Below are 69,621 nucleotides of genomic sequence, written 5' to 3'. Positions count from 1 at the left end.
TGCCCTAAACGGACACGAGATGCGTTGACTTTGGCAGCACTGACTGCTGCATGCTGTCCCGTCAATAAACATCCCCACACGGATATCTGAAGGAGGCAAACGGTAGTGGGGCATGGCGAGGAACAGTCTTCGCTATAAAGAGACAAGGGAGAGAGAAAAATCAGTCTTAGAAATAACACTTCACTATAGGATATGCCCATGAATCAGGAGAAGTAGGAGTCCTGATGGGGGAGGCTGTCCCAGATACTGCCCCAAAGACATGGTATTGCTTACACTGCTGTGCCGCTGGGCACAGTTGAGGAGGTCGTGTGCTCCCACCACCCTTGCTGCTGCTTTCCTATGTGCTTCCAGAAACACCTTTACCTCGCCACACAGTGTGAACCGCTCTGCGTGTGAATAACCTTGCGTCTCAGTGTGAACCCAGAACATGGTCCCCATGCAGCAATTGGCATGGAGATGGATGCAGCTCTGTGCCAGGCTGCGGCTGGACAGCTAACCTGGGGCAGGGTTTCTCTGAGCCCACGCCTTCACTCAGATGCAGCCCCTTTCCCACCTCACGGCCCGTATGCAAGTCAGCAGCAAAACTACATCAGACTGATGCAGCAGCTTGCATGTGGCTCCTGGAGAATCTGTTAGTGTGGGAAACCCACAAGCACGCAGCTACGGCTCACAGTGCAAATTTCACTGGCTGAGGTGTGACTAGCCTAACACAATCCCTTCGGCTGCTCACTTTGAGAAGGGAAGCTTGTTTCCAACATCTTCAGAGAAAGAGGGCTGCCTGAAACTGAAGAAGTAACCGAGCAGCCCAGGCAGCAGAGAAAAGCCAGGCCATCAGCCCTGAAAGGCACACCACAGTATAAAACAAACAACAGCTTGTGAAGGTCCCTCTGAAGAGCAGTAGTGCCCTCCAGTGTATCAGCTGTTTGCCCCCAATCTGATATCATCCACAAGGTTGCTGAGAGTGCACTCTAAGCCATTAATAAAGGCACTAAACAACCTAGTGTCCTAAAAACCATTCAGGATCTCTGCCTTTTCTATGTCCTTTGTTTCTGGGTTCAGCAGCGAGCCCACACTTTCCTTAGCCTTCATTTTACTCCTGGCATACTTGAAAGAGGCCCTTCTTGGTGTCTTTCATATCTGCTGGCTCTGGCACTGCTCAGCTTTGGCTTTCCTCACTCGATTCCTGAAAGCTCAGGCAATGCCTCAATGGCCACTGCAGGTAGCCTGTCCCAGCTTCCACCCTCTTGGGCTCCTCCCCAAAGCATGGGTCTTACATCAAGGAAGCTGGTCCCTGTCCAAGATGCTGCTATTTCAGTGATCCAGGATGAAAAGGAAGGCAAAGTTGCTGCCCAGTATATCCAGTGGGAATCAAGGGTGAAATTCCACCCTTTCCAAAACATCTAAGCTGCACACACAGTACAGAACCATTTTAAGAGCAACAATGCCCCCTGCCTGTCTCTATCCCAGCATCCTCTTCCCATTCCTTTGAATTTTCCAGCCACAAATCAGTTGATTTAGATCTGTCCCCTCTCCCATATCACAGCTAGGACATGCAACTCCAGGTTTAGAAGATATGGGACTTTCAGGACTGGATTCTTCTTCAACATGGTGTAGAGTAAGGGTGGCTTCACTGAAGTCTCTGCTGTTCAGCCTGAATCAGTGCTTGGTCATGGACAAGCCAGGTCACTTTCAAAGGCCCACAACCTCAGGACCATCCAGAAACTCAGCTCCTTCTGTTTTCAGTTTCATAACCCATACTGGTAACTTCATCTTGCTTCTCCTTTCAACTCCTTTGCCTTTTCCAAACTCCCACTGTGCCAGAGAGACATTATTGCCCAGATCTTCCCACTGACCTCGCTAGGGTGCTCCACATCTTCTTGCTCTCTAAGAGTAGCACCTTGCCTTCACTCACCGCTTTCTCCAAGTGGAGGGAACAAGCAAACATGGACAACAGGCAGGTCATGGTGCCAAAGGAGGCCTGCTGGGCTGGAAAGGGTCGGGTGTTTGTGGAGTGAGGTGATATGCTCTGAGACATGACCTGAGTCCCCACAGGGAGCTGATTGCCTAAGTACTTTTGCTTGTGAAGAGGACTAGGAGATCCTGTCCCTGGAGGAGATCGTTGTGACTCCATGGAGCAGTGCAGGAGACCTGCCAAAACTACCCTCTGGACAGACAAGGGGCTGGGGTAGGATCACAGACATGCCTGACGCAGAGGAAACCAGGTACTAGGAACCTGGAATAAGGGCTGAGAAGAACCGCAAGGCAAGAGTTTGGGGCGATGAGTCACAGACTGAAGGCAAACACAGGAACAGGCTATCACGCAGTAACCAGTTACTGCGTGTCAGCATTACAGTCCATGTGCATTCGCTTAGTCCCTGCAAATAAGGTCACTTCAGCCAGCTTAGTGCGGTTCTGTCACGTTGGCTAACACGAATTGACTTGCATGTGCCATGGATTAAGGGTGTGCACACAGATGCCCCCCACCGTCAGCTGATGTACAGCAGCATGTTCCTCTGTGATAACTTGTCCAGTCTGTCCGCGCCTCCAGTTTCATAAAAGCTTCATCAGGGGGACAGGGAAGCTTCAAGAAACAGCACTTGGGCTATGGTAAGGTAGCTAAGGAAGTCGCACAAACCAGGTTGCCAGTGGGTTTATGTTCAAGCACAACGCGGACCCATCCCATGCCATTTCTGCCTTCCATCTTGGGCGTGCCTTCTCCAGGACCACAGCCTCCCATGTTCCTCTCCTAGGCTGGAGCCTACTGGGCTTGGAGATGGCTGCTTGACAGAACTGCCTCGTTAGGTTTCGCAACAAGCTCCCTGTGACTGAATTAAGAGGCCTGCATCATCTGTTTTGACTTTGTTGGATTTGTCTGTGTTCAATATATTTCTCGCAAGGGTCCCAGTTCAGCCCTCATTGACGTCAATGGGAGTCGGTCCATTCCCTACAGTGAGAGCAAGAGCTGTCCCTTGGTGCTTGTATCTTGGCTGTTTCATTTCAGTGCCCAGCTCTATACACCCTCCTACCTTTCCCATCCCTTTGACATGGCTGGCAGCTCTAGCCTGTCCCTTCCAGCTGACTAGCGGATCCTGTACTGAACTCGCTCCTTGTTCCCTGACACTGTACCGCTCTTATTTGTTGTTCACCACGTACCTTGATTTTCTGAGCACCTTCAGCACCGTATTTCCTCAGCCGGAACCTCAGCAACGTTTCCATTTCTTAAACACAGACAAAGCAAGTTTCGTTGGTTGGCTTCTCCACCTGGGTGATATCCTCCTTCTACAGCACAGTCATCCACTTTGACGGTAAGGAAGGCTTTCACTTCAGTTAGTTTTATTTCTGCATTAGCTCCTCAACGATCAGTTCCCATCCTAACCTAGATCTCTGTGTGGGTGATTATCAAAGAGGAAGGCTGGACAGTCACAGAAGTCCAAGAATCTGGTTTCAACACCACACGCTGTTAAGGATTCCCACTGAGATTTCAGATAAGCCATTTAAATTCTTTGCTCCCTCCTGTAAAACCGGGAACCATGCTCCCCTCTTTCCAACGTTTTTTGATGGTGAGATGTCCTCACAGTACTTTTGGGACCACTACTAAATCTCATGCAGAGAACTTTACATCCCCAAGCCTTTCTGAGTTAGCACCATCGCTGCTTCTAAAACACTTCAAAAATGGACAAACAAAGATGAAAATATGAGCTGATCACCCACTAGATAAACCTTTCATCACATTCACGGACTGCCAGAGAAGAGGCAGGACAATACACACCATGTATGCATTGTTTTAAGCTGTTTCCTAGAGCATTCACTCCAGCAATGCTGGGGAGAGGATCCTGCACCAGGCACCTCCATGGTGTGACCCAATACAGTCTTGCTTACGTTCACATGTTCATCCCAAAGCCAAACTGTCTGTCTGATTTATGTTATCCTAAGGAAGATCTTGAATTAATGGCATTAAAGTTCTTCAGAGAAGATCCATCTCATGGAAGAGGGGAAAAAGACAAGGAAAGAGAGAACAACAGGAACCCTTTTCCTTCCATATCCTATCTGGGCTTGGCTGGAGCTGGGTTCAATTATGCTGGTGGAGCCCAGCACGGCGTGAACTTCTGAGGCTGCCACAATATCTGCCAGTGCCAGAGACTCTCTCTCAGGCAAAGCGGGAAGCAGATGGGCTAAATGCAGCACCCCCACCTCCTTGCAGCAGGCGCAATTTGAGAGAAGGTGATAGCTTTTATCAGTAACAGATATTCTGCTGGAAGGGGGTCAGCTTCCTGTGAGCTTCACCAGTGAGGAGGGAATGGCAAAGCACTCAAACAGCAGTCAGCCACGGTTCCAGGGGAATGCCTTCAAGATGTGGTCTGTCCCACTGATATGCAATCACAGAGAATTCAGCTTCAGGAGCAACGCTATATCCCACCAGATTTAGAGAGGAGAAGGAGGAGATGCAATGCTTCAAAGATGATGGTGTCCAGGGTGCCCCTGCACATCATATTCCCAAGAATCTGCTGAGGCCCATTAACTCTGCCACAGGGAAAGCCACTCTGACCAAAGCACTCACACCCAGCTCCCACCTCACAGGTAGACCATGGGGAATAAACTGTCAAAGCCAAGGTCAGCCAGCATTGCACCCCCTCAGTGCTTCACCTGCACAGCACTGATACCAGAGACAGGCAGGGGATGGGCACATGCTGTCAGACTAAGGAGGAACCAGGGAAGTGAGGAAGGGGAAGGAGGAGGGATGGAAAAGGTGAACATGGGCTGCCAAAGCCTTGCTCAGGTGGGAGCCGGGGAGACATGGCAGCGAATCCACTATTTACGAGGAGTAAAGTGTTACAGAGCACAGCTGGGCCTGGACTACCTTCACTGACACCACAGCCTGCCAAGCTCCTAATAAAACCCAACACAGATTGACTTGGGTTCTCATGGTGCTCCAGAGCAGCAGCCTCCCCCTCCCCACCTGGGGCCCACATGTGCTGTGAAGTAGGCTCTTCCCTCGCATCTCACCGCACCCAGGACCTCCAGAGCTTCCCCACCCACCTCCACAGCCAAGCAGAGCAGCCCAGGAGTGGTTCCATGCCCTCACTGCTTAACCTGCCCTCCGCTGCCCCACCCCGCCACACATGCATCCCTGCTCCGAGTGGGGATGGAGTACGCCTACGGTCTGTTGTTGTTGGTTTTGGCTCAGCAGTAGCAGGCTGCTTCCAGCAAGAGTGGTATGAATAATTGCCCAATTAACTGGAGGAACTTCCAGATGTGTGTTTGCTTTCATACCCATCCAGCCCCCCTCAATCCCACGTGCCTAACGCCATGGAGAGCGGTGGGGGTGGGAGAGCTAAGGCTCTGCTAGCTTGTGCAGCAGCATGGGCAGGGCTAGCCTGCTGCCTGGCTCAGCTCCCCTTTCCATCCCCACCTCCCTCCCGCTCTTTAAATGGGGAAATGGTCTTTTTTTAACGACCCCAGGGAGTAGGAAATTTGCCCTGCCTGCCAGAGCTTGGTTATGCATGCCAAAAGCCGAGCAAGCAGAGAAGAAAGTTGATCCCATGTTATGATTTTTATCAGGTGCATATACAGTGAACCCTCTTAAGACAGGTATTTTTTGCCATTTGCCCTCCTTTTCCCACTGAATAATCTCACACTCAGTAGAGGTTTCATTACCAGCCAAACTGCTTTCACCCTGTGGGATCCACTGAAGCATCACAAGATCGCAGTTCTTCTCTGCTATCAGTGGGATCCAGCCCCAGCATTGCCACCCATCCACTTCACACCGTCTGAGAAAGGGGGGCTATCTCTAGAATCTGGATGGAGATTCAAGTTGGGCACAGGGTGTCTGGAACTCGGTCAACAGAACAAGGCCAAAAGGTGGCTCAGACCTCACAGACGGCATGAGCTTCCCACCATCTCCTGCTCACACTAAAAGTGCAAGGGGTGGCTTTCACCTCCTCTGATTTTAGCACCCAGTTCGGCACCTGAGTATCTAAGCTCCAGTGAGAAGAAACAGAAGCAGCTTCAGAGTGACCTGCTCCATCCAACAGTGCTTAAGACAAATGTGCTGATTCACCCATGGGAAGCTTCAGTCTCTCCCCACTGCATAGCACAGATGGAGCTTGAAGGACAAAATCACACCAGATGGCAAACTTCTAGACAGCTACTGTTTGGGGAAACGAATGCCATCCAAAACACACGCGTTGCCCAACCACAGCATGAGTGAAGAAACTCCAGCTCAAGGCATTCTCCCAGACCAAAACCTCAGCCTTGGGACCCTTTGGACAGGATGCCCAGAAATAACAGCAGCTAGGGATGATGACTCTGTTTCGAAGTGGCATCAGCTTGGCAGTGGGGGCATCACGCGACTCTCGTGTTATCCGACCCCCCAAGTTTTATCTTACAAACCATTAGAGAGCAACTAGCACAGAGCACCTGGGATTTACACACTGACAGCCAGAACATCTCCTTCAGCACTAGCACACAGATGCGTGTACAGCACTGTTGAAGCAGAAGGCTCATAAGATCTGCTTTCCACCCAGCAGCTGGCAGACTGAACCTGAAGAAAGTGCCATGTGATCCTTCCCCGTCGTGCACAGAGTCTGGCTCACTGCAGGCCAAGCAAATGCCCTCTCTAACTAAGCAGCTTCAGGGAAAGAGTGCTCCTGAAGCTGGTGAAATAGTTTGGACAATGCTCTACTTCCTCATCCTTTGAATCAGAATAACTGGACAGGGCAGACAGCCAAGCTCCAAATACCTCTAAAAGATGAATGATGATGTTTTCCTGAGTGAAGCTCAATAGCGAACATTAACTTTTCAGTAATCAGCAAATAGCCTAGTGTCAAAACCACTTTTCCATGCTGAATTTCCACACCAAGACTGGGGTATATAGGCCCATTTCTCACAAGTTTCTCTTCAATCGCTGGAAAAGTCACTGCTGCCAGGAGAGACTTTCCCTTGACCCCTAGATTGCTATTCAAATCCACCCCAACTACAGCATCAGGAATAGTGTTGTCAGCAGGAGCAGGGAGGTGATAATTCCCCTGTACTCGGCTTTGATGAGGCCACATCTTGAGTACTGTGTCCCAGTTTTGGGCCCCTCTCTACAAGAAGGACACTGAGGTGCTGGAGAGGGTACAGAGGCGGGCTACTAAGCTAGTGGGGGATTTGGAGCATGTCTTAAATCAGGAACGGCTGAGGGATCTGGGGCTGTTCAGCCTGGAGAAAAGAAGGCTGAGGGCAGACCTTATCGCTCTCTACAATTACCTGAAAGGAGGTTGTGGCGAGGCGGGGGTCGGTCTCTTCTCCATAGTAACAAGCGACAGAACAAGGGGAAATGGCCTCAAGCTGCACCAGAGGAGGTTCAGGCTGGACATTAGGAAGAATTTAATTTCTGAAAGGGTTGTCAGGCATTGGAACAGCCTGCCCAGGGAGGTGGTGGAGTCACCATCCCTGGAGGTCTTTAAGAGACGGGTAGATGTTGTACTTAGGGTCATGGTTTAGTGGTGTTGGTAGAGCTACGACAAAGGTTGGAATCGATGATCTTGAAGGTCTCTTCCAACTGAAACTGTTCTATGATTCTATGAATGATAATTCATTTGTCCCCTTCTCTCCACAGCACATTTCCAGGCCAAACCCAGACATGGTGAACCAAATGATTGGTTTGTTTGCTTCAAAGCATGAACCTAGTTGCTAGAGAGCAGCTGACCTGCTATAATGCCATCCTTCAGGAGGAGTTATTCACAACTCCTGTGCTTGATCTGCTACATGTGGGGCAGCTTCTGCAGGCTAGCATTTGTTCTTCCACAAGAGGACAGGATGTTGCAGCCTGTGGAGGAAGGAGGAGGTGCCACATGTACAAGGAACATGAGGAAGGCAGGGTCTGAGATCCTGACCTAAGGGGTGAGACTGTACAAGACCAGAAGCAGTAAAGATGAGGAATTCAATGAATGCCCAAAAGGAGACAAAACTGTATGTTTCCTGAGGACAACAAGGTCTTACATCTGTCCTGGGTGTCTCAACCTGGTCTGACATCCATGGGGCAGGGTCGCTGAGCCTGCCCACCCAGAGTTGCTGCCAGAAGGCAGAGGAAGCTTTTGGGCTGTGCAGTATTTTGCAAGGGTGGAACAACTGGCTTCCCCTCCACAGCCATCAGCCTCCCCATCACCCCGCAGGACTCTAAGTGGGCCATAAATGTTTTCAGCATGGCACTTTACCAAGCATACGCCATAAATTACAGTCCCGTGCCAATAATAAGTCAGGTAATAGCGCCACTTTTTTGTCCTGCCAACTGCACAAAAGGTGGCAGAGGCGAGGGAGGAAGGGGGGGGGAGACGCCTATTAGCACCAGGCTGGATTTTACACGCGATGGAAAGTGTTTGTTCAGCTGGAAGTGAGAACAGTTCTTAACCGAAGAGCATGCACTAATGAAAACAGAGTGTGCAGAGTGGGTGAGGGGCACCAGCACAGAGCGGCAATTCACGCTCCGGCACAGGTGCAAGGGCTGCGAGGACCAGGCCTGGGTCAGAGCACCCACCGAGCGTGCTTTTGCTCTGGCTCCGTTTCACACCTTTCGGAAACACTAATTGCAGGTTCTGCCTTGCCCTAGGGGAGAACATAGGCAGGTCTGAGAGCACCCAGTGCCATGGACTTGGGTGCAAAGGCCACTTGACAGGCTAAGCTAGGGACCTGCTGTTTGGCTGGGACAGCGAGGAACTGCTCCAGCCAGAGGCCCTCTGGGCACCACACCCTCTTCTCATCCTTCATCCAGGTGGGTTCAGCCTTTTCTCAGGTCTCCAGAAAGCAAAGCCACGGGATCACAGCCTGCTTTTGCACTCGCTTGTCCAGCCACCTCTGCTGTGAACTCTGCAGGCCCCTCGCTGCTCCCACTCCATCACGCTACGTGGTAAATACACCCAAGACCCAGAGCCAGCTACCCAGGCAGAGACACAATGCTATGAAGGGCATCAGTGCCTGAAAAAACAGACCCTGCTTTGTCTGGTGAGAGCCAGTAAGTCCCCTGAGAAGAGGCAGTGCTACATTTGGGCTGGTGCAGAGGCGTACAGAGGAAAGGAATGGACCAAGACAACGTCAAAGACAGCACAGGACACAAATCAAGCAACATGTAGTTATCCATTCATGTCTGTAGCATGTGACTCACTGACAGCCCCTGGAGCTCATACAATACACCCGCACTTGAGAATAAACCAAAGTCCTTCAAAATCACCCTCTCAGGAAAAGCCATAGGAAAATAACCCATTCCCTAAGACCCCTCAGGTACCAGGCAGACACTCCATGGGTGGAGGCAAATTGCCATATGCAAGATCCCTCTGCAATGAACTCTCTCCCTCAGAGAGTCAGGAGGTAGGAAGAGTGGCTCCAGGGTGGTCCAACAGCCAGAGGGATCTCTGTGGACCTGACTCCACTAGGTATCTAATGCAACAGCAGAACCTGCAGCCAAAGCCAGATGCTAACAGGCAGCCATCACACACTGGAATACCCGACGTAATATGCTGAGAGCGTGCTACAAATGTCACCACACAGCTACGTCCCGGTCCCCTCATGGAGGAGAGGGATTAAAGTCATCCAGAAGGGAGGCTGCTAATTCCCTCCTAACAAACTCCCTGTCCAGCCAAGAGGATCACCCAGTACCAATGGCTGACCCTTGCCATGGCGTTCACGGTACAACAAGATGATCATCCCCCCTAGAAGGCAGGAGGTTCCATAGCTGGGGAGAGGGAAGGGACAAAGAAACAGGAAAAGCTGGCTGCAACCCATCCAACCAAATGGAAACCATCGTGTTCTGCGGATGGACTCGTCTTGGAGTCACAAAGAAATGTGCGGCTGCCTTCACAACGGTGTCCCTTTTAGTATCATTCAAGCACCCAGCTTCACTCACCCAATTTTGGCACCTTCGGCTTTAGCATCACCCTCATTGCCGGGAGGAACATCAGCGGCTCATCCAGAGGGATGGAACCAGGTCCAGCTGCTGCAGGTGGAAGAGAAGGTGATCCACAGCACTGTGCAAACCTCCCATTAAGATGCTGGCATGTGATATGAATAGGATTTGTTTTAATTATTCCACAGTAATTCCCAGTTATACCCACAGGAGGTCACACTTTGTCAGGCTTATCAGCTTTTGAAAAGCAAGCAGCCATGCACAAACCGCATTGCTGTGGGACCAGCAAAGCCACAGTTTCACTAGCCCAGCTCGGGCTTTGGCCTAAGCCCCTTCTGTGCACCCTGGCACTCTCTGCCGATCCTCCACCCGCACTCCTGCCCGCCCTACGAGTGCTAGCCTCCTCTCCAAGGCTGTTGGAAACCCATATGGACAGCTTTCCTGTGTGATGGCCCATTCCACCCACTCAACCATTCCCCACTCTCTTTCCTTTCTTTTCTTTTCTTGCTTCCATGTCTTTTCCCAGCCCAGCCTTCCAGTCCCTCCACTGCCCCTGCCAAAAAGACTCCATTACATCCAGTGCCTAGACCATAACTCTAGCCTGGTTTCACAAGAAAATGAGAGATATACCACTGCATGGACTGAAGAAATTTTGTTCCGATACACTCCAGAAAGGTGAATGCTCAGGTGGAATAGCACCCCTACACAAAGGAATGGTTCAGTATGAGCTCACCCTTTATCAGCTTTCAAAGAAGAGAGAGAGAAGCTGTGCTCAAGACACAAACTCATAGGAAAAACAGGCTGCACTTGTCGAACTGCTTGTTTCATGCCACGTGAAAGTTCTCCAAAACTCAGGGAAGCTGTTGATTGGCAGCCCTATAAATGAATACCCTTCATTTATCCCTAGAAAACCCTTGCAGGCTCATTGCCCCCCGTGCCCAGGGGGTCACCAGGTCTTGCTCTTTATTTGAGCCGCTGCAGGGTTTAGTACTTAGAGCCTAGCATTCCCTGACTTCTGTAAAGCTGCCAGCGATGAACACCTTTCTCCAGGAAGAAAAGTAGATACAAACATATCTGTTTGGCAAAAGCCAGCATTACCAAGCTGTGTACATTTACAATGCCACATAAAAGATTAGTTTATTGGTCACTTAAGCATTCCTAGTTAATAATCTTTAATGTAGCAGTTATTTATCCAGCCATAAACAGAAGACTGCTGCCAAGTCGAGTCAAAGAAACACTATGGACATCCTTCATCTTTAAAATGAACCCATTTCTGTCTGAGCCATTTCAGGCTTTGCAAAAAAACACTCATATTGTTACTGAGCTGAAAACTATTCAGACATTAAAGTGTCCTTAAAGCAACAGTTGCATCTTATATCTGCACTTAGCTTTTCACCTGAAGCCTCGGCAAGTCCAGCCTGCAGTGCCCAACCAAGCCCGAGGCCTCCTCACCCAACGCTGCCAGGCCCAGCAGCCCGCGCCCCCTCGCAATCCCCCGTCACCCCTCACAGCCCCTCATCGTCGCCCCGACCCCTCCCCGACCCCGTCACCCCTCACAACCGCCCCTCGCAGCTCCCCCCCTCCCCGCCGCCCTGTCCCCTCTCCCCGCCGCAGCGCCGCCCGCTCGGCCTCAATGCCGGAGACGCGGCGCACGTGCCCGCACCGCCCGGCGGAGCGCATGCGTATACCCGTCCCGCCGCCGCCGTGGCGCCCCGTGCGCATGCGCGGAACGGCTGCTCGGTCTCCCGGTCCCGCTGGAGACGGCCTGACCAGCGCGGCGGCGCTGAGGGCGGCGGCGGTAAGGGCGGCCCCAGCGCGGCCGAGATGCGGCGGGCGCGCCTCCGCCGGCACCGGGAGCCGGCTGGGGGGTTGGAATGGGGCGCCGGGTGGCGGGACCTCGGCGGCGCCTTCCCGGCGAGCGGCCGGGTAGGACCGGACCGGGAGGGGGCCTGCCCCGAGCCCGGCCGCCGTCGGGCCCCCTTCACGGGCGCCGCGCTGGGACTCGCTCCCGGTGCCGGGCCGTGGGTCGCTCGCCATGCCCGGGCGAGGTCGGCGTGGCTGGGGAGGAGCTGCCGCGGGAGGGGAGGGGAAGGAAGCGGCCCCCGGCCACTGTTTCCGTGGGCTCTGGCGCCCGCGGTGGCACCGGAGGGAGCTGTCGATGTCTGAAGGAGCTGGCGCTCTCCCCTCCTCTCTGCTGCGAGCCGGCCTTGGGAGGCTTCGGGTTTGGCCTTTTCGTTTGTTCCGGTGCATGGAGACTCTCGACGCCGTTTAGGTGGTTTGTGGGCGCCTCTTGGGGTGCGCGGGCAGGTCGGTGCTGCGCTGGTCGCCTGCCTCTTCTGCAAGGAGTGTCGGGGCCTGGGGCCGAGGCAAAGACAGACCTTCTGGTTACTGGTAGTGCTCGCCGAATACTCACACTTTACCCTTACTCTGCCAGTTGGCCTCAGTTAAAGGGACAGTTTATGTTCCCGTGAAGAGCTCTCTAAACCCAAAGCTTGTGTTCTGCTGCTTCTTCCTTGAATATCTTAAAATTTCTGTCACAAAAGTAGAATTTGTTAGCAGTTTGTTTTCATGTTAGTCTTTATCTAGGCACTGCTCTCACTGCCGTTTATACAGCTCATCCTCAAGTGGGAGAGTGCTGTTGGGATATTGGGGCTGCCAGGATATTACCCAACTGAACACGGGATTTAGGGTCCCACGAGAACTTGCCAAAATGTTCCTTGGCCTTTCTGGGACTATGAACAGGAGTGCAAATATCCAAGTGGGTGCCGCATGCCTGGTTGACTCCAGCCCCAGGTGATGTCTGAGGGCAGAAGGAGGGATGGTATCATGCAGGTGCTGTGTAGCTGTGAGGAGAGGAAAGCGGGTGGTTCTATACTGAGCTGTGTTATCTTAAAACCTTGCATTTTTATGTCCAATTCCTACAGGAAGCTGGAGGATCTGAAAGCTTTTCTGGCTTACAGGAAATCCCAGTAGAATTGTCAGAGCATCCAGGAATACCCAGAACGCAGAAATGACATGGATCACATCCAGGGCTCTGTGTTACCAGCAAGAGGAATTCCCTGTTGTTAGAATTTTCTTCTTTGTGCAATTCCTACCAGTTAGACCATGTTGCAAAAGCCTGATCTCTGAGATAGTTACTTCACGGGAGCACCACCGATAACTCGAATCCAAGGACTCCAGCGTTTTATATTGGTTCTTTGTTGCTTCCAAGCAATACATGATATGTATGGCCTTTGTAATTTGCAAAATGGCTGTGGGTAGTATTGCACAATAATTAGCTATTGGGAATCTTTGTACTGAGTGTCTTTTCTGTCATTAATATTTGAAAGTTTCCAGGTGATCCTGCAGCTAGAATTTGAGCACAAGGGAAAGCAGCTTTCTGCTTCTCTTTTTTGCTGTTAATAATTAAATGCTGCAAAGTAAATGTTTCTAACAGGCTATCTGTGGACCTGTCACATATTTAAACACTTCTGCTCTTCCCAGCTCTCTAATTTATTGCGATCTTTGTTTTCTCCCCTTAGTTGTCTTTGCTTCTTCATTCTGTTAGTTTGGAACCTTGAAAGAGCCTCCTTCCCCTGAGCAGCCCTGTCATATGGACTGTAAAGAAAACAGGAAAAAAAAAAAAAAAGAAAAAAGCTATTCCTGCACTAAAGTTATCCTGTCCATAAATGGAAGGCAAGCAAGCAAAGCAAACCAGTCCACACAGCACACATCTCTCACCATCTCCAACGCCAAGGTTGTTGCAATCTGATAATACTGCCCTGGCATTTGTTTAGATTGTAACTGCCTTTGCTTCAGTGTGGAAGCCACAGAGAGTTAGTGACAAGCAAATTATTGGCAACAGACCATGAATTTAGTCCTTACTGTTCTTCTGGCTCTTTACAAGACACCCTGCCCTGCCTGTTAGGTTGGAGAGGCCATTAGAGCTGCTTGTGTTAGACTGTGTGGGTGCACGCTCCGAAGCAGACAGATATACGTTAACACTCAAAATAGATAAACCGAGTTAATGTCCTGAAAGAAAAATGGCTCTTTATGTTCCACCTATATGTGGCCTTGAATTGCGATGAGAAGTAGAGAACTAAAATTTCTTCTAAACGTCCACTCATGTAGCGATGCCTTTAAAGTTGGGTTTAATTGCTGTGCTCTGACACGTTGGCGTGGGGTGTGACTGGGGGGGGGGGGCGCGGGGCGTGCAGTGGATTTTGTCTAAATAATGCTAGTCTTTAGCCATTTGCTCCTTTCATGCTTGATCGGGCAGACACACAACCTTTCTGATACGAAACCAGACAGACCTCATTGCACTATATTAATGATTGACTTGCTTGAGGTCCATGTGGATTGGTGGGAGCACATGCCGCAGATGTCCAGAGGTGGAATCGACTGTGTTAAATTCTTTAATATTAATATATGAAAGTGCTTGTATGTGTGGTGGTCACACCCTTAGGGTTCACTATATCTCATTTGGTCTCCTCTTGCTTAAGCATCTGAAGTCAGAGGACAATTATGTGAGCTTTCAGACATGTTGCGAAAGACAAGGTGTTGTTGATTCCCACTGCCTCAGGAAAGCAACTCAGGAGAAATCTCGTGTCCGTGTTCATGCCTATCTCTGTATTAATGAGCATGCTTAGTTGTGCTTGGGGTGTACACAGCTACATTATGTTAGAAAACAGGTGTAACTTTGGTGAAGCTACACCAGCACTGGATTATCTTTTTATGTTTTTCAGGGGAAAACAAGGGAGAAATAACTCCTATATAAAGTTGATGTAAAGACTGTGTTTTGCAGGAAACTAGAAGTGGGTTATTTCAAAATCTGCGAAGCTAAATATCATTTGTTTGAAAAGAAAAATAATGGTTATCAGATTAGTTCAAACTTTTCTACCTAATAGGGCGTGGGCCCGGTATATCAACCCTCAGCAAGTCAGCTGATTTAAACCCATGCTCCATTGCCTATCTTCAGAATATAGTTATTTTTGTTTCAGAACTGGGGCTCTAAATACTGTAAGCTGCAGAGCTGGTGTTCTAAAATCCCCTACCTGTGCAGCAAGTACCGTCATTAGTCCTAGGAAGAGAGACACTTTCCAGAGATTGCTGTTTAATGCAGAATTTTGTACTTCCCATAGAGAAAGGGCGGAGGGGGGGAACCCAGCAGTAAGCTACAGTGAGAATATTAGCTAAAAGTGTTTATGACAAAAGTTCCACAAGTTGTAATCCTGCTTGTGGTTTTAGAGACTGAAATTAGCTATTTATGCTGGAAGCACTTTAATGATGTGGTTAATTAGTTGCTCTTCCCTATTGCAAGGACCTTTGTCACCTTGTTCTCTATGCTGCAGTTGCACCTATGAAGGTTGGAAGCCATGCAGAAGTATTGGGGTTTTTCTAAAGGTATGGAGGTCACTGGTGTGCCTGATGCATGTGGATGTTGCCCAATGCATTGTTTAAAGAAGTCTAATTTTTAATTCGTTTTTCCCCTCACTAACAGGCCCAGGAGAAGGGAGGAAGTTGTAAGAAGTTCTATACAGGGACGAGTTCTAAGGTAAGGATTGATAAAAGCATTTCAGTCTGGGGGTGGAGGAGTGTTGGGGTTCTTTGTTTTGTTTAGGGTCTTTTTGGTAATATCTTCACTGTATACAGAAAATGTTTGCTTTATAATCTGATTCCATGCAGAGATGAGATTTCTTCTCCTGCTTTACATTTCAGTATGCCTGCAAGCCCTCTCCTCCAGCTGAGAGACTTTGAATCCCTTGGCCAGTGCAGTGACACTTGACAGAGGAGTGGGCATGTCGGGTGTGTTAAGTGCCTTTAGGTTTACTCACAGCAAGCACGTGGGTAAAGAGCACCATCAACAGCAAAGCCTCCTCTTGTATGTCTGGTGCTCTGGCCCTGTAACTATCTCAATGGCCTTCTAACAGGGCGAGTCTTCCCAACATTCTTCCCTTCTAGTAAGACTAAAGATTAGCAAAATACACTAATAGTAGGATTACAAACTCAGCAGCTGATCTGTGGTTATAAATGCCCTTTGATTTTAAAATCATAATCAAAATAGTGCAGGAATCATTTGGGATTCTACATTAATTAGTTTTTCATTATGAAATGCTGTTTCTGTACCTTTGCTGCTGCAGAGGAGGTGTTTGTTGATACTCTTTGACTTTAGTTAGTAGAGCATAACTTTGAAAAGACTACAGAAATAAGTATTAAAATTAATTGATACATTGTTCAAGTTCCCTGAAATGCAACTGTTGGCATTCTGCCCGAGATAGGTACCAGAAAACGTCACAGCTGAGACTGTGTCTTCTACTTGTAGAAATATACGTGTGTTTCCTTTCACGCTGTCAGCTGCTGTTCCGGGCCTAAAGAAACTCTAAACATGTAAGAAAAAAAACATGGTTACATGTACTCCTGTAGAGAAGGTTTAGATAGGAGGAAAATAAATAAATCTGTGTTCAACATAAACAAATGCAGACATTATGTCTAAGAGGAGAGCGTTTCAAAGCACAGATATTTAAAGATACTTTTCTGCCAGTAACTGTTTGTAGTGGAGAGAGATCTAGAGGTGATAGACATCAAACTGACAGAGAGCATTCAATGGAGGAGAGTAGGAAAATGGATTGTTTTATTGCATATGGATTTGCTACCATGTGGGAGCTTTTCACTGGCAGTTCAGCTGCATCTTTGGCTGTACACAGTAGACTGTACTTCCAAACAGAGAAAGATATAAACTGAGGTGTTCAGGGGAAGGAAAAAAAAAATATATATATTAAAGACTGAAGACTGCATGTTCAGTGTAAAATTTCTGAAAGCTAGAGTTTGCTGTTGGAGGGAGACCTGTTTCTAGTTACTTCTGGTTTTGAAACAAAGGAAAGAAGAATAATTAGCACAATGTGAGGGATTTTTTCATTCTTACAATTGGAAGAAACCAGAAGAACACAGTCACTATAGTAGGAAAATTGTATGGTTTTTTCTGCACTACATTGACAGGGGTTTTTTAAATGCATCATTTTTAATACATAGTGTAAAATTGTTTTGCTGCTTAAATGCTGTTTTCTTTTGGTTTGGGGGCGGGGGGGGAAAATAGGAAATCCCCTCTCTTTAATTTTACTAGTCGTTCCTTGTTTTTTTTAAGGTAGGCTGGACAGAAAGCTCCTGATCTACCTCTTTGGTAACAGTTACCGTTCAGTATCCTCTCACAATGCTCTTTAGCCTTTTTCACCCTTTGTTGGAACTGTTAACCATGTATTTTCTTTTCTGTTTTTTTCAACAAGAGTGTTTTGGCTTTTTTTCCAGACTTTTATCTTGTTTGTGTTTGTGTGTTTATTTTGTACCTCCATGGTATCTTAATGATCAGTACAGCTCACAGTACCAACAGCGACTGAGTATTAAAGTGCCTGTGTCATCCCAGGGCAGGGGATGGGAAGGAGGGGTGCTGCTTTCTATGAAGTGCTTGCAGATACAAGGCACACACATTCCCGAAGTGTAAGCTACTGTTGTTTATCTGTCCAGCAGTGAAGAGCTCATTGTGTTTGAACTTTTGACTGTAGTGAAGTACACAAGAGGTTAATCACAGATAATTGAAAGACCCTGTTTTAAGATGACAGTAGTATTTTTCTGAGAATGAAAGCATGAGATTCTAGGACAAACCTCCTGTGACTGCTTCTTATGCAACGGTGACATCCCAAGAGAAATAATCTGGATGTCTACAATGATTTGACCTGTAGTATACTCTTATATCAGGTCTTCATTAGTTACTCAGGAAAGTGAGAGACTTTGTCCCAAAAGAATATAAAAAACCCGGCAGGGAGCTGCTAACTAATCCGCTATTGTTATTGGTAAACCAGTATTAGAATATTATTCAGAATTGTGTTCCTGGAGCCCAGCTTGTGCTGTACGCAGCGCCCAGGGCAGATCGTAAAGAGATCGAACTGCATTTAACCTCGTTAAAGCAATCCATCGAACGCTGTGTGCGCTCCCAAAAAGGTTCATCGTTCCAGAATGCATCAGCGTGGTCTGAATTGCTGTCCTGCACAGGATGAGCTGGCTGTGTGCAGCTCGTTGGGGTGCTAAATGAAGCACTTCGTTTTGCCTCTGATGCCTACACCTTCCCCGGCGAGCTGTGGCATAGGAAGACACTGAAGCTGTGAACGTGACAAAGCATGCTTCTGATCAGGAGGTGTTTGGGGGAAGGGGGGCGGCACAGTGGGGTTCAGTCTTGGTTCCAGGTCCACGTAGCAGAGATGTCAAGGTATGCTGCTGTACGTTTGGGCTTGGGGAAAACTGCAGGGTGTGCTGAAGTATGTGGGGAGGAGAGACTAACTGCTAGTTGTCTTTTATTCTGCAGGTGTTACTGTCTTGCTTTATCTTCTGTCAGATTCTTTGGTGTGTGAAGCAAGCATCTCAGATGTGATTGAGTATTCCTCAAGGATGGAAAATCATCTACTCAGGTTTTCGGTTTAATTTTCTCTTGCTGGGATGAGGACTGATAGCTAGCAGTCTTGAGGAAGCAGTTCTCATTACCTGTTCTTGTGCCTTCTGCTCGGATTAGTTTAACGAGGTTATGATAGAGAGTAGGCTTGAGTCTCTTCCCTGGCTACATCACTATGCAACAGTATAAACGGCAAATGATACCCTGCAGGTCTGAGAGTTTAGCATTAGCCTGGGTTTGTAACGGCAGCAAAAGGAAATTCTTGCTGTCTGTTAGCGTGTTATAAAAATGCATGCCAAAATTTTGGTCGTTGGTATCTGGCTGCATGTGTATAGTACATAGCAAATAGGCGAATCAGAGGTGGTGTAACTGTTGTGGTTAGGATGAAAAATGTTATTTTCAAAGTTTGGGGTTCTTGTTATAGAGCAGCTACACTAGATTTGAATGAAGTGTCTTAAAAAGCTATTAATCTGTAGTCAAACTTTCAGAACACAAAGTTGCAAGAATACCTAAATGGAATAGGGGACAAGGTTTTCCTGATTAATTAGAATTTAATATTTTTTAGGAAACTTCCTTGTGTTTATTAAAAGCGATATCAAGTCACATAATCTTAGGTTTTAACCAAAGCTGGAGTTTATTTTTAAGAAGCTTAGAATGTAAATATTCCACTGCTGTGGAGTACTGTGTGCGCTCTGGATTTGAAAGAAATAATTGTCCTCTAGGTTAGCTGTACTTCAGATGCTTGAGTTTGCCAGTTCCTGCATTTTGTCAAAGTTGTCTAGCCATGTTATCTTTAGTAGAATTGGAGCTTTATATTCCCCATAGTGAAAGTAAGTCGTAATTCGAATCTTCTCTTTTTATGCTGATGTATTTTTAGACACTTTCATAGAATTTCTCTTCACAGACAGTATCAGAATTTGACTTGTCGTGCTTGGCTTCACTGCTTTATATTTTATACAAATTCAGCACAGTTTTCGACTGTCTTCTGAAAGTAGCGCTGGTGACAATGGGGAGAACGAAGGGAACGGAATGGAAAGTGTGGCTAGACTAGCCAGCGAAGTATTAGTCACTGGCTTGAAATCATGCCAGTTCCAGTTACCGTGCTCGGTTCTGAATTGTGATGATTACTTGCTTGCTTCATAGTTTAAACTTAACCTTGAAAATCTTTTGCCTATTCTGCAGCCATTTTTGGCATATCTTCAATATGCATTTTTGTAGTTCTCCTTGTCAATTGTGTGGGTTTTTTTTTTATGTTGCACTTAACTGAAGAGCTCCATTACAGGCTAATAGATCTAACAATCTCAAAATGGTGTGGCAGTTACTAAGAAAAAAGGTTTTTCTCCTGGTTCTGTTCTTTGTGTTAATTCCTGCTGCTTTGTAAAAGTCAGGCTGATTAGAAAGGGTCATGACGGCTTCCCCTTAAATAAGGTATGCATAACTTTCAAGCTTTGTTGTTATGAGTAATTTAATTTTTTTGCTAATTTCTGCAATCCCCTTATAGTTCTGTTCTAACAGGTACTTGAAAAGATTTCCGTTCTGTGCAGTTCGGGTGCCGATCCGTCCTGTTGTGCCCATCTCCAGTTAGAGGATACTTACCACAACGTGATGCTTGCTTCTCTGAAGTTCCTTTAGCAAGAAGGAAGGAGGTTTGTTGCAATAAGGGGTTTCAATGGCTCTTTCTGCCTGCCTTTAACCATGTTGTTGTCCAAACGTTTCATTCTGGACTGGTTTTTTCTCTTCGGTGTTACCCCTTCTTTAGATGTGAAAGCCAAGCAGTCAGGTGAAGATGGGACTTACTGGCACAGACACACGCTCTTACACAGCCAGCCTCCTCTATTTTTACTGCTTAACAGACACTCCAGCCTTCTGTCCCTGCAAACAGAACAGCCTGTACTGCCTGCTTGCTCCCTTGTGGGAGGAGACAGCCACACCAGCTAGCCCTTTTGCTACTGAACGTGAGAGAGCTTTTGTCTCCTCTTCCCACCAGCTTGAAGTTAAACATTGCTCTTCACAGGGTTGCCAGAAGAGAGAGAACTTGCCCAGAGGGAGGGAGGGATGGAGGAGGATTTGGAAGGAGTGGGAGGAGGAGATGAAGTCTGCCTGGAATTTTCCTGAGATCTCTTGTGCTCTTCTCCTTTGGCAAGTAAATACTCCCCCATGAGGCCTGCTGGCTTACAGTAGCTGTTGGCACAGTGTCAGGAGCTGTGTACCGTTACACTGAAGCACACCAATTCTGTTGGTTTTGCAAGCACAGTTAAGAGCTGGTGATGCTATGGCAACCTTGACAATGCCCATTTGCTTTGCTGTCATTTTTTCTTGCAGCATCTGGAGCTTTGGAAAGCATAAGCGGCCAGACCTACTTGCAGACCAAGCAGATTTATCCCAGCCAAAGTATGTATAAGTCTGTAAGTTCAGATTGAATGTTCTGTCAGTTTGACTTCCATCCTCTGGCCACAGGCTTCAGTGAGCTTGCTGAGGACAACATACTCATCAAATTCATTAGTTTCTGGAATGGGAAGTAACTTCCAGAGGGAAAAATGACTGTTTGATGCAGCCTTTAAGTATGCCTGTGTCTCTGAATGATAGAAAATAAGACAGGAAAGAGTAAGGAGGAGGGAGAAGAAGGTTTGTAGGAAAAAGGACAGGTGAGATGTAGCTCTAAGTATCTTAGAACTTGTCTTGTGTGATGGACATTTTACTTAACCCTCCCTAATATAGATGTAGGCAGCTCCCAAGAGATGAAGCTGTTGCATAGCGGAGAGTCCAGCAAGCACAGGGTAGTGGTAGTTTCTATACTGAAGTGACCATGAACAGAATGGTTCATCTCTCCACGCTTTGATCACTACTAAATAGGATTAAATTTCTCTTCTCCTCAAAGATCTTATTCTAGGATATGAATTAAAGATAATGAGTTTCCTTATGATTCCCAGGTGAAAAATGACAGAAAAATATTAAATTCCACAGAGCTGACACTGACTGTGTGATGGACTGGTATCCTACTGTTACTGCCTTTGCCTATCCTGAAGACAAGCTCTCTGCTTGTATGAGAGGCATCATTTCCAAACATTGTAGGATAACTGACTTTCAGAACTGAAGTTGGGACAATGTGTTGCCTCCTTTAATTACAGTCTGAGAATTAATTTCAGATATGGAAGAATGCAACAAAAATAAATGATGAGCATTTCAGTATTGCTCTTACATTGCATAAAGATGACTCAAAGAATCTTCTTTTTATTAAAAAAAGAACAAACCCTGAAGTGAATATTTTGTGGAGAAGAGCTATCCAAAAGCCTTCTCTGAAAGGCTCCTGTACGTTGCTGCCAACCTTTTAAAAGAGGAGTTAAATTTTTGAGTTTCAGCATGTGATTCCGAAATACCCAGATTAATATTTAGTCAGAATCTAAATGGAATTAAATGTAGGGCTGTCCAAGCTAATGCTAATTGTATGTTTACGAACTTCTGTCTACTAGAGGCAAAATATTTGTTTTACTTTCCCGTAGTAAAGTAGGGAGGATGAGTCATCTGTTTTGATGGGGTATCTACCTTACGGGTCTCAAATCATTTTAATGCACCTGTTGTAGTGAAAGACCATGCTGATAAATGTCAAATTCCGTACGCTCTCCCGTCTGCTAACACAGGGATCACGAAGGGTTCTCTGGAAGTGTTTCAATAACTGGTTCTGTTGATTTAGCCTTGCTGCATAAATGTCTCAATTGTACAAAACAGTGTTATAGGCCTGTTGCTTTTTATAGGGATTATCTGCCTTCGCAGAGGGTGCAGCATCAACGGCCATGTGCTTCCTAGCTTTTATCTAGCACTGAGGACACATTGGCAGAGGCGTTCCAGCGCTGGGCAGACCTGTTGCCTGCTGTTGTTAGTGCAATTTATTGTATCTCCCCTTCTAGTTTTGCACTGACTTGATTAAAGCTGATTCGGGTATGGGCATTAGTGTCTGAAGTCGTGCTGTCTGCTGAGAAACAGTTGTACTTTAAAGCTGGAGTCAAGCGGTAGACCGTGTAAACATGTGGTTTGAGGAATTAGAGGCCAGAACCCGATCTTTCAGCTCCTGGTGCTATGGTGATGGTCTATGTTTTTAAAATCTTCTAATGTTGGTGGTAGCAGGCCCTCTAGAGGGTGGTTTGATCATAGAAGTGTGTGCAGGGTCGTGACCAGAAGTCCAGTGCAGTGCTCAGGGGACTTAAGAAGCAGTTTCATGAAGCTGTTTGAAGGTGACTCGAGCCTGCAGTGCAGTCAGAAGGGTGGCTCTGTCCTGCACTCGTGTTCAGGCACTAGCGGTGATCTGCCTGACCACACAGCTGCAAATCTTGCTTGTCCAAGGGAAAAGAAAAGATGTACTAGACTGACAAGCTGGTCTGGGTGACCTTGTGGCCACACAAGTCCTAGTACCAGCGCAAAGAAATGGCTAAGAACACATGGCTGTGGCTAGCAGGAGGTCGGTGTCTCATGTCACTGGCCACACAGAACAGCGTAAGCTGCTCGTGAGACTGCATCCTTGTGGTATAAATAACAGTTACTTCCCCAGAATGAGGAAGAGAGATTGCAAATTGAACAGATTTTACAATGGGTGCTTTTGAAGTGGAAGGGTTCTGTTCTCTAAGCGAGAAGTTAACATAAAGGTCCATGCCTCAGCTTGGACCTTCGGTTAGGGAGATTAACCTCCCGTGGAGTTGTCCTCAGAAACTACCTCTCAGCTGGCCATTGATAAACTACTTCAGTATGAGTTTTTGACAGAATGGAAGTAATGTTTGACTTAAAAATAAAGAGGTATGTATCTTTAACTTTCTTTGCTTTAGAAAACGGTTTTGGCATTGCAGGAACAAGTTGAATGTACATGTGTGTTCCTAAAGAAAATGTGAGATTACCTGTTACTCAAACCTCTTTTTTTTTTTTTTTTTTTTTTTTTACTTTTTCTTTTGCAGGAAAAGCTGCAAGTCACTTAATGACCAAGTAAGGTCTCCATTCTCATAATTTATCTGATATGCTTCTCCTGGAGCCATGGATGACTACAACCGCTTTGTGGATTGGGACAAAATGGATGTTACTGTCCAGAGCCAGGATGCGAAAGAGCTAACCTGCACGGAGTTCCAGGAGCTCAAGCAGCTGGCCCGACAGGGCTACTGGGCCAAGAACCACTCTCTAAGAGCCAAAGTGTACCACAAACTAATTGGCAACATCCCGTGCCGCACAGTGACCCCAGATGCAAATGTGTACCGGGACATTGTTGTGAAGATTGTTGGAAAACGTAACAGCAGCTCCCTTCCACTACCAGAGTTTGTGGATAACAGCCTGATCCCCACATACTGCCTGAACGCCGAAGGTGTCGGGGCAGTCAGGAAGATTATCTTATGCATTGCGAATCAGTTCCCAGACATATCGTTTTGCCCAGCGCTGCCTTCCATGATAGCTTTGCTCCTCCACTACAGCAGAGACGAGGCAGAGTGCTTTGAACAGGTCTGTCGCATCCTTGCTTGCAATGACCCATCTAAGCGGCTCATCGATCAGACGTTCTTAGCCTTCGAGTCCTCCTGCATGACCTTCGGTGACCTGGTGAACAAGTACTGCCAGGCGGCGCATAAGCTGATGGTGGCCATGTCCGAGGACGTGTTGGAGGTATATTCCGACTGGCAGCGGTGGCTCTTTGGAGAACTGCCGATGGCGTACGTTGTGCGGGTCTTTGATGTGTTTCTGGTGGAGGGCTACAAAGTGCTGTACCGCGTCGCGCTGGCGCTCCTGAAATTTTTTCACAAAGTCAGAGCTGGGCAGCCCATGGAGTCTGACAGCATACAGCAGGACATTCGCACTTTCGTGAGAGACATTGCCAAGTCAGTGTCTCCGGAGAGGCTGCTGGAAAAAGCCTTTGCTATCCGCCTTTTCTCTCGGAAGGAGATCCAGCTTCTGCAGATGGCCAACGAGAAGGCTTTGCAGCAGAAGGGCATCACGGTCAAACAGAAAAGGTAGGACTCTCGCTACAGGCAGCCCAAGTGATCCTGAGAGTGTTTCCCAACGGGATGAGCAGTCAGTCAGTCCTGGGTGGCTGCTGGGGAGTCTCTACTGGTACACGTAGGTATCTCTGCTGATTGTTTTTCTCTGCGGAAAAAGTCAGCGGCCCCAAAATGAAGCATTGCTGGCGTAATGAGAAGTGTAACTGAAGTGTTCTGATACAAGAGAAACAAAGCAGTTTCTCATCGTTTACTCAGTGATTAATTACTCTTTACAGGTACATATTAATTGCAAGTATTGTGTCTCAAAAGTGTCTTTCCCAAGCTGTTTTTAAACTAAAAGGCATTTTAGCAAAGCTGGGAAAACCACTGATAAATTCCTTAGAAGAGAAGTACCCAAAGAAATGCTAAAGTTTACCTCTTAAATATGACATCATTTTCGCCAAATGGCAGTTTCATGCCACCCAGTACTGTGAATTCAGTAGTTTCCATAGTGTAAGTAGGCAAAAACTGTCCCAGCTGGGAATGTTTTGCTTTATTGAGAAGTTATTTTACATAACAAGAAAGAAATAAGTCTTTCTTACAGGTTACTTTTAAAATTAGTTTGACTGCAAGCCTCCTGAAAGTCAAGCATATAGTAGTCATAGGTAGGAGTTGACCTATTTTGTGACAGGTCCCTGTAGTGTTAGGAGTAATGATTTTTGAAAGAGCCATGGAAGAGAAGAGTGAGGATACTGATCCAAACAATGATTGGATAATCACAATTTCTTTTCAGAAACAAGGGGAGGAAAAGCAAGCTATAAAACTAGTAAATGAAATCCTGCTTCAATGTGGTAGTAAAAGCCACAATAATAAAAGCTTACTTGAAATACCTCCCCATGTATAAAGAAAAGGCAGCAATATTATTAATCTAAACAAAATCAGCACCTTGCCAAGTGCAAATGTATGTGCAGGTAAACACTGGTGTTGTAGATGTGTTCTGTTTCCGACCACTCTGTCAGGCTGAAATATTTGAAGGCCTTTAGCCACCAGAATGTCACATGAGGTAGAGTTCAGACCATTGTGTTTGGGACTTGCAACCAGAAGTATTAACTCTTCCAATGTGTATCTTTTCTTCCTATACGAAGGTTCAGGAGAGTTGTAATATCCTGTCTGAGTATATTGTTCAGCAACAAAATGAAAGCTTTAAATTAAAAAAAAATAATAAAATAAAACAAAACAAAATAAACAAAAAATACGCCAACCAACCACCAAAACCCCGGAAGCTCCCACTGTGTTAAGTGTTGCAGAGGAGCTCTTGCTCAGAACAACAGTGATGCCTTCAGAGCAAAATACAGTAAATTTGTACCTAAATAATGCAAGTCGTTACTGCCTGACGGGGCAGAGTTGCTAATGAAAAACAATCCTCTCCCGGCTGCTTTTGTAAACATTCTGAAACGTCTCAGAGTCCCCTGGCCCGTACTGCTGTGAATGTGGCTCAGTTTGGATCCCAGTAGGCAGATGTGGGTGCTGGAGAAGTGAGCTTTTCTCCAGTGCTCAGCGGGATACGAGTGAATTCTCTTGTCCAGATGTGTTTGGCCTGTGCAAGGAGATGAATTATTTTCCAATCAGGTAACTACAAGCAGGTAGCAGAAAAGGAAAGAAAAAAAAGTAGAAATAGGAAATATTTTAACCTGTCTTTTTGTTTGTTTGTTTTTCTCATGCTTGGTGATTCAAACCAAACCTTGCTTTGTTTCTCTCCAGGCTCCTTTCATTCACTTGGTCGCAGATGTAGGAAATCATTGATCTTTTCTATCTTTTTTTTTTTGTCTTTCTCCTTATACGTTCTCCTTCTGTCAATTCCGTACCACTGCACCCCTCCTGTCTGCAGTGTTGCACCTCCCAAAAGGTAGGTTAAAACCCTTGAATCTTTGCGCTTTGCTTGTTCCTTCTGTCTTTGGCTGGTGGTTTGTTCCGAGGCTGTCATTACTGCTCGCGCTGGAGCAGGAGGAGCAGGGCAGCAATTGCAGCATCCAGCTGCTGTGTAACGTCTCCTGACTACGCTCGTGCAAAGTTACCTCAGAGCACCCGCGGAGGCGCACGGTAAGGGCCTGGCCAGTCAACATGGCGCTGCCACACAGCAGTACGGTCCTGTGCTTGCCAGAAGGGAAAGGGGTGATGTTAGTGGTGGGATATACGTCCTCCCTACACAGGAAGAAAAAGTGCTGGTTTTTTAAGCCATCCTAAGTGACAGGTCAGAACTGTTGGGTATGGTCCCATATCCAAACCTGGTATATGCTGTTGCAATAGATGTGAGACTTACTCAACTTTTTTTTCTTCTTCGCAAGCTTTCTGCAGTTGATCGGAAAGATGTTGGACTGAACCCAACTTGGCACGCTCCTAAAAGTGACCTGTGTCTATTCATACTAGATTGTATTTATTTTTAAGTAGGTAGGGTTTTTTAGAGGCAAGAACACAAGTCTATTTTCCTGTGTCAAGGAGGTCAGAATTACTCAGCCGTATAGCATTAATGGTTAATGAAGTCATTCATCAAGTTTTGGCCTGAAAAGCAAATCTTAAAGAACAAAACCCAGTGGATTGTGCTACCTGATAAGCAGAAAACTTGTAAAGGTGAAGGACTGCCCTGTGAGTATTAAATAGATGTGTAGGTTTAATGCTTTTGAGAATCTTCTGGCCTTGTTGCAGGTGCCCTGAGTTAACTTTAGTAGGTGATACACACTAACATTTGTACTGCTTTGTTAAATCAAAATTAGAATTCATTTCCTCATGTTTTCCTGTCTGAAAGAACACCTTAAGAGACTTATCAAAGCTTGTTTCTTATCATATCTTGTGTGTTGAGAATTTTACCTCTAACGACTCAGCAGGCTGTTAATTCCAGCCAAGCAAATCTTCACCATCCGTGTATTTTTTTACTGTAGTTACAACGTTCTGAAAGCAACAGAAAGCCTTGATTTCTGCTAGGAAGCACATAGTTTGGGTTTGAGGGGACTTGGGTAGATACAGGGTGTCTGTTGACACTCATCTCAACACGGGATTAGGTTTCAGGCTTGTACACCATATAAGGCTTGTATTGCTGTTTATGACTGAGAAACAGCTTATCGCTTCTACCACGCATTTATGCCCTAACTGAAGTTATAATGGATTTTAAGGATAATGTGGACCCTATAAGATGTGGCCCAAAACAAAGTAGAGCAGGTTGGCTTTATCTTCAGGAACTTCGAGGTCTCTGAAGCACGTTGTATTAATGATAGAGCTGTAAAAGCAATGGTCCTACGAAGATAGCAAATAAGCTGCTTTATTAAGCATTTAAACTGTGCTACTTTTCTAAATCAAATTTCCTTTGGGATAGTAGCAATTGACCATGTCTTTCCAACATCAGCGATCGATAGAAAGTTGTCATGCTGATCCCAGTAAGCTAACATGAAGAACTGAGGAAAATGCTAATGCAGGGTAAATTCTTAATGAATTTGTTCAGTTCTAGTGGTAGACTTTAATGGAGTGCCAGTCCAGATTTAGTGTTCTCACAAACTGCATTGTTTGGTTTTTTACTAGATTAACCCTGAAAGACCTCTGGTGTGGTGAAGGCTAAACTTAATTTTCATCAGTTAATATAGATCAAAACTTATTTTTTCTTAGCCAACTTGTGTGCCTTTCATTTTCACTCATTTACTACTTTGAAAAGCAACTACCCAACTGAAGTAGATGATTTTCAGTATCATTAGAGAAATACTGTCAAAAGTGAGAGGATGAATACAGGTTAGATACTTGTAATTCGAGTTGCAATTTTCTGAAACACACGCAACCCCCTCACCCCCCACCACCACCCCCCAAAAAAATTACTTCTATTTTTGTTAAGCAGCAGAGAGTTTGGTTTGATGTAGGTGCAGGCTTTGTATTGACACTGGTCTCAACACAGGGTCAGGCTTCAGACTTAAGCACCTGCAGCTGTGATTTCTGACTGCGAAATAGCAGGGCATTTTATTTCAGATCCTTTGGTCAAGCTACAGTCCAGGTTTACTGACTGAATGGTGACATTAGATATAGAATGATTCCCCATGGTATTCAGGGGGTGTGAATGGCGTGCCTGGAATAGTTTTAAATGGGTAATACAGTGGTAAATGCTTTCCAGTAAATCAGAAAGATCTGTTTGTGAAGGTGATGCTTTACCTACGCGGAAAGGTTGTAGGAAGGCGCAGTGTACTGAAAGTGTTACTACAAGTACTGCTGAACACAGGCTTTGAGTGGGGTCTGGGTAGGAAAGTCCTTAAATCAGCAGTTCATAGTGGCTGGGAGAAGGAACAGAAACAAAAGAAAAGGTACATTGAGGTTCAGAGCCTTTTAGGAACAAGTACCTAAGTGTAGTTGCCCAAACAGATCACATGTGAAAAATGTACAGACCAAGCATACAAATAATTCTGAGGATTGCTTGTTCACGGTTTAGTAAGTTTAAAATGGTCTTGATTGCCACTAGCTTTTAGCCTATTTATCATCAGTACTTTTCCTCCAGAAGTTCACTGTACTAAACTGGTTGACTGCGCTGACTATTTTTTTATTCCTTGAATGTGAGAAAAATCTAATTTCTGATGAACTGAAACCAAGGCTTTGTTTCTCAGCTCGATTCCGTAGCACCACCAGTCTTTAGCTGCAGACCAGACAGAACCAGAGGTCTGAGACCTAAAGTAGGATTCCTAAGATGTGGGTTCAAGTCTTGGCTCATAGTTTGCTTCAGTTGATCTCTCATGTGCCTCAACTTGCTGTGTTTAAAAGCTCAAATAATGTCCTAGTCAGTGATACAGTAAGTTTTAAAACCCACTGGTAGTTGCAGCTTGCTTAAATATAAGTTCCTTGCTAATTAAATAATGCAGGGTAGCAAAGCAAGTAGTGATTTAGTTCATTTTTCTGGAGGAAGCAGTAATTTTAGTGTTTTTAAGTGACCTAAGAAGTCATTTCATTAGAAATGCTGACACTAAGGCAGCTACAGTAAATTTCAGAAAGCATTTCCCAACGTCTCCAAGCAAGCACTAGTCTAAAGTACAGTGCAAATACTGCTCATTTTGTGGTGCTACAAGCAGGAAAAATAATAAAAAAATGTATAGTTTGTGTGGTTTAGGGAGTGAGCTAAGCTATTCGGATACATGCAGACAGTAGTATTGAGGTATTGAGGTCCTCTTTATGTTCCATGAAACTGAAAGGAAAGAAATGTGTAATTGTCAAAAAAAAAAAAAAAAAAACAGAAATTGGCAAATACTTGTAACTGAACCCTTGCATGCAGAGCAAACTGCCTAAAGCTTCATTTAACTAATGGCTACCCATAACTTATTGTCTTGTGTAAGTTCCTGTGTCACTTCCACCCTGTACTTGGCTGTCACCCTTGCATTTTAAGTCTTTAACATTGGCCATGGATGCAATAAGACTTGTTTAATCCCCAGGCTCTGGGTTTGTGTGCTTATTTAATCTGAGAAATGGAGGCTGGTTAAGATCATGATGGTGATTGTTATTATTATTATCTTCAAGTGTTTAAAAGATGTGAATCAGTTCTTATAATTGTGTCAGGCCCCTCTGGGGGGTATGGGGTTTGCTTTCCAGTGTGAGAGTCTAGCATTCCTTCATGTGTTCAGGCTCCGTCCGTAACCATGAACCCAGAAACTTCTTTGGTCCTTAATGAAGTGGAAGTCATTGGTAAAGGCATGTTTCCAAGAGTGGGAATTTTCCAAAAGCTTCAAGTATTTGCCTTGGATTAAAATTGCTTAACCTGGTAATACTGATTCCTTTAAGATTTCTGAGGGTTTAGGAATTCTCTAATTCCGTGATACAGGCAGGACCTCGGGCGGGGGGGGCGGGTGGGGGGCGGGGATTACTTACCTGTTCCTTTCAGATCCTGGCTGTTTCTTTAGGACTGCTTAAATACTAGTGCCAGTGAGACTGTCTCAAACAGCAAATATAATTTGATCTGTTTAAGGTCATGGTCATCCTAGCTGGCTCACCATTGTGTCCTCTCTACATAAAAGTGCAGACCACAGCTGCCGCACAGAGGAATGACTCCAGGTCTTTCAGTAAGGGCAGATCACTGCCTCCTGTGGATTATGTTAAACTGCAGCAGTTCACTAGGTCATGGCCTTCTAATCCTGTGGGCTGGAGCTTTGAACAATAGCATATCTACCAGGGTCTTTAGTGTTCAGCTGTCTGTGTGTTACTGTCCAGTAATCCAAAACTTGTTTTGGTGTTAAATTGTTGTTTCTCAATGTTTTGTATTGTATTTCTCAGGCAGAATGTGCACTTAGCAGTTCATGCTGAGAACTTCAAGTCTGAAATTGTCAGTGTGAAAGAGATGCGAGATATCTGGTCATGGATCCCAGAGCGATTTGCACTTTGCCAGCCCCTCCTGCTTTTCACCACCTTGGAACACGGCTGTAGTCTGAGTAGGTAAGGAAAACCTTTTCTCTACTGTAGGGCAAAAAAGAGTAACCGGTGAGCTGTTTGCTGGATGGACAAAAAGGCCATGCCTAGTCAGAGCTTGGTCTGAGGAGTATTATTAGCAATGGGATGCAAATGTGACAAATTACTATGGGCTACAGCATTTGACCAGGACACTTCATATGCCAGAACATGGAAAGCCATTTTGAACTGTCCAAGACCAATTGGAAAAGTCAAACTTGCATCAGTTCACAGAATGTGCTAGTCTGAGACTGGTTCGTTCCCCACTGGGTATAAATGGTTTAGCTCAGTGGCTGCTCCGCAGGCTCCTTTGATAAATATCCACATTCAAACTGATCCAAAGAACAAGGGAACTGGAAACTGGAGAATTGTCTAGCTATGGCTCTGATTGTTACTATTTTTCAAGTGCGATAAGCTAGATAGGAGTTCTCCTTGCACTGGACACAGAAGACTATAATCCTATAGCTCCTACTGATGACTTGGACATCTGCAGTTGAGGTACTGAGGTGGAGAGCAGTCTGCTGTCCCAGCCCCATATACCTGTGAGGAAAGGCAAAAGCTAGCAAAAAGAATGCATCAAGTATTTTCTATGAAAACTGAAAGCTCTTCAGACACAGCCATCAGTCCTCAGGACACAACCTCCTTTAGGTTGTCTTAATTCAAAACGCTGTGAAGTGCCACTGTGGTGATGGGTAGTCTTCTAGTTATTCTGCAGAGCCATAAACAACTGGGTGAAGAACAACTGCTTGATAATGTTTGTTTACACTCAGCTCTGTTATTTACAATGGACTACAGGAATATGCTTAGTCTTCAGATGTCTTTTTTGCCATGCCTTTGGAGGAGGAGGCGGTGCCTCATGTTAAGAAGGAAAAGAACTGCAGTTGCTGCTGGTTGAGTGCTCATTTTTGTGTACTCTGCACTTCAGGTTCTATTCTCACAGTGAGGGACATGAACCAACTCTTCTGCTCATCAAGACCACAGCAAAAGAGGTGAGTGAGGTGAAAGGCAGCTGGTTAAATTAGGTTTTCGGCAGTTGTGTAATGCTGTATTGCAACACACAGCTGTTTATAATAAAATGAAGCAAGGGACCTGAAGTTGCTTGGGGTTTGGTTTTGGTTTTTTAGCAATGCATGCTGTAAATGGTTCCATTTGTTGATTATAAGACTACGCATTCTTGGGTAAACCTTGTAAACGAGGTCTTGGTGAGCTCTTCTTGTAAGTAATGTGGGATGATGGACTGGAGTAACTCATTGAGCTCTTACACGCTCTTAATTGCAGAATCAGAGGAGAGGCTGGGGAATTGTGTTAAGAAACTCATTATTCATAGAAGATATTTTCTCCAGGATGTGAGGAGAGAAAGTAGCAGAATTTAAATGGTATGAATAATATTGGACTACATAATGTGGGAACAAAAGCTTTAGCTTAATCTCATTTGTGTTTGAAAAAAAAGAATAAACCAACAAAGCTGTGAGAACCTGAGGAGTGCACACAGGTGCCTTATCAAATGAGTGTTGGTTCTCTGCTCTGCTGTGTGTGGCTATATTGGACAACATAACGTGAAAACAGAAATATCAGCTTCATTTCATGCTCGTTTAAAAAAAACAATGCATAAACCAAGAAGGTTTCCCAGAACCTCTGAAGGAGGGCACACAGGGGCTTCCTGTAGTGAGCCTTGCTTGTCTGCGCCACTGTGTATGACTTCTAAATATTCTGTGTATAATGTTAAGCTGCTGTTGCAGTCTGTGGGCTTATACTTCTGCTTGTGTTCCTGCTGGATGACTATGCCTGAAAAAGCCCATTTCTACTCCTATTTGCATCTACCTAATGCTGACGGTCCAGGCTGTTTCATAGTTCTGTGTATGGTCCTTGCCATCCCAGGCCTGCGCTGACATGCCAATGGCTTATAGAATGCTGTGGTATCTAAGGGCAAGAGGGAAAATATTTATTATTTTGCTGCTTGTTCTGGAGCATGTTAAAAGTCCGGCTTTGTAAGTAATGCTGGGGTTTATAGTACAGTTATTTCTTAAACCTCAAAAAAAAAAAGTAGTCCAGACAAAAAAAGTAGGGGCAAAGTATGGGGGGGTTTGTTGGTTGTGGGTTTGGGGTTTTTGCAAAGGGTTATGTCCATCCTTTATTCATATATCTATTGTTAGATTTCAGAAAGAAGGAAATTTGCCTTCTGATTTTATGGCTCTCGTGTACTTCGAGCATATCAGATCTAACAGAGTTCTGGGCCGTCTTTTTGTTTATGCGTATGATTTATCTATATGAAAAAACTGCTCTTCAGTAATTTTGTCCTAGGAGCTCTGCTTGTAATGCTGGTGGAGGCTAAACAGCAAATGTACCTTAGAACAATTTTGTTTAACTATAATTTCTGAGGAAAAAAAAAAACACAGGGTCGCTTTTATCCCATTTTTTTAAGAGCTTCATTGTTTGGTCTGTGTCCACTTGGCAGTGATGCTATTGCTGGTAGCAAGAAATTCTTCTAGAGCAAACAAAAGACTCCACAGAAAAGCTTAGCCCTCTAAGGCTATGTTTTTCGTTATTGGAAACTAGTGAACCCCATGCTGTTTGAATAGGCTGCTTTAAATGTCTGAGCTAGTGCGGCATTGGCTTAGCTAAGCTGATTTTAACCTACGGTTTGAAATGGAGGAAGCCACCAAGTTCAGGCAGAATTGCTCATACTGTAACTTGTGACAGTTGGTTGGATGCCAAAATGAGGAAGTGGAAGTCAGGCTTTACAAGTTTGGAGTGATTTGTGTTTCGGTACCTGGGGTTACATTGGAACATTTCTCCTTTAAGGCCTCAGAGATGTGAAATAATTTATGAAACTCTTAGGATTTAAGGGTACCCACCAGTGGATTTAAGCAGTTTAAATCTATCTTTAGATCTAAGTATTTGTGCTGCCTTAATCCACTGATACAGAGATTTTGAAAATCAAACTGAAATAAAACCTTCCGTTCTGGACTCGGAAATGTCGGTATCAATTGGTTTAACGCCCTTTCTTCTTTGCTGGAAAGCCTCCTGATGGTGCTGTTTGTGCTAGGTCTGCGGTGCTTATCTGTCCACTGACTGGAGCGAGCGCAGGCGAGGAGGGAGCAAGCTGAGTTTCTTTGGAACTGGGGAGTGCTTTGTATTTAGGGTGAGTAAAATTTTATTGTCACTACCCAGTAGCAGGGCAGAACCACTGGTGTGAGTAACACTTCCGTCCCTTCCACTTGAAGAGACTGGATTATGTGCCCTCCTGGTTTATAAAGTCTACTGAACTCTTAATGTGGAGGAGAAAATGTTATTTTTCAGTTTTGTGGTAATCTTTTTTTCTCTCCTCACACAGAATATTTTCTTAAAACCAGAAAACACTGCATCATTTTTTCAATCACCTAAAAAGCAAAGGTATAAAGAAAGAAGATAACACCTGGTCTAAAAGACAGTTTGATCCAGTCTTTGCTGCTACTCGTGCAGCTGGAGTCTGAGGGGCTTGAATGTTCTTTGCTGCCCAGAGCTCTGTGTAGTGCCTGTGCACTAACTAAAGCCTTGCTCTTCTCTGCCCTGATGCAGCTGCAGCCAGAAGTGGAACGCTATGAGTGGGTGATCATAAAACACCCAGAACTGGCCACAGTCAGTTCAGAGCCAGAAAACCATGCCTCACCAGCCTCCAGCACTCTCTCTTCTGGCAGCGTCCCGTCAGACCCCTCAGATCGCCTTTCTCCCTTCTTGTCAGCTCGACACTTCAACTTGCCTTCCAAAACAGCCTCCATGTTCATGGCTGGCAGCAGCGAATGCATCATTATAGGTAAGTCAGGGTGAGAATTTGAGCATATGTCCTACCAGCTCTTCCTGTCTGCCTTAGGTACGAGAATCACCCGTGTTTACCATACATGTATTTCAGTATCGCTATGGTTAGAGGTAAAAGTGGCCAAAACCTGGCATTATTACCCAACAAAAAATTTCTGTGGGAAAACTTGCATGTCAAGCATTTTTGAGTGAGATAGTAAATCATAGCTTTAAGCACAGCCTAATTTATGATGAGAAGTAGGTCTTGAAGAGGAGCTTACGTTGCTGTAATGTAAGGCTTTTGAAACTTTTTGAAACACAGGGTAAACTATAAAGCATGTTAATTCTCCTGGAACTTTATTGGTGCTGCTGACTTTGGCAAAAGCTGGCTTGGTAAAGTTGTCATCTAAATGGGATCGAAAAGGAACAGGTATAAAATTGTAGTTGTCCTTTTCCCGAAAAGCCTTACTTGACACCTGTTAGAAGAGCAGCTACCCTGGTGATTTCCTCTGTGACGTCGTGCTGCCTGCTTTCCCACTTGTCAGCGTGTGCTCTAATCGACGGTAAGTTGGGCTGCTCCAGTATCAGCTCGGCAGGCAAGAGCTTCAGTGCCGGTGTAACTGAGTTAGAAATCACTGTTGATGATGAACCACATGTATTTCAGAGGTCTTTACTGTTGAGCACGTATCCCGCCAGCTCTTCCCATCAGCCTTAGATAAGAGGGTTACTTATAGGCACTGTGTATTACACTGTGGGTAGTGATAAGAGAAATAGAAGCTTGGGTAGTAGATGCTTAGAAGTGGTTGTTGTACACAATTCCAGCTGTAGACCAGATTTCCACCCTTTTGATTCCTCAGATGTTTTCAGTAGCTGTTCTTAGATGGTTGCCCTATAAGCAATAGGGAAGTCTTCCTTTTTGTTTTCCTAACACATTTCTGTCTAAATTTATTTCATTTCACTGCATTCTCTGACTGTAAGCTCTATGAATCTTGACATAGACCTGCAGATAATCAAAATGCTTTAACTCTGATGTGCTTTATAATGATTTAGAAGACCAAGTCAGTGCTCATTGATCTTGTTCTTCTCCTTGGTTTCATTTTTTGACTGCTTACAGAAGTCTTTGTGTTTTCTTTACTGGAGGGAAGATATGCAATTGGTAGCTTCCAAGATCCTCCAGCACTGAAAACCAAATCTTAAATGCAGGCATTTGAGTCAGGCTTCTTGTTCTTACTGGTTTGTCTTACTGTTTTTTTTAAATTTAAAAGCAAATCATCCAGTTCTGATAGTGCCATTTAGAAGCTATGCGTTTGATCATATTCCATGACACCTGAAGACAAACATCACTTGGGGCTTCCAGTTGTTCCCATGAGAAAAACACTGAAGTCCTCTTTTTTTGTTGTTGTTGGGTTGTTGTTTTTTTTTTTGTATAGCAGTTTCCCATGCTAAGAAGTGCAGAGAGACCCTTACACTTGTCTTTGTCTCTTCACAGGAGGTGGTGATGGCCAGGCTCTTTACCTCGATGCGGATCTGAACCATGGAAGAACCAGCCACTGCAATACTTTCAATAACCAGCCATTGTGCTCTGAAAGCTTCCAGATCTCTGTCTTGGAGGTGTGGGGCTTCAGGGACACCATGAATGGTTGACATGACTATCATTAATAAACTAGTTTTTCAATTGTCCTAGGATTCCCAAGGCAAATTCTAACACAGGAGCCAAGTTAGAACATGATTTCTGCTGGGCTCAGTGGTTTTTAGTAATTACTAAGTGGTGTACTTGAATGCAGGGCTTAGTTGTTTACTCTTGTTTTATTTAAGACGAGTCAAGGTGTAGTAATATATCTGATTAACTCCTTAGCTCTTTACCTCTAGAGATCTGGATTCGGGTCCTGTTATTAGGTAAAAATGAAATTGTAATGTTTTCAAACCATCCTAATACGGATGGATACCAGTCTGTATCACAGGATAGGTTCGAGTTTGGTGCAGTTTCTCAGAGGCATGGAGCAGGCTGAGGTGTACTGTAGAGCTGTGTGCCACTGGCACCAGTGGCTGGCTTGAGCCAGTAATATCAAATGTCCACTCGCAGGGAACATTGGTGACCTCAGATTTGACGCAGAACAGTAGTTCATAGAATCATTGTCCTGCTATAAGGAGACATGGTGCAGACAAATCAGTACTTACTGTTTCCTAAGTTACGAAAGCCCTCAATTCACACAAGAACCGTGATTGCAGGTTATCCTTCTCCTTGTACCTGAACCCTTGACACATTCCAGTTGCATCTGTTTGAGGAGTCTGCCTCTGAGGAGGGCATCCAGACTGGACAATGATGTCTCAAAGGCTTGATTTTGTTTACAGTCCTATTCCATATCAGTATAATGACTTCAAACTGACTCATGCTTCAGGCAGCTGAAAGGTACAGCGTATATGCAGTGCTCAGAAACTTCCCTTTCTTGACCTTTCCTGGAAGCTGAAAACACACAAAACCAACACAAAACACAATAGCATTAATTTTCAGCTTGTTAACTTGTCAGGAATTCCATCAAGCTCTGTGTTGGCAGGGTTTGCGGGACTCTAGTTAATTTCACTCAAAATGAATATGTTTTATCTGCAAAATCTTTCCTGCAGCTGGCAGTGGTGATGTGATTTTTCTCACTCACCATTCCTGCCAGATGCAGCTACCCAAGTACCATCCCACCTCTTGAGCCATACCTAAGAAGCACTTTCCTTTCCCGGCTCCGTTCATAGCGCACAGGGATTTGGGTGTTTGAAGTCAGAAATAACTCGTAGTCACTCATAAATCCATCTAGTGTGAGAACTCAAGGAGCAGTACTGAAAATCGGTGAGTTTCAGGCATCTGAGTCTTGAGTGTCTTTCAAAAGTCAGTCGCGGGCCTCAGCTCAGCTTCCCATGTGCCAGATGAGTACAACTGCTGACACACCCCCTCCCCTGGCAGGAAAGGTCAACAAAAGATGCCTTTTTGGTAGCTTAACTAGACGGGAAACCGGCCTTTCATGTGACTAAAGATAAATCTTCATTCTTACAGTAAGAGGTTCAGCTGGGTGGCTGGCAGCGTCCCACCGCTGCTCCATGTCTGTGGGTTTGCAGTCCGTTGGGCTTGGAGCACACAACGCCCAGAGCCATTTGAGCGATGACCTGTGTGAGTTTGCAAGGGGGGTAAAGGGTTTGAGGGTTGATCCTCCTCCTGCTGCTGCTGCCGATCCGCATTTGTATCAGTCTTGAGGCACACGCCGGGGGTCAGTTCAGTTTGATGCAGCACTACCCTGCTGCAGACGTCCTGCAGGACCAGGATGTGCGTTTGAAATCTGAATAGCCTGAATAAGCAAGAGGCCGCAGTAATCTAGCAAAAGGAATTGTACAGTGCTGTGTCATCTCCACACAATCCTTTTGTTTGGTAGAAATGAATGTTCCTTTTCATGTGTGAATCCTCATGTGTAATTCTTGTTGTGGCTGTGAGACACCTCAGGTGACTTGATTTCCCTTCCAGTAGCTAAGAGGCTGCTTTTCCCCTGTGTAGTTAGTGGTGGTTGCTGACCAAGTGCATATCAAAGTTCAGGTGATTCACTTTGTGTTACATGCAAAACTCTTGAGGTGGCGACCACAGTCTGGGTTTTGAGACAATTACTACAATGGGTGCCTTATCAGAAAGTTAAAGAAAGTTATCTGAAGTAGCCCAGCTGTGAAGTGCTTGTAATTCCGAGAAGCTGCTGATGTAGTTTGTAGTCCTGCTGGCAGCAGTGACCGCAAGAGGCCAGTGTCACTTGATTAGCTGTTCGGTGTGGAGCTGGAGAGCTGAAGGCTGGGCCTCAGGTACCACAGTTCTTCGAGAGAGTATTTGCTTTCCCGAGAAGCCATTTTTGCTTTGTAATGTTCTCGTGAAGGCAGAAAGGACCAGAAACTCCTGACACCAGAAACTTGAGTATATTGTAAGTGGCATCTAAGCTGTTCCCAGGCCACAGGAACCATTTCCAGCTGTCCACCAGGCTGGGCAGACTTCGTTCCCACAGATCGTGCACTTTGACATGCTCCCTTTTCTGGTGAAGCACGACAATCTGCCTCCTATTAATAGAGGCCATTTAGCAAAGGGAAGGGACAAGCTCCTCTTTCCTCTGTGTTGAGATAAGTGAAGACGAGTTGGAGGGGTGGGCAGTACTGTTCTTCAGAGAGTTAAACTTCATGCCAAGAGAGATCTCTGTTTAGCCATGGAGGGATGGCACCTGCAGATCGATTGAGTGCTTTTTGTGCGTGTGCATTGACGTCATGTGCTTTGTCCTTGGAAATCTCCCCTCATTTTTGATGGGGAGTGAGTTCCTCTGCCCTCTGACCCTGCAGTCGCTGTAGGGACACTGATGCTGTGGCCAGCGGGACCAAGAGCTCACCTGCAGCCGTGGCACTGGAAGAGCTCAGCCCCTGTGACTGGCACCTGGAGTGCTGCTGTTGGACAGACCGGACGCTGAGGCACTCAGCTGTTAACGTGAGATGCCTTTCTGCTAGCTCTGTCGTGAGTGTCATACTGTTCATGGTTGAGATGACTGTGTGTGTTGTTTGGGGTGATGTTTTTCTTCAGATGGGTGGTGGTGTGCTGCTGAAATGGTTTTCTACCCTACCGCTGGAATTGCTGTCGTACATTGATTCTGTTTTTGTCGCTGTGCAGAATCTTGAATTGTATTAAAAGGTGTTTGACTGTGGAGGCAACTGACTTTGTCCTTCATTGGGTTATTTTCCTACCTATAGACCTCATAGCAAATGCCATGCTGAAACAGAGAAATAAACCTTGGAGCATGTGTTCTCTCACATGAACTCCTCACTACAGTGAAGCGATTGCACAGTTCCTGACCACTTTAGGAGATCTCACAAGGCTTCCATCAAGATCAGGTGCCAAACTGACTGTAAAAAACTGTAGACTGGCAAATTCTGAAATGAGCTGCTTTCCCTTTGGCAGGGCCAGAGAGTGTGTTTTGCCCCAGCCTGACCTGGGTTTAAAATGGAGCTTAGAGGTGTCTTCTGGCCACCAGCAGCTGCAAACTGTAGATCAGACTAACAGTGTTGCACCCTCTGCGTGTAAATGCCGTCATCGACTCTCTCCAGTCCTGCAGCTGCTGTGAGGCAGCGCTGTCCTCACTGGAGGCTGTGCCTGTCTTCTGCCAGCGCAAACTGGACTGCTGGCAGCAGGCAGGCAGCTCGCTCAGGGAACTACTTGTTTAAGAATCATGTTTTGTTCCTCTTAGTGGCTTGGGTTTAACCTGGATCTCTTCCCTGCCCGTGTCCCTGATAGACAGCACAAATGCTTTCTGCCACTGAAAGGAGTGTTTCTAGTTAGCAGCACTGGTTTAAACAAATATTCCTGTCGCTTAAGCCTGGTCTTTGCCAATGCCTGAAATGTAAATGTGAGATTTGTGGAAACTACAGGAACTTACTGGTCTAGTTAGAGGATATAGAGAACCTCTGTGCAAAAGGCCTTTTGAAACTCCCTGCAGGCCACGACCAATGAAGTAAAAAACAGCTGTTTGAATTTCCAGTGAAATTCCATTCAATTATTGGGGTTTAAGTGAAAGTTTGAGTGAGGTTTGAGTGAAACAACCAAAACCCAGCATGTACACCTCATATGGAACACGAGGGCCTCCTATGCTCTGTACAGGGGGGGTTCCAAGAGCAAAGCTGTGGTCTAAGGCGATGGATGCAGTGTGGAAAAGAGGGGTTGCTGAGCTTGCAGGAACAGTTCACAGCTGATTTCCGTGCCAGCTCTCTGCACTGCTGGGGCTCGCTGCAAAGAAAGGCTGTGGCCACTAGAGGTTCCCCTTCTCCTGGTCACCAGCTTCCTTCTTCCTCCGTTACAAATAAATCCATTCTTGCAAGCCAAAAGTCCTAGAATTCAGTAAACGTTACCAGGCTGAGTACTCCTTTTTTAAGAGAGATGGGAGTAGGGAAAAGGGATATGAACTGGCTTTCTTCAATTGATTTCCAAAAGTGAGCTTAGCATTAAATACCACAAATCACAATTTTACAACTCCCTTAAAGACCTTAAACTTAATAACAAAGGTGCTTGGTGGCAGGAAAATGTAACTGAGGGGTTGTGAGGATCTGAGCAATGCAGGTGGCTGGCTTTGCACCTTACGGCTACCTTCAGCTACATAACCTGGAAGGAAAGTGGTAGGCTTGGTGGCATCAAGTAGCGGGAGCTCTTTATCGTGCCAGGAGGGCTTGATGGTGGGGAAGTTGTGGGGGATGTCTCACGGGGCTGGTAGCTCATAACAAAGCTAGAGGAGCCTTAACCCCTGGCAGAGGAAGGCTGTCCTTGCTGCGGTATGAGAAGAGCGTGGTGCTTGCTAGGTGTGCTTTTTCTGGCTCTTCTACGCACAGTCTTTCCTGTAACTGTGACGGGGATACCTGCTTCCCTGGGAGATGTTTTGTAACCGGCTGATGGCACAAGACGGCTCCTGGCGGTTTTCCTGCCCTTTAAAGCACTCCCTTGGGGGTTTCCAGACCTGCCTTGCTATCCTTCTTCCCAAGCACTACTTGGGGTTGCAGAGCCTCTGCGTGAGCAGCTGGCGGGGGCTGTACTCTGGTGTTGGCAGCTGCTTCTGGCTCTGTTTTCAAATCACACAAACAGCTGCTCAGTGGAACCAGATCCAGACTTCAGCTAGGTGATACCTGAGAGTGTTCAGCTCCTGTTCTGCTGATCTGGTGCTGGCTTCTCTTGGGCAAATATTGGTGAGGCATGAGGACTGTCTAGGCTGTCCCTGAACCTGGATACACACCTCCCTGGTGCTGACACAGTTCAGTCTGTTGCTTGCTTGGTGAGTCACCTCCCTTTTTGTGGTTGAGTTGTCCTCCAAAGTTAATGGCTGTGCCCTCCGTCAGCCGTTGACTGGCAGGGTTTCTGACAGGACTTGTCGTCCTCCTGATTCCTCACAGCCGCAAGGTGGAGGTGGCAGCTTTGGAAACCTGTAGGGAAGAGTGCGAGTCCAGCGAGCCAGTGATCGGTGCCTGGTCTCCCCAGCCTGTGCAATGCTGGATCTGCCATGCCATTGATGACTGGAAGTCCACGCTCTTGAACTGTGAGCGCTGCAGATGGAGCAGCACCAGTGTTGGCTCCATCAGCTTGGCAGGGCCAGCTGGCTGCAGCCAGCACCCTCCTGCTCACAGTGGCTGGGATGCAGTCTATTTATCTTCCTCGTATGTTCCTCCTTGTGCCACGAAATGCTGCTTCCTTAAAGCCCTCTGGGTGGAGGTGAAGACCTCCTTTTGCCCCCTGATGCTGTAAAGCGCTCTGCTGTGCTGCAGGAATTGCCTCAGGCAGCCAGTCCCTTTCAAGAACATTTGCACTTGGGCTTGCATCACTTCCCTTCTGCAGGGGTCTGTGTGCTGGGCTTTGGTAGGCTCGTCTTGCTGAGGCTCTGAATTCGAGCTCAACAAAGACCACAACTAGACCAAGGTCGGTTGCTCGCGGTGAATCGTGCAGAGCAACAGCTTGTCCAGTTTTGTTCAAGGGAGGTTTAGGATTGGAACTTCAAGAGTTGTTGCTGTTTGCTGAGCTGAGCAGAGGAGTCTATCCAGGCCGGTATTTTGTCTCCTGACCTCTTGGCATGCCAAATGATATGTGCTCGATGGGGATGGCCCTTGGCAGCAAGAGGGCAGTTTCTGCCCGCTCAAGCAGCATGAGGCCAGTGGCTATGGGGGTCTCACCGAGCTGCAGTGCCCTGCAGCCAGTCATGGCAGACAGCTGGCGGCTGAGCTGGCAGGGTGGGTACATCTGCATCAATCCTTTCTGTCCCCTCGGCACCCACAGAGGCTTTGCCGCACACCAGCTGAGTCTCCACAAGCGGTGCAGCATGCTGCAGCCACCCACTCTCCTCACTCAGAGGACAGTACATAGATTGGGGACAGTGGAACAGGGGAGTCCAGGCTTCCTCGCTGCCTCCACAGCCAAAGTGCTGCAGGACCTTCCTCGTGGCCACACTCGTGCAAATTTAACAGGGCGGAGAGGCAGGAAAATCGCAGAGATGTTAAGTTTCTCCTGGTTTGGATGCCTGTTTCACAAAACCAGCAAAGGAGCCTGTAATGCTGCCTCCCAGAGGGAAGGGCTGCACTGTGGGTGTAAGCCCCAGTTACCCACCCTTGAGACAAAGTCAGCGGGAAACTGATTTCAGCAGTTCCACAGCTCACAGACATGTTGATACTCTTTTCCTCCAAGGAGCTGACAGATTTTTACCAGTTGTCATAACCTGTATGCAGAAGTTCATTATGTTTTCTCTTACGCTGCAGGAACGTCAGCCACAGCTCCTACACAGACAGCAGCATGATCTTGCACTCTTTTGGGGCAGATAGAGGCGAAGCATTTCCCAGAGTCGCAGTTCTACTTGCGGTGGGTTGTGCATCTGGGTTTGTTTCCTGCTCATGAACTGTTGACTCTGGAGGGAGCAGTTTAGCTTCAAGGGCTGCAGGGCTCCACTCAACCATAACTCAGCATTTCTGAGGGTGTGGGTCTTCTTGGGACAGCTTCCTTCCCTAATGCACAATAACGTAAACGTGTACAGATTTTTGAAATTGCAGAAATGGAACCATTGGGAAATAACAGACTAACAGGAAATTTAATTAACGTGTGTTTGACAGGCTTGCGGAGGGAGCTAGGGCCAAGTGTAGAGGTTTCCAAGGAACAGTCAAAGCACCCCTCTTCCCAGGACAGCTGCCTGCCTTGTGCTCGACCTTCTGACAGGTTTGGAGCTACCTCTAGCTTGGACTGGCACCTTGGAGAGAATTTCTAGCCTGTATTTGGGAGGGGAGATGTGCTGCTCCTTTGGCTGGTGGGAGCAGATGTTTGCTCAGGCCTGTTCCCTGGGTCAGAGCAACCTCCAGCTAGTGCATGCCCCGACTCCCGGGCTGCCCTAAAGAGCTGTTTGTGAAGAAGGTCCAGGGTTCCTAAAAGAAAAGGGAAGGGCAGGCTCTTGGCCCATAAACCAGCATAAACAAGCTCCAAGCAGAAGCCTTTGGCCTGAATTGCATCTCATGACCTCTGCTGTGATCCATCTCTTACACAGCCAGAACTTACTTGCAGGGGCTGGATCTATGTTTCCTCGTACACACGACAAGGGTGAGCTCTCATAACCATCCATACTAGCTGTTCCTGCCCTGCCTTTACTCTGGGTTTTTTGAGGCAAGGGATGTTTTTAAGGGCTTAATGTTTAATCTGCACCCTACTAACCAGAAGAACTTGCAGAGGTTAGATGAGACTGGGAGATACCTGCACAAGGTCCTCTTCCTTTCCAAGGTCTGTGTGCCTCCAGCCTGGGAGGTTTTCAGAAGCACAGGGATGTGAAATCCAGCCGCTTGCTGGGGCTGGTGAAAGGCACATGATGAACAATCACCTCCAGGGCAAAGGAGTTGAGCTGCAAGCACAGGACAGAGAGAGAATTAGAAAGTCTTACATTTCTGGGCAGTGTTTTTGCAGAAACACGCTGCTCTTGGCAAAGCAGGAGCAGACATGTTTGGCAGCAAGCCAGCCGTGGCCCTGGGTGCTGCTGCAGCGATGCCTTTGCCCTGGGTCAGGCCAAGGCCGTGGGACCAGCTCTGTCCCTCCTGCCATCAGGCATGGGCTCTGAGACTGCCTCAGGGTGGGACGGGGCGGTCTCCCCTCTCCCAGGGCTGCGTGACTGGCAATTGTGCAGTGTATCCCACTTGCAGCCCAGAGCCAGCCAGTGTCCTCTGAGCCACGGCTCTGCCCCGGCCTCACCCCAACCTCCAGTGTTTCCTCTGAAGGACCTTATCTCAAACCTTCCCTGATGCTGGTTGCTCAGTTGCTGAACGACCATGGAAGGGATCCATCCCAAAAGCCCCTGGGGACCAAAAATTTCTCTGTCCCAATCCCCAATTGTTCCTGCTGCCTTTCCTCCAGGGGGCCACGCAGCTGGGTTTAGGCCATGCAGTCCCTGGGGGCTCCCTGGCAAGGTCCAGCGCTTTGGGCTGCTGGCCCCATCCAGCTGCCCGGTGGGGAGCTCCTCACCCGTGTCTCCTGGTGAGCGGAGGGCGAAGAGCTGAGCACTGCAGGCTCTGCCGGGGCCATTCCAGCACATGGCAGCTTTTCTGAAAGCATGGAAATGGGGAGGGTTAGGCCACGAGGGTGAGAAAGGCCCCGGGAAAAAGCAGTGGCTTGAGCGAGTGTGGTGCCTATGCATCAGCCAGTGTTACTAATACCCATGAGCTGTTCGTGAGCTCAGGTTGCCCCATGTGATCCTGACTGTGTCAGCTGATGGGAAAAATACCTCTGTATGGAAGAAACGGCACGTTCCTCAGAGAGGCCCAGGACCGTGCACATCCCTCCTCTCCTCTGTGCTCAGCCAGCGCAGGGCCAGCAGGGTGCGAGGGATGGGGTGAGGACAGAGCCAAGTCCTGGAGAGAGGATGGAGGAGGGACCAAACTCGCCTTTGGCTCGGGGTGTTTGAATTGCCAAAGGTTTACTGCCCTGACTTTAGTTAACGTGCTGGAGCCTAATCAGAGCCCCCTATATTGCAGGGAGGTGTCCTCCCTCTCCTGGCACACGCTGAGGAGTATCAGGCCACTTTCCCCCCCTCCAGGGACAGGAGGGTGGGAGGGAGGAGGGAGGGGGAGTCCCGTGTGGGGCCGGGCTGCGGGGATGCCATGAGGACTGCACTCATGCCTGGCTGTCCCTACTTTCCATCGGGGGCTAAAGTTGGCAATGTTTCCCTCTGTCTCAAAAGACAAAAGTCACAAAGCTGGATTTATTCCCACTGTAAAACCCCTTGATTTTATAAAACCCTCAAAGCAGTGCTGGAAAACACGATGCTTTATTACCGGTGTTATCATCTGGGCTTCATGCCGTGGTTGTTCTTACCTCTGGCTTTCTGAACCATACCAGTGTATTTCAAAACCTGACAGTAAATAAAATACACAAAGTTAGCTGCTGCTTCTGATCCACATAGGCTGTTCTTTAATTTCTGCAATGTACTTACGGGATATGGTAGAAAGAGGAACTTCTGTTTGTTTTCATGTGTCCCCCACATATTTCCACTGAGTTCTCCTCTACCTCTTCCCCTTTTCTGAGCCAATATCCCTGTGTGATCTTTTGTCATCCACAAACACTCTTGCCCGTTTCATCCACATCCTTTGAACTTTGCTGCGTGTTCTTCAAAACCTGGTGATTAATGTAGTCATGCCTCTCTGCTCCCAGCAAAGAGTCCACATTCAAGATCTCCCTGCAGTAAGCAATGCCTGCTGAGCCCGGCATGGATGGCCAGCTTAAAAAGCGCTAAAAAACCAGAGGACAGGGCTTTGGAAACCGTGGGGTCATGGTCCAGCCTTGCTGCTTTGGTGGCGTTGAGGTGAGCAGGTCCGTGCTGCAGGTCCATGGTACACAGTCATTTCTCCTGCTAAATATCGTCTTTCTCGGGTATTTCACCCTCGAGGGCACTGCATCTCCTGCCGACAGCAGTGGACATGGCTGGGCCCTGCCTTTGGCTGAGGCTTGGGGCGCACCTGTAATACAAGTACAAAAGGACAGTCGGAACCTGCAGGTAACGAACCCGCTCCCTGCTCTGCTGAAAACATGCGCTGGAGCCTTTGGAGGTCTCAGATTCCCTTGTGGTCATTTCTTTTTGCTAGTACAGCAAAGCAGTGTGGTTAAGACCATCTCTGACTTGGCGTGATGGAGCTTCCTCCAGAGACGGTGTTTGAGGCCGTGTCCAGCACGGCCAAGGATAAGCACTGGCAGAGGAAGCCCCAGCACTGTCCCTTGCCAGCCTCCAGCACTCCGAGAAAGGCTGTAACAGCCCCAGGTTGCCACAGACCATGGTCCCACCAGAACCTGCTTCTGCCTTCCCCGGCTGCAGCAGTTGGGGACGTTTGCTGCTCATTCCGCTTCGCAAGCGTGCACAGAGCTGGCCCAGTGTAGCAAATCCCAGACTTTAAGCTGGGGCTGACAGGGAAAGTCTTGTGGTTTTTCTTCTCTCCTGCAAGGTGGCTCTCAAATACAGTCTTCAGGGGCTGAGTGTGACCCCGGCTGCAAGCACGAGCACTTTCTCTCGGGAGGTGTAGAGGAGAAGGCAACACACGAAGCCAGGAACAGGGGAGACCCTGAAAGCTCAGCCCAGCCCACCCCATCTCAGGACATGAATTTTGCACAACGGGGTTTTGATCGTTTCCAGCAGCCCAAGAGGAAGCGAAACTTCCCTCCCACCACCGGGGCCTTTCTTGCATGATTGTGGTCTTTTTCATTCCCAATGAGATGCTCGTTCCCGATGAGGCACCCGTGCTTTCGGAAAACAGGCGCTGGCCTCTGCAGCCCCGCGAGTACAGCGTGGCCTCCCGCCCCAGCACGGGGCTCCAGGCAGCTCAGATAAGCAGACGTGTGCCTTGTCCCCATGATTAGCTAACCATCCTCTCGTGTCAGGCATTGTAGGAGAGGAACTGCCTGCAAGAGAGATGTGAAACCCAGGAAACAGAAAAATGGCACTTAAAATAAAAAGGTCTTGTGCCTGGCCAAGCAGTGGCTCTGAAGCCAGCTGGGCTCAGCAGGCAGCTCCCACTCCCCAGCCAACTGAGCAAGGAAATGGTGACTTGAGAGGGAAATAACAAAAGAAAAGGAAAGCACATTCCTTCTCCCTTTCAGTTGGTCTTTGCTAAAACAAAGTGATAACTGGGCGCTGTTTAACTTGGCTCACCCACAGCGTTTTGGTTTGGGTGCCCCTACGCAGCAAGGACATGGCTGGGAAAGCTGCTGGCGGAGCTGGCTGCCGCATCCTTTGCTCAGCAGCTGGGGAAGGAGGTGAGACCGCGGGGACATCGGGACCCGTCTTCAGTTAACAAAGGCTGCCAGGGACCAAAGTGCAGCGCCCATGGACCCCGCAGCCAGGCAGAGCATGATGGGGGCACTGCCAGCACCTACACTCAGAAACACATCTGCAGGAACACACTCACCGTGACTCACACACAAAACAGTTGTTGGGGACAATCTAACCCTGTTTTGGCACGTTTCTTCACCCAGTCAAAAAATATCCTGTTCTATATGTATTAGTCAAGCCTGACAGAGAAGTGGGTGCAGGAGGAGGTGAGGCAGGGGTTTGTATCCCACGCCTGATGAGCCCCAGAGGGGAGGAGCTTTGGGGGCTCCCAGCTGGCTGCCACCGAGCTGCCACCAGCACCAGCACTGGCTCAGTCTCATCTCCAGTTGTTGAGGGGTCTGTGGGCATGAGAAGCCTAAAGGAGAGGCTGGCATGGCATGGCATGGCACGGCACAGCCTGGCACGGCATCGCACAACATGGCATAGCATGGCACAGCCCAGCACAGCAGCCAACCAGAGGCAGCGTGCTGGAGGTGATGCTCCGTCAGAGTGCAGGAGCCAAGGCCGGAGGAGCCAAAAGCCGAGCAGCTGCGCAGGAACACCTGGGAAGCGCCAGAGGGATTGAATTTACTTTGGTAGTTGGTAGCAGGGTACTGTGAGGAGAGCTGAGCCAGGCAGGAGGCAAAGGAGGGGAAGCTGCTGCCCTGGCACAGCTCAGAGTAAAAAGACAGCAATTTTCTCAGCTGCCTCACCGCACAGCAGCAGCAGCCCTGCAGAAAGCTGGTCTGCCAGCCAGCCAAGGCTTTATTTCCCTCGCCGCCTGCCAGCTCTGCAGGCTGAGGGAGAGCTGGCAGCATGGAGGAGGAGCGGGTTTGGGGGTGGTGCGCGTAGCCATGGCACTGTCCCAGTCCAGTGACAAAGGACAGATTCAGGGCAGCCCAGTGCACAGCTCTGAAGCAGCTCCCATCCAGGCAGGAGAAAGCCTCTGCCCTCGCCTTTTCTGGCAGAAACCAACCCATGTTTTCTACCCCAAACTGAGCATGGAGCCAAGCAATGACCCAATCCTTGGTGCCCTGTGGTTGTCCACTCTCGGCATCCGCTGGCAGCTCCATCCCCAAAAAAGAGGTGGCCACGCAGCCAGAGCAAGGCACCCTGGGCTTTGCCTTGCCCCACCATGTCCTCTCCCCAACACACTCCTCACCCCCAGTGCCTTCCATCCCCTGGGGTGCAGCTGGGTCACCAGCTCCCAGGACAGCAGGGAAATGTCCGCAGGCAGGTGAGTCCCAGCAGCATCCCGAGCTGGCTCCTGGCTCTCCCACTTAGGATGGCGTCTGCCATCTCTGCAGGGAGAAGAACAAATCCCACCTGCTCCTGCAAGCGGCTGGCAGGAAAATCCCATGGTTTGGGGACTCCAGTGCTGGACCAACCTGCGCTTTGGGTTTGCGCCATGCTGGGTGTCTCTGCATGGGAGCATGGCCCCACACGTGGCTCCCAGCCACTGCGCATCCTTCCCACCGGCTTCACCAGAGCTTGTTTCTGCCAGGTCTGGAACTGAGGACGAGCTCTGCCGTTTGTGCAAAGTAACATAAACACACTGAACCGCTGATCACTGTTGGTTGAAGAGCCGTCACCACCAGCTTGCAGCCCGCAGGAGAACATCACGCTGCACCCCCATCTCACCAAGCATCATCTCTCCAAAAGTGTCTTTCCAGGACACATCAGCTGCTGCAGTTCCCCATTTGCAGATCAGCTTCCCAAAAACCAGGCATGGAGTTGCAGCGGAGAGGTTTGCCATGCTGGCTCTCAGTATTTGTCTTCAAGAGCTCCAAGATGCAACACAAATACAGGCTTGGCACGGGGAAAACCACGTCAGCTCCTTCTAGCAATGCAAACCCAGTGATAAGGACTGAAAATCTCCTGCAGCACTGCAGGTGCATCCAGCACTTTAAAGAGAGGGTTGCTGAAAGGTAGGAGGGGTGGCTAGGGCGTCCCACACAGGGCTCACACAGTGCCCAAGAAATTCCTGCAATTTTGATGGCTCCATTTGATAAGGTTAGCTGGTCTTGCCATGTTGGAGAGAATTGCCCAACCAAGCAGCAGAAGCAGCGCCATGCGACTTCTACGAGTAACTATGGTAACCCAGAGCAAATAAAAGCTATTTTCAAACCAAAGGCAGAACCTCCTTGTGGGAAGTTCTGGCTGATCCCAGCTGCCAGCTCTGTGCTGGGGTCCAGGCATGGATGCCCTGCAGAGAGGGGGATGGAGAAGACCAGCCAACGCACAGGACATGGTGCTGGAGGAGACCAGGAGCTCCTCCTGCTTGCCTCTGGCATGTCAGAAAAAGGACAGTGGGAAAAAAAACCCAAACATTTTTTCTCTGTACTGTCCCCAGGAGCTGAAGAAACAAGGATGATTTCCCAGCTGCACGGAGAAGAGGGAAACCAGAGGGCTTATATAGGGCAGGAAAGTCCTGGACAGAGAGATGAGAAGGGAACGGGATTGGATTAGGTTAGATGAGAACAGAAGAATAGAATAGAATAGAATAGAATAGAATAGAATAGAATAGAATAGAATAGAATAGAATAGAATAGAATAGAATAGAATCGAGTCGAGTCGAATCAGAGGCCCCTAATTTGCCTCATCCAGAAGTCTAGCACCAGGTAGTGTCCCAGATAAGAAGGAGTAAATAGCTCAGGATGGAAATCGGTTAATTAAGACCCAAGTAGAGCAAGAGAAACCTCACTTGCAAATCTCCCAAGGTCCTGACCTGGGAGACGATGTCACCCCGGGGACATGGGGAGCGGGGAAGAGCTAGGGAACAATCCCCACCAAGCCCCGTGACTCAGCCATGTGATTCGGCAAGACACCACAGGAGACACCAAATGAGGAAATGCTCCGGCCGAGTTTCTCCATCACTAGCAAGTGTTTCCAGCCAAGGCTGAGGGCCACGGGTCCGCTGTCAGCCTTTGGTTTCCCATCCCCACTCCTGGCACCAGCTCAGCCCCGCTGACCCCTTGAGACCCTTCCCCTGCCCTGGCCAAGAGCCCACACGGGCTTGTCATGTGCCAAGCTGTGGGGCCCTGGGAGGTACAGAGCATTTTTAACACCTTAACACCAAATCCCCTCGGGAGGACTGGGTGGCCAGAGCATCCTCTGCCAAAGCACCCTGTCGTGCCTCTGTGCCAGCACCTCTGTGCCCAGACCCACCAGCGGGGCAGGGGGGGCGCAGCTGGTTTTCCAGACCCCTTTCAGCCCTGCTTCATGACATGGGCCAAGCCACCAGCATCACTGTGACATTTAGAAATGGGAGCTTGGAGATCCCCTGGCAAATGGCTGATCCAGCTTGCTGAAGCCCAGCCGGGGTCAGGGCAGGGGAGCAGCCCTGCTGCCCCGGGCAGCAGCACCGAGCGGCCTGCGGCCGGCTCCTGCTCACAAAAAGCAGCCGACAGAAGCTGGGGCCCTGTGTTAAACCACTCTCCGGCACATTTTGTCCACGCGAAGATGGTTGCATGGTCCCAGGGTGGTGGGAAAGACATCCGCCATAAAAGGGCACTTGGAAAGTGCCACCCAAAAAGGTGGTGGCACCCAGAGCCTGCACCCGCTGGAAAGCCCATCTCAACCCTCTGCTCCCTTCCTCAGGATGGGAACGGACAAGGTGAAAACCACCCTTTGGTTGAGTTCAGTGTGGTGCCGTGCAATACCACCAGACACGCACACGGAGCAGGGTTAGTCCAGCCCAAAATTAAAAGGCAGAACTGGAGATGACAAACTCACAGCCCCCATGGCGAACGCGTGAGCGCCCTCGGTGGCAGCCTGGTAAGTGTCTTCTGGCAGTGTGAGGAAGGTGAGTGCAAGCTGCTGTGGGAACAGTAAGTTGGGTTGTTCTGCCTCTGGGTTTCTGCCTCTTTGCCTTTGATACTCTATTCACCTACCAGTTTTGCACTGAATTTTGTTCCCTCCTTTCGTCATCCTTTCCCTGAGGAAGAAAGCATCCCTGCACCTCCAGAAGGCAGAACGCTGGCGTGAGAGCCTCAGGTGACCCCACTCAGGGGTGGCAGTGGGGCCAGTGGCACCCCGGGGGGCGGCTGGATGGGGTACAGTGCCCATGGGGGCAGAGCAGACGTGGCTGTGAGGAGCAGGATGAGAGAGACCTCATCGCTCCAGGTCTGCAGGGGCCCAGAGAAGCAGCAGAGTGTTAGTGATGGTGGAAATACCACACTTTTAGACAGCAATAGTGTACAAAGGATTTAATAGCATTAAATTACTCTTGGGTACCCCCTGCAACTTGCCTGGTACCCAGGCATGACAAAGAGCCAGGCAACGTTACACGCCCTGCCACCAGCATCCAGATGGTCCTTTCCCTCCTCTGACCCACGTGGGCTTCAAGCGTCCTTGTGTCCACCCACTCCACCCATCACAGTCACACCTGGGGCAACCAATGTGGCTCAGCAGGCATCCTGGGAGGATGCTCAGCAAGTAGAATCATAGACTGGTTGGGGCTGGCAAGGACCTTTAAAGCTCACCTAGTCCAGCCCCCTGCAGTGAGCAGGGTCATCTTTAGCTGCATCAGGCTGCTCAGAGCCCCGTCTAACCTGACCTAGAATGTTTCCAGCGATGGGGCATCTCCCACCTCTCTGGGCAGTCTGTGCCACTGTCTCACTACCCTCAGCATAAAAAATTCCTTCCTTATGTCATGGTCCCTCCATTGGCTGTGGTCAGTCCAGAGTCGTGTGGGGCGAGTGGAGGAGGACTGGGCAGTCCCAGGCAGATGGAAGGAGACAGATCCTCCTGTCTCCAGCACCCAGACCTTCGCTGCATGCATGCCCCGACATGTTTGCACCGGGATGTGAGGCAGGAACCGTGCCAGCCCCGCCACAATCTCTTCTTGCCTCTGCCTGGCCGGTTCTAGCGGCACAGGGAAGAGCAGGGCATAGGGGTGTGAAATAAATACAGGGTATGGGAGAAAATGTAAAATGAAATATTTTGGAAGAAAGTCTTGTCAAAAGCATGAAAAAATATCCTTTCTGTGAATCAGCAATTTCTGGTGAAAACCCAATCAATTTGTTAGACCATTAGCACTGGAGAACTAAGACCCAGAGACATGGAATGAGTCCCAAAAGGAGAGCATGGGAGGAGGAGAAGGAGGAGGAGGAGGAGGAAGTGTGGAAGGACAAGAGGGCTTATCTCCAGGTGCTTGTGCCCCCTGGGATTTTGGCTGTGACTCAATGCAGGGGCAAGGAGACTCACAACATCCTGCAGCTCTGAAGGGTGGAAGAAGGGAAGCTCAGCCCCTGGGGGTCCTGCGGAGCCAGCACTCAGCCCTTCTGCAGACACGGCGTCCCTGAGGTGCCGCCGCCGCCACAACTCGTGAACTCACGGCTACAAGGAGGCTCTTTGTTCACTGGCGAGGGCCGTTCTCCGGGTGGATGGGAGCGACGGTGTGGAGACGGTGCCGGGTGGTTTGTGGGAAGCTGCCAGCCGGCAAGGGGCAGTGGGGCCGGGGTGTCCAGCTGGCACGGGGCCGGGCACAGGGAGAGGAGAAGGCGGCATTATGGCACGTGGGAAAACAGGAGCCACTCCATCAGGCAGCCAGGGCTGCGCAGAGGGACCTGGGAGCAGCAGGGGGACGCCTCGGTGGCAGTGGGTGCCCGGAGGCACAGGAGGAAGAGCATCCTCTGGGGGTCCCTAAAATCCACCCTGCTCCCTGGGACCCTGCTCAAAATACCGATGCCAGCGGTGCCCCAGTTCACAGCTGTCCTTGGGGCTTCAGAGCCCTTGTCCATCGCTATGTCGGCACCCATCACGCAGCGGCTTCACAGATAAATCCCGTGGGGGCAGACGACTGGCCTCATCTCTGCTGGCCAGGATGCTCGTGCCACCTCTGCCTGGGCTCTGCACCCCGCAGGGACCCCTCGGGTCAGGCATGGTGTTCAGAGAGGTGCCCGCTCTGGTCAAGGGCTGGCGGTGATGCAGCCAGGCAAAGCCCAGATGGGCACCGGGCTGGCACAGACCCCAGCGGAGAAGCAGGATAAGACACCACTGGTCCCTGCTGCCCTCACCAGCCCAAACTTGATGATCAGACTGCCAGGGCCACCAGCGCCTGAGGGACGAGAAATGCACCCAAGGATCAACTGCTCTGGACTCTGGGGCAGGGATTGGCCCCATCCTAGTGAAAGGCTTCCTGATGTAAATTGGGGCTGCTGAAAACACTCATTAGTAGTAAAAGCCACCACCATAGCAACGGTGACAGTAGCATGCTGACAAACTACAAATCCCAGGGTGCAATGCTTCAGGAAAAGCAGCATGATGGTGGTGGTGGTGGCGGCAGTCATGGTGATGGCCAGAGAGGCGGGAGATGCCCCATCGCTGCAAAAATTCCAGGTCAGGTTGGACGGAGCTCTGAGCAATCTGATCGAGTTGAAGATGTCCCTGCTCACTGCAGGGGGTTGGGCTAGGTGAGCTTTAAAGGTCCCTTCCGGCCCAAACCAGTCTGTGATTCTGTGATTCTACGGTGGTGGTGGTGGCGGCAGTAATGCTGGTGATGGTTGCGGTAGTGGCAGTGATGATGGTGACAGTGGTGGCGGTGGTGGTGGAGCACATGTGGGACCCACGGCCCCTGCACCCATCTCTGCTAGGGCTCAGGACAGGATCCGCCTCTGGGGCTCTGGCCCCCAGCGCTGCCCCACTACCCTCCCGTCCCCTCCCGCCAGCTCTGAGCTTTTCAGCCAGTCCCTGTCACAGGCCACGTCCTGAACGTCCCCATGAAGACCTGGTGACAGATCCTGCCCAAGCCCATTTCCTCCACCGAGCCGACGTGTCCTGGAGCCAGTCCCCAGCAAGTGCCCTCCACCTCTGCCTGCTTCAGCGACGGGACTGTTGGTGTCCAACCAGTGGGCAGGGAACACACCAAGCGGGATTTAAATCCTGTTCTCACCTTCCCTGTGAGCTTTGACAAGGCTGAGGCATCCAGCAAGGTGGCAGCAATGGGAAAAGGCAGGTGTCTCTCAATTAAGGGGTCTGGTATTTCAGGACATCAGATGAGCAGCAGGATTTGTGGCAGCAGCAAAACCAGGCGCAGGCAACTATTAATGAACACCCCAAATTCAGAATTAACATGTTTTTTTTCTAGAGTACCCATCAGTCATCCTTTTAGGATGGACTGTAGTAGTGTCTCTCCGAGATGTTTCGGGACGGGGTTAGCCCAAAGGAAGGTTGACTGCACCCTGCCCGTAGCGGGGGGGTGGGTGGCAGCACCTGTGGTGGGGTGATACTGTAGTTCAAACCAGCCCACCCCGTCCGGTCCAGCCCCGGGGGCAAAGGGTGGGCCAGAGGCGCCGGCCTGGGAGCAGGAGACACGCCAGGGAGAGGAGTGGGGAGATGGGGACTGCCAGCAGGATGCTGCCGGCATCGGCCCCTGGGAGGAGGTGGAGTGCAGGGGGCAGAGACCCCCAGAGAGGACATGAAGCCTGCAAGGCCCCTTGGGGTCAGATACGTCTCCCGTGGGGAGCCCACGCCAGGTCAGCACCGCGCAGGGGACAGGCTACAGGGGTCACAACATGCACAAGGGGCGCAGAGGATATGGCACACGGCACATGGCATGGCGGATGTGGCACCTGGGGACATGGCACATGGGACTGGGAACACAGGACACGGCACATGGGGTGCGCCATGGGGGATGTGGCACCGGGGACAGAGGGCACGACAGAGGGACACGGCGCACGCAGGTCACCGAACGCGGGCATCGCGTCCCGCCCCGCCCCCCGCCGCGGCCCCAGCCCCGGCGCCCCCGGCCCGGCGAGGACCCGCCGGCGCGTGGGCGGGGCCGCACCGTGGACACGCCCCTTATGCTAATAAGCGCTGAATCACGCTCAGCGGGACGAGGCCGCCGGACAGGACTGAACCACCCGGGAGCAGGGGAGGGGAGGGCGACCGGACGGGAGCGGAGCGGGAGGGCCGGCGCGGCCAAGCGCCCCGCTGGCGACACGGGCCGCGGAGCGACCAGGGGGCTCGACCCGCCCTCGGGGGCGAGTCCCGCCGTAGGAGCGGGGATTCGGGGGCGGGGGAAAGGGCCGGCGGGAGGTCGGCCCCCAGCCGCAGGCCCGTGGTGGTGGCCGAGGGCGGGGCGAGCGGGCGGGGGCGGTGGGTGCGGATCACGTGACGGGCGGGCCGCCGCCATTTTGTCCTGGGGAGGCAGTATTTAGGGCGCAGCGCCCGGGCCGCTGCGCACTCCTGCCGGGACGGAGGTCCGTGTCGCTGTGCTCTCTCCCTTCGTCCCTCCCTCTCCTGCCCGGCCCCCTCCCTCGCGCGGCCCGCAGCCGGCCTCCGCCCCGTCTTCCTCCCTCCTCCCCTTCCCTCTTCGCCTCCGCCATTTTGTAGCCGAGCGCTGACTGCGGAGGACCGGCGCCGAGGCGCAGCCTCCCGCATACCCCCCCCCCCCGCCCTCTCGCGTTCCCGCTCCCAGCGGCGCCTCGCCCCGGCCCGGCCCGCGCAGCCATGTCCTCCAGCGCCAGCCCCGAGTACGCCTCTTTCTTCGCCGTGATGGGCGCCTCGGCTGCCATGGTCTTCAGCGGTGAGCACCCGGCCGGTCTCCGGGGTGGGGGTAGGGGGCCGGTGTCGGGGCCTGGAGCTGCCGGGGCGGGGGGGCAAGGGCACGGTCTGGCGTGCCGCCGTAGCGCTGGCGGGGAGTGCCCCTTTCCCCGACCTCCCCCTCCCCTGGCGGGGCGAGACCCCGCGGGTGGGCCTGGCGCTCGGAGCGTCCTGCGATGGGGGGGCGGGGGCGGCCCCGGAGGTGGCGCCCCCCCCAGCTCCATCCGGGCTACCGGGGCGCGGCGGGGGGGGGGGGGGTCTGCGCGGGTGACGTCACCGCGGAGCGTGCCGCCGGCGGAGCCCCCGTTCCCACGTGACTGCGGCGACGCTGCCGCCCGGCCCCGCGGGGGCGGCCGTGCCTTCCCCTCCGCGGGGAGTCGCGCGCGCCCGGGCTGCTCGCCGCTGCGGGGGGGTTTACCAGCCAGAGCCCGGTGTCACCGGCGGCCCCAGCCCCGGCTCCGCTAGCGCGCGCCTTAGCGTTTCCTGCGGGGGGAGGGGGGTGTGTCTCGGCCTGTGCCTGGTCGCCCTCCGGGCTTCCCGGGGCTCGGGCGCTGCCGGCGGTAAGCCTGCCGTAGGAGCCGGCCTGTGCGGGCCCTCCCGGCAGGGCGGGTTGGTTTGGCTCTCCCGGGGCTGGGTGCAGCACTTCTGCGGTAGCGAGGACAAAGCTGCTTTTAAAACAGTCCTTAGATAATGCAAGACCAGTTTTTAGTGGGATTGAGACCTAAATATGCAAGCATTTTAGGAGTGAATTCAGCTTTAAAGGTGTTAATGATATTAAAAGGAGCTGCTAGGCTCCTGACCTTCCCTTTAAAATGGGAGATGCATGAAATTCTGAGGATCTCTTCTCTGTTGGCCATCCATCTGCATGTGAAATTATTGAGGCTCAGGGCGGAGTAAACTGGGTCATTCTGCGGTGTTGCTCTCCCTGTTGAAGAACGTTTATGTAGAGAGCCATAAATGCTGTTTTACACTGAAGGGCTGTCATATGATGCCATCTCTTGGAGCCTGAGTAAACCTCCTGCAGAAAATGGGGAAGGCTTCAGCTATTTTTTTTCCAAATGTAAGTGTTACCCTAACTAGGAATACAAGAACTAGGAATCAGTCTGGCTTTTTCTTCTGAAGGGTTGGCCAGTGCCTCCACATGTGTGAGCGTACTGACTTGTCTTCCTCTGTCACCTAATTTGCCTCCCCGTTGAGTAACCAAAACACCCTATGTTGAATCGTCTGTAGCTCAAGTTGCATATAGCTGTTCATGTGCTTGAAGTAGCCTCTGAAGGTGGTAGCGAGGTCTGCAATTTGTGGAAGCTGCTTGTGATTGATTAGTGTGATAGATTAAACTGTGTAAATGGCTAAGTAGACTGGATTAAAACTAGTGTTTGAGAGGAAGCTGTCTAGCCATGCTGGCCTTGGCACCATTGACTGGTTTGGGTGTGTTTAGACTTACTCTGTACCTGGTGGTGGGATGGAGATGTCCTGTGCTGAGGGCAGTTAGTGGCCTGCCACCTCAGAGTCAAAACCTTGTACTAGCACTTGACAGGTAAGGGCTCTCCAGAAAACAGCATGGCTGAAATGCTGTGAGAGCCAATGTTGGTTGGGACTGCTGACCTACCTGCCTCTTGGCCCTGGACAATAATGGAGGAATAGACTAAGACCTGGTTACTTGTTGGAAAACAGTCAGCAGATCACTGCCTTTTGCAGAAGAGCAGTGATTAAGGTGCTAAATACTGAGCTTTCTTCCTGAGGAAGGAGTCACTGGATTCCTCTGGGGGGGGGGGACACCAACAACTTGAAAGCAAAAGAACATGGTTGTATGGCCTTTTAGGCACTGGTTTTGTGATATACAAGCTTGCTTCAGTGGAAACATCAGTGAGGGGTGCGAACTTGAGTCAACATTTTATTAGGAGTTCAGAATGTTGATTGGCATGTCTAAACTAGAAGTGAAGGATTTCCTAGAAGCTGTGGGTTTGATAGCGTGGTACTGTGGGATTGCAAGTTAGAGGGGAAGGTTTGAGTTGAGTGATTCAAAGTGAAGTGCTTGAGCTATATCAATGAAGGCTTGGTAGCTATTGCTGCTGCTGGTATGTGACTGGTCCTTGATGCAGAATTGGTGTCAGGCGGTCCCAATACCAGGACGTCTGAGCCATGCAGTTAGTCTTTTGTTAGGGCCTAAGCGCATCTGATGGGTTCAGTCACAGGAACAACAGGTTATAGATACTGCTGATGTAAAATTATTTCTTGGCTGTGAACATTACTGAACTGCTTTAGTGAAGCAATATGGCAGAGGTGTTAATATAGGATAACTAAAACTTGCAGTGTCATGCAGCTTTCCAGTAGGGATGGGATGCTACAGCATGTTCTGATGTTATTTGAACATTAGTTGTTTAAAAACCTGCCCTGATTTAGAAGGAGCTAAGTCTGTCTGGACAAGCAGTGTAAAACTAAGATAGTCCTAGATCAGTGTTAATTAGTGTGGTGATCTTGTCTAACTCGCGTGGTATCTAAAGATCAGATTCTTGTGGAGCTTGTAGTTCTGAGACCTGTTTGTAGTAAACATGTTCAAGTTCTGTACTGTCTAGGCTAGTTTGATGTGAAAACAAGTGACTATGCAGTACTGTTTGATGTTTGAACATTAACTGCTGATGGTAAATAGATAGCAGAACTTGTTCTGGTCAGTTAGTACTGATGGCAGCTAGAAAGACTAAAGCAGGCTGCTGTGACCTTGGCTGTCTTTGAGCCTCCTTATTCATTTGCTGATTACCACTTGTTTTGATGGCTGAAGTTCCTTTATCTCCTATTTGTAAAACATGTAGCTGTCTCAGTGTCAAGTGCTGTTGAGTGATCAAATCGTGGCTGTTCCATGCAACTTCAGCATGCCAAAATGGAAAAGCATGGTGTTGAGCAAAGCTGGCTGGTTTTGCACTTGCTGATACTCCATGTAGAAAAGCCTGATGTCCCAGGCACATGCCACTATGGCCTCTATAACATGGTAAGGAGTTTTTCTTGCACCTGAACTCTGGATGGGCATTCAGTGCCTTCAATACTGCTTCACTGTCACGAGTCTGGAAGGCTGCTAATGAAGAGAACTCCAGCCAGCATTGTTAAGGTTAGTCCTGGGTCTTCTCGTTGTTGCTGTGGAGCTAATGAAACAGTACTTTTAGAACTAGGGCTGCAGATACTGTAGCAGTTGATAGTTATTAAGGGACCTCCATGGTGAGATTGCTGGCTCAGAACATCTAGCTTGGTGCAGCTCTGCACAGTCTGATTCTAGAAGGCATCATGACTGTAAACAACTTGCAGCCTTGAAGGCAAATTACACCTCTGCTTCCTGAAATACTGTCTCTTGAGGGGTAGGGAGGTGGTAGAGAGCAGAGCTGCTTGTTTCTCAGTAAGGAACTGTAGACCTCATCCTAAGAGGAGCTTGCAGACTGCTTAGCTGTAGCTTGCAGGTAAAGATGAAGTAGCAGAACAGAGTGCAGCTCAAGGTAGTCTTCTGTTCCAAATCATTAGAGTACTTCAAAGGCATTGTCGTATGGGCAGAAAAGCTCAGTGGGTCAGATGTTTGAGCTACCAGACTGTCCACAGTAGAGACCAGCTTAAGTATTCATCCTTAACAGCAGGTAAATTAGTGGACTATTAAGACCAAAGTGTTTCAACAGAAGTAAACCAGATGGTAGTATTTCTACAGCTCAGTTAAATTAAGGGAAGACATCTCAACAAGGGTATAATTTCCACTTGGTAGATGCTAGTCTTACTATCATCTGAAAACCAGATTGAGCATCAGGATAAACCATTGGCTCTACAAAACCTGGCTGAAGCAGATATGCTGCTGCTGGTGCTGTGGCTTCCAGGTGTGCCTGATGAGACTCCTGTCTCACCCTGAAGTCACTGTAGACTATGAAGTCTGCAGAGACTTCCCCTCTGATGGGAGCATTCAGAGCAGCAGTGGAGATGTCCTGAGGCAGCTGGCATTCCTCTTAGTCAGCTTCCTTTTTTCCCTTCCTAAAACAAGCCTCTTCCATCTGTCCAAACCCTGACTAATTTCAAGCAGCGATTGCAAGCTGAAAAACTCTACAGCCTGATCAGGCTGTTGGGTGATGTCTGAAACAATGGTTTCACAGAAGTGCATGCTTCTACCTGCTTGCTGTCTTCACCAAATACTAAGGCATAACTTACTGAACTGGCTTCCTTCAGATTGTCAGTCATGTGAATATGAGGCTTCAAGTCAGGCTAGTCTGGCTACAGGAGTGTCTGGATGCAGTCAGATGACCTTGGCTTTCCCACACTTCAGGAATGAGGCAGCTTAGCTGTGGATGCATGCTGGTGGGTGGTGTGTGCTCCTGTTAGATGGACTAGGTGGAAAGGGCTCCTGCTAACTGGTATAACAAGCTGGTGGTCAGTACCTGGAGTACAGTGGTCTGCCCAGTCTGTGCATGGGTCATCTTTAAGGTTGCTGGCGAGCTTCTATGATGATAGAGAAATAACAAGTGGCTGGACTTAACTGCTTCAGAGGAGCAAGCCTGTACCCTGATGTAAAGTGTCAGCCTTAGCATACTTCAGAAAAAAAAAAGGCTTCATGTGCTATGTCAGATGGTCCAGAGTACCAGTTGCAGCAGTTGCAGCTGCTTGGACGGTTAACCAGTAACTCCTTTTTTTCTTTGGACTACTGCTATTGCAGCAGCTTCTTGAGGAGCTGGTAGACTTTTAAGTTCTCAAATTTGTTGAAGAAGAGTAAATGGCCTGCTAGCCTTGGAGGTTGTCTTTGATAATGCAGTATGCTGACAGTGCTAGGCTTGTTTGAAATCCCCACACCCTCTTGTACCATTAGGAAAGAACAAAAAGTGTGCTGTCCCTAATCCTGGAAGAGGTGACTCACTGAAGATTTTCAAAGTCTACAACTTCCTCTAGGGCAGCTTGTCCATTTGTCCCTCCAGTTATTGCTGGAGCACTGACTACCCAGTCTTTGGTCCCTGTGATCTGGATTTGCATTGGCTCCCAATAAAGTTCCACTAATGTGACTGTCTTGTCTGTGGAGATGCAACTGAACATAGCAACAGTTTTTCCAAGGCAGCTGAGGAGTATCCATTACAGCAGTCTGAGGTAGAGCTGCGTTTGTGTTAAAAGGGGGGGCGGCTCTCAGAATACCAGTGGGAAGAAGCCTGTTTCTTTGAAAATGCCTGGGTTGTTGGCATGGCAAAGTGGGGATGGTACTTGACCTGAGTATTGCCTCTAGCAGTTTTCCAGCCATTTAAGAACAACCTGCTCCAGGATGAACAGGCATTGAGGTGAATTGATGCCTGCTGCCTGGTTCAAGGGAAGCCTACCTAGTGTGGAGGGCAGCCCATTTGATAATGGATTAATGATAAAAGACTCCAATGGATTAACCCTAAAAGTCTCCAGATGTAAGTATTCATCAAGAATGGTCTCTGAGACTTGCTATGGTAGTAAGTCGTGGTACCCTAATGGAAATTGACTTCTGTTACTAGCTCACTGCCTAATGCAGGGAAATTCTGCCCATTAGTGCTCTGGAAATCTTTCACACATAGCAGTGTGAAAACATGCTTCTCCATGGTGGAATGCAGGGGGAATTACTGGCTCTGAATGGACCAAATGCTGCTGGAGTGAGTGTGGCTGCTTCTGAACCTCTGTATTCTTGGGCTGAGCAAGTCTGAATGTATTGCAGTTGCTGAAGCTGCATCTATGCAAATGGTTTCCTGGCTTGAAGGCCCCTGATAATGTGGTTGCTGTCCATGGGTGCGTATCTGCCTGCAGAGCGCTGCAGAACTGATGACAGGCTTTTGGTAATAGCCTCTTTCTGTGTTGATGGAGTGTCCCATGAGGTGACTCGCAGCCAACTTAGCTGCAAGGTTAACGCTCATGGTGCATGACCTGACTGCGCACTGTTAACTGTAGCTGCAAAAGGCTGGTCCTGATGCTTGGACTCGCACTTGATCTAAAGCACAGGCTGCCCGACTACTGACAGCAAGTATCAGGCGGAGCTCTACTGAGAGTCCTGGTAGTGGCAAGACTACAACTAGTCTGCAGTCCTTACTGAAGCTGTTGCCTTTATGGCAAGTTACTTCCTAGTTCATGCTTCGCCTTGGAGCTGCACACACCTCTACTGCCTTTGCTACCACTTGTGATTAATAGACAGTAACAGCTGTGGCAGGATGCCAGGCAGTGCATCCACAGCCCTGTGAGTGTGTTTTGCCCCCAGGAGCAGTACTAAATCGACTCTGGCTGGTGAGTTCAAGGACTTACTCTTCAGAAATATTTCCAAATCAAGTTAACCTTTGAAACAGGCTTACTGGGAGTGGGTGGTCTTGAATGATGTGTAAAGCAACTTCTCTGTATTGTAACACCATTGAACTTATAAATGGCAGAGTTCCTGGTTGTAGACCAGAATGGCTTTCTTCTGTGATAGACAGATAGGCAAAGTGTTGCTTTTTCATCTGCTAGGTAAATGTTTTGATAGCTCTTACGTTTGTATGCTTTAAAGGTAGTGTTGCAGTTTAATTGGCCTCTGTTAGATGTGATGGAGCTGTATGGTCTGAAGCAAATACATGGAGTTTTGGTGTGTAACGGGTACAGCTTTTGTTCTGTTTTTGCTGTCTTCCACATGTGTCTCTTCAGACTACTCAGAAGATTTTGGGGAACAACCTTCCAACTCATTGGGGTATTTAAATGTAGTGTATGAGGCCTGTGTGCTTCAGATGTTGAGCTGCCAAGGGGTACGAGCCAAGATGTGCAGGAGGATTGTCCTAAGTGCCAAATAGCTCATAACTGAGCAGTTGTGCCATTTGATGGCTGTTTCATGGTGGGAAGTGGGTATCACCTTTGCCACCTGGACCATTGTATTGGGGTGTTGTCAAAGGTATGAGAAGAACTCAGGCTAGAGAAGAGCAGTAAGACAAGCTGCCTTGTAAGAGACTGGAGATGCAGCTGCAGGGGACTCCAGTGTAAGCCTGTTTGTTGGTCAGATTGCTGCTAAAGGCTTCGTTGGGAGCAGATGTACCAAGCTCTGAAGCTGTATATGTGGCACCTGTGACTGTCCACCAGTGGGAGTGCAATAGTGCCATCTAAAACTGTAGTGTGAAAACTGGCTGCCACAGACTACATGTAGACTTGATTTGTTAATGGGACCAAGTTCAAGGCATAAGCTCTTGCCTGTTCCCTAGAGTTGGGATTTAACAGCTGGGAATTGACAAACTTGTGCTGATTTGCCCTTCCCCGAAAGCTTAAGTAGGCTGGCTTTCTGTAAGTGGGATTACAAAATCAGCTTCTGTAATCATCACTGCATTGATTGCAACACCTTTAAGGAACTTCAGACTTGGAGGAAGTAATGACTGATCTAATTTTAAATAGTGAATTTCCCTCATGAGCCTCTGTGTTTCTGGAGAGGTTTGTAAAAGATTCCAGACAAGAGAGGTGGTTTCTGCTAACAGCTATAGCACTCTAGAAGTCTGGACAGCCTGAGTCTTGATTCCACTGACTTTTCCAGTCCTTAGAAGATGCTTCATCTGACAGAAAAGGTTCCTAATTCAAGTTAGTAACTTCTTTCTAGACTTCCTAGGGGCTAGACCCTTACACAGTATCATCACTGAAATTGCTAGCTAAGTCTGTGCTAGTTTTCAGGCCCAGCTTACACTGGCAGGTAAAACCTGCCTTCTGTTCTTGGCTCAGGCTTCCTGCTAAGCTAGATTCTAGTTCTGAATCACACTGGAAAGCCCTTTACATCTGGCTCAGTGATGGTCAAGGTTCAAGAGCTTTGCTAGTACAGAACCAATTCGTGGTTGATAACGAGGCTTTCCCTTCAAGTTTTTGTAACTAAAACAACTTCCTTCTGATAGTGAGTGCTGTGATGGTGCAGCAGTGCTACCTTTTTTAATCTTCTGAAGTTTCTTGGTGCAAAGCCAGGAGGATTACTGCTCAGTTTTTGTCTGCTCAAAGCTAGGCTTTATGTAAATGCTGAGTGAGAAGCAGGAAAGCAGCAAACTCAAATAGTAAGTCTCTGAACAGTATAGAGATTTAGAATCACCATGGTTCTAATATTCCCCAGTAGCCTTTTAGAGCAGGCAAGAGCATTTTCATGTGAAATGGGACTGTTACCTTTGAATATCAGCCTGATAGTGCCTGAAAAGGAGGCTGTGTACCCTTCTACATAGCTTGTAGTGCTGCTTCAAGGACAGTCCTGGGTGGCTGCTAATCTTCATATTGTATTTTGGGTGATGGTGGGTGCAGTCCAGAGTTTTGAGTTCCTAGAGTACTCCAGAGAAAGGTTGGAAGGAAAGGGGTCTTTCCAAGTACTTCAGAATAAAAGACTGAGGTATTTGTGGAAGCTTTTGAGATTAATACGGAGTTTTCAAGGCAGAAGTTACTTTTGGGGGTAGTGCTTTGGGACTCTTCTAGCATTCTGCAGTTGGAGGTGGGTGATAAGCCCATGTTCTGCTTTGAAAACCAATCTTTGGGTTCCTGTGTTGGTCTCTGCATGCTCAAGTGTTTACACAGGTGATCAGTGAACCTTAGGGGTAAGGTGGCTGTGGTCCTCTATAACCTACAATCCATACTCTACTTTGGTTGCAGTGGTTGGATTATTAAGTGTTTGGAACAATTCCTTCATATGTGAGATTATTGACACATAAAGATGGTGTCCTTTCTCCAAGGAATGAAGTGCAGCAATGATATGAGAGTTTGTTCCTATCTCAGTATGTGTCTGAAGCTGAAATGGCATGTTTAACCCCAGGCCAAAGTGTAGGCAGATAGGTTTTGTGGGAGTAGAGGCCCAGTGGAGGTGACTTGTTAGACATTGGGTTCATCTGAGAACTCAGCCCAAGTGGCTCAGAGTTCCGTGGCTGTAAAAACCTGCCTTTCAGCCAGGTTACATCCTGCTGTGGTAGAAAGATGTGCTTTTCTGTTTCCTTTGAAGTTCAGCTGAGTAGAGCCTAACAGTGTGGGCTCTGTGAGGGCACAAACTGAAGCAATGAGTTAAGATTTGGACCTTGGCTTTTGGTTCCTAAACAGGAAATGAATGTCTGCTAAGGGAGTATACCCTCCTGTGAAGCTAGCTTAGAGAGGGTATTCTGTTATCAGTACTGTTTGAGCAGCACCTTTTTGTTGATCTAGGTTGGTCTAGGACTCCGGATAGGTTGCTTCCTCATCCCTTAGGGGAATATTTCTGGCTGACAAACCAAGTAGTCAAGTGACAATGTTAGTTTTTCACTGTTCTTCTTTGTGCTGACTCAACTCTTCTAATACTGCAGCCTAGTGAAGGAGATGGTATTTGGGGATGTCTAACACATTTTTTTCTCTTCCAGCCTTGGGAGCTGCGTATGGAACAGCAAAGAGTGGCACAGGTATTGCAGCCATGTCTGTCATGAGGCCTGAGCTCATCATGAAGTCAATCATCCCTGTTGTCATGGCAGGTATTATAGCTATCTATGGCCTCGTAGTGGCAGTCCTCATTGCCAATGCCCTCTCACCTTCTATCACGCTATTCAGGTAAGTTGCTGCATCTGTCAATTTTTTGTTTAAGTTTGTCCTGTTGCTGTTTTGATGCTGCTGAACTGGTGGGTTTTGCTTGAGACCCAGGAAGGACTGTCAATGTGAAGTGCTCCTAACCTGGGCTTAGCAGCATGGACTGAATTTCAGCTGTCCTGCCTGTTGCCTTGGCCTCAGTGGCAGTGTTTAGTGTTGCATGACTAGTTTGCTGTATTGGCTAACGGATCAGACATCCCACTGCTAGAGACAACGCAGTGGTTTATGGCTTGAAAGAAACTGTGCAGGCAGTGCTGGGATAAGAGGCTGAGGTTGTTTCATGGTGCTACCCCTGGAATACATGGGTCTCCTCAAGACTCTCTAATCAGACTAAGTAGTTCCCCTGTTGCCTGGGAGATGCAAGTGAATAACTAATGTCACTTGCTGCTTTATGTGCTGGTAAATCAATTCTCAAGCTATAGATCAGGCCTCCACACCAGCTACAGTCTGAAACTTCATCTACTCTTGAGAATCTCTGGGACGGACTTGAGACCTTTCAGAATAAAACAATACTTCTGAGGTCTAACAGAGTAGGTACCTGTGTCACTACAAGCTATAGCTGATGAGCAGTGTGGTTGGCCTGGTAAGCCGTGATCCAAGGAACAGCGGATACACATGCTCCTTTGCAGTTACCAGATACTGATAGGGGCTGCTCCTCAAGTACTCCTGCCTGGAAAACCAGACTGTTCCTGTCCAACTCATGTAGTGCCAGGGACCTAATAATCACCTAGATGTGCTGTGGTTATATAAGGTTGCTAAAGGTGGGAGACAAAAGCAGCTATTAACAGGGTACGCAGCACTGTGGGACAGGGTTTACCACATGGCTGGAGTAAGCACAGCCTTGGCAGCATGCTGAGCCTGCTGCTGCTACAGACAAGCTGAGTGGCTGTGTGAACTCGGGGCCAGTAGCTCAGCTTAGTGTATGAGCCATGCCTCAGTATCAGCTACAGGTCTTGCGTAGCTGCCCATATCTTTTAAGTATCAGAGCTAGGGGTCTCGGGAAGCATTTGCTTTGTGAGACATACTGTGCTTGCTTAAAAGAGTATAGGAGCTCTTCCTGCAGGAAAGAAGGTCCCTTTAAATGTTTAAATATTAATTCTCATTTCCTTTGGGAGAGCAAAAAAAAGGGTAGTGTCAAGTTGAAGGATTGGGTGTCCTGTTGCTTGCCACTGAAACTATTTTCATCTCTGTCCTACAGGAGCTTTCTTCAGCTGGGTGCCGGCTTGAGTGTGGGCCTCAGTGGTCTGGCTGCGGGCTTTGCCATTGGCATTGTGGGTGATGCAGGTGTACGGGGAACAGCACAGCAGCCCAGGTTATTTGTGGGCATGATCCTGATTTTGATCTTCGCTGAAGTCTTGGGTCTCTATGGCCTCATTGTTGCCCTTATCCTCTCCACAAAGTAAACATCGCAGTATGATGTAAAGAGATGTAACAAATCCACGTTTGGGAAAAAAAAGCTCCAGAATGAAAATGGTCTCTCCAATGTGTACAGTTGTCCCAATTTGCTAGTTGATCTCTTGTAAATGCGCAATGTATGTTAGTGACTTGTCTGTCCTGTGTGTACTTCAATATTAAATTGGATGGGCTGCTCCAAGCCTGCTGCATGGTTTGGGGTGGCCTGTGTGCAATTTTCCACCCATTACTGTTAGTACTTTATGTATAAATATGAACTAGAAATGTAATTTTTTCTCTTCACTGGATGTTTATTTATAAAAGACTTGACACGTTCATACATCTATGGAGCAAGGATTTTCAATTTCCCATGCTATATATATTAATCTTATATATAGGTAGATTACACTGTGGGGTCAATTGTAAGTGCAGAGAATTCCTTGGATGTAACTTTGATTCTAAAGATTGCTGTAGTGTCCTGGTATTGGAGTATGAGAATTTGTGTTTTATTACAGCAATTGTCCGAAACACTCTTGTGTTTCAGTAGTAACCGCATATGCTCTGGCATCAGAGTCGTGCACCCAGTGTTGGGTTACAAACTTATACCATGTTTCCGAATAAACCTTCCTCACTACATTGCTGTAATGAGTCCTCTGCCTCTGATTTCATGCTCTTGCTGCTCCTTGAGGAAGAGGAGGGAGGTTCCTTCAGGGGAGGCCGGTTCCTGTGACTGGGCACCATGCAGAGGTGATGCTGTCATCACTGCTGAACTGTTTCTCCTGGGCTGGTAGCAATGCTGTTCCCAGCAGCTGGCTGCTTGTGGGCAGTACTGGTGGTCAGGAATGAAAGGCTGTTGCAGTGCTAGGCTTGCCCTGATCAAGCAGCACATCTTTGCCAGGTAATAGCCTGGGCAGCATGGCCTGAGTAGGCAGGGTCAGGGAGCAAGGGTGCAGGCAAGGAAGAAGCTGCTGAAGAGCCTTCAGGCAGCTTGTCCTTGTGATGGCTCTACAGAAACTTAGCTGGTTGGAAAGCTGCAGTTAGCTTTTGCCTCTAGAGCACCTGAACAATAGTCTCATCAACAAAATGGGTTCATTCAAGAACTTGTATTTTTAACTTGTAATTCAGGAGCATCTGAGCTGGGAAGTTCTACTTTTGCAGCTAGTGAATGCTGTAGCAACCTTATCTTGTCCTGAGGATTTATGAATGTTGCAAAGCAACACTGAAGCTCATATGGGAAAAAGACCCTTACAAATGTAGAGCTTGTTCCAAATTGCCTTTGGGAGGTATGTTACATTAATCTTGTATAGTTTAGAAAATGGGTCAAGCTTTACCTTGTTCAAGCCAAAATGTTAAATTTGCACACAGATACCTGGTGCTAGTAGTGCCTTTGATCAAACTAAGCTGAGGGATCTGGAGCGACTGGTCAGCCTAGTTGGAATGGAGATGTGGTGGTGCACATGTGTTTCACCCATGTACCTTGTTTGTACCTGAACAGCAAACAAGTCTGTAAGTACTATGAAGTGCTATGGCCAGAGCAGAAGTAACTTGCTGATGCTATGTCTGGAGCTTCTAGCCTGGCAGGATCATTCACCAGCCCAGGGCCTGGCGGCACCTTGCGCACCTTCTGGGTAGCTGGTCTCTGAACTGGGGACTGTTCAGGAGACTTCAGCTATGAGCTACTAATTCTGCTAGTATGGGTTTTCACAACCTTTTATGAAGGTGTAGTTTTCACAATTGTTGATCACAATAGTTAATAACATTGGTTTATTCTGTTTGTTGTAAAGCTGCTGTGTCTGCATTCATCTAATAGGCTGTCAGCTATTTGGTTTTGGGGTGGGCTGTACTAGTGGTTTTGTGTTTTGGAAGGGCTTTTCTTAAAGGTGGTCTAAGCAGTGGTGGTGCTTGGGCTGTATAGAGGCATAAGCTGATTTAAGGAAAATCCTGGATGTCTGCCAAAGCATTGCTGGGGTAAGGGAAAAATACCTGATCTGAATTGTGTTGATTATTCTTTTCAGCAAAAGCAGTAGATTCTAAACTACCAAATTAGGCTTTACCCAGGGGTCAAACATTTATGGAAACTACAGCATAATTATCTCAGCACTGATTGCAATGAGTTTCTTCCCAGTACTTCTGTGCAGAGTCTGACAGAGCCTGCAGCTAGGAGGGGGTGAATCAGGGATTCAGGCTTTCTGGAAAGCATGCTATGTACACCTTGCAGTTCTGGTGAGAGGAATTGCCTTTTGCTTGTGTAGCAGGACAGGAGAAGGTCCTGGCTGGGGCTGCAAATATATTTAAGATCTGGTTTTACCTTCTTTAAGCGGAACCTGCTGCCAGCCTTGGGTTTTGCCAATTTACAGGAATATGAGCAAACTGTATTTAAGAGTAACTAAATGCTGGTGGTCACTTATGCTCAAGAAATAAGCCATTTAAAGGCCCTGGTCTATAGGAGCTCTGAAGATCCAATTGTAGCTTGGTGGCACCTTGCAGAAGGCAGTTACTAGGCTCAGGATGGTGATAGATACTTACATAACCAAATGCAGACAAAATCCCATCAATGGAGTTCTGGCTCATGCCTTGGAACATCAAGCCTTTCTCATGAATACATAAACCCACGCAAGTCAGGAAAACAGAGCATAAAACAAAAGCTGGGGTTAGCATGCATAGGTGGAGGAATGCTTTGCACTGAGCACCTGCAGATACACTGGGAGTAAAATTAACAATCTGAGCATGTTGCCTGACCAAGCGTTGCTGACAGTGATGCTCTAGATCCTCATGGACGACTCCCAGGTGAAAACTCGCATTTCAAGTTGTTCACTGATGCTATTGCATCAGTGAATT

General features: G+C 48.3%; 2 protein-coding genes across 10 annotated transcripts; both read left to right on the top strand.

The window, feature by feature from the left end:
* Nucleotides 1-11,639: 11,639 nt before the first annotated feature.
* TBC1D24 (TBC1 domain family member 24) lies at nt 11,640-39,175 on the top strand. 9 transcript variants are annotated; one of them, XR_015183874.1, is made up of 12 exons: nt 14,886-15,262; nt 15,360-15,413; nt 18,213-18,315; nt 19,798-19,942; nt 20,619-20,687; nt 23,237-24,271; nt 30,521-30,679; nt 31,617-31,680; nt 33,738-33,833; nt 34,250-34,484; nt 34,929-35,028; nt 35,955-35,992. XR_015183874.1 is itself a non-coding variant. In XM_009958410.2 (12 exons), the coding sequence occupies exons 6-12, from the start codon at nt 23,313-23,315 to the stop codon at nt 36,107-36,109; spliced, it is 1,686 nt and encodes a 561-aa protein (XP_009956712.1). In that variant the 5' UTR covers nt 14,886-15,262; nt 15,360-15,413; nt 18,213-18,315; nt 19,798-19,942; nt 20,619-20,687; nt 23,237-23,312; the 3' UTR covers nt 36,110-39,175. The 9 variants fall into 9 exon arrangements, 8 of the variants coding, with proteins under 8 accessions (XP_086329007.1, XP_009956712.1, XP_086329010.1 ...); XM_009958410.2 differs by lacking the exon at nt 34,929-35,028 and adding an exon at nt 26,127-26,144 and having other exon boundaries at nt 35,955-39,175; XM_086472881.1 differs by lacking the exons at nt 14,886-15,262; nt 34,929-35,028 and adding an exon at nt 11,640-11,678 and having other exon boundaries at nt 35,955-39,175.
* A 16,547-nt stretch (nt 39,176-55,722) lies between these two features.
* ATP6V0C (ATPase H+ transporting V0 subunit c) lies at nt 55,723-67,419 on the top strand. Its single transcript, XM_086472992.1, has 3 exons — nt 55,723-55,843; nt 65,172-65,355; nt 66,590-67,419. The coding sequence occupies exons 1-3, from the start codon at nt 55,768-55,770 to the stop codon at nt 66,792-66,794; spliced, it is 465 nt and encodes a 154-aa protein (XP_086329118.1). The 5' UTR covers nt 55,723-55,767; the 3' UTR covers nt 66,795-67,419.
* The last annotated feature ends 2,202 nt before the right edge of the window (nt 67,420-69,621 follow it).

The sequence above is a fragment of the Leptosomus discolor genome, chromosome 14 (genome assembly GCF_034619465.1).
Source record: "Leptosomus discolor isolate bLepDis1 chromosome 14, bLepDis1.hap2, whole genome shotgun sequence".
Lineage (NCBI taxonomy): Eukaryota > Metazoa > Chordata > Aves > Leptosomiformes > Leptosomidae > Leptosomus > Leptosomus discolor.
This window is presented reverse-complemented; position numbering and strand designations above follow the sequence as displayed.

Excerpts from the sequence above, each read along its gene's own strand:
- TBC1D24 (XM_009958410.2), top strand. The coding sequence starts at position 23,313 with ATGGATGACTACAACCGCTTTGTGGATTGGGACAAAATGGATGTTACT. Across the intron at positions 30,680-31,616 it reads CACGGCTGTAGTCTGAGTAG|GTTCTATTCTCACAGTGAGG; the intron begins GTAAGGAAAACC and ends TCTGCACTTCAG. Across the intron at positions 34,485-35,954 it reads CAGCGAATGCATCATTATAG|GAGGTGGTGATGGCCAGGCT; the intron begins GTAAGTCAGGGT and ends GTCTCTTCACAG.
- ATP6V0C (XM_086472992.1), top strand. The coding sequence starts at position 55,768 with ATGTCCTCCAGCGCCAGCCCCGAGTACGCCTCTTTCTTCGCCGTGATG. Across the intron at positions 55,844-65,171 it reads GGCTGCCATGGTCTTCAGCG|CCTTGGGAGCTGCGTATGGA; the intron begins GTGAGCACCCGG and ends TTTCTCTTCCAG. Across the intron at positions 65,356-66,589 it reads CCTTCTATCACGCTATTCAG|GAGCTTTCTTCAGCTGGGTG; the intron begins GTAAGTTGCTGC and ends TCTGTCCTACAG.